Raw genomic sequence first — 72,089 nt, forward strand, 5'->3', positions numbered from 1 at the left:
GGGAAGATTTGGAGATGATGTACTTGTTGGCCATTGGACAAATATCTGAAATTAATATTTACTAGAACCTGATATTCACAGGCACTTGTCCCTGAAAAAAAATTAAGTGCATGTGCATGTGATAGATTTATCACAAGTTTTTAATATGAAATCAAATTTGAAAAGATTTATTTTGAACAGACTAAAATCTAAGTATAATCAGTTGCGGTATGACAAACACTATTTTTTATCATTGTGAAGCTTAATATTTCCTTAACAATAGAATGTGATTAAAACATTCAGCTGATTTTTACAGAGTTATCTCCCTGTAGTGTTATGTACCACCTAAAAGGACATTTCACAAATATACTCCCGGACACTGTTTAATGTGTGTTTCTTTCTTCGTTCAACAACAAGTGTTTATGTTTGATGAACTGCACAATGTAGATATATCTACAATCATTTAAACAACATTATGCTAGCATGGTTTTATTGTTATTTTGTAGCCTGTCAACTCCAATCTATTAGACTAGGATTACCAGTCTTACTGTGCGTTTTAAAGCCGATCTTCGGTGGTTTTCTCCGGGCACTCAGGCTTCCACGACCAATAGAAACTGGCTGCAACGATTCAAGAGGGTCTGGATGGGGGTCCTTTAATTTTGCGCATTCTTTAATTGTTTTCGCCATTTTGTCTGTATTCTTTGTATTTTTGCCCATTATTCCCTATTCTTTATATTTGACACCCTATTATTCTCTATTCTATACATTTGAGCACCCCATTATTCTCTATTCTTTGGGTTTTTGTCCTATGCGTCCCCTATTTTTAATTGATTAGCCGCTGATTCTGCACATTTTGTTCATTATTATCTATTCTGTAATCCAAATCCTGATCCTTATATATAGCCAAAAGTGTTAGAAGTGGCATTAACTACCAACAATCAATTTATCATGTTTTAAAATTAGTAATTTGGATTATACTTTTTATGTTTTAAATTATATCTGTTATAAAGATATCGATGGTAAATATATTCAGAGAACATTTTTCACGATTTCAATTCATGATAAATATTTTAGAAATATCTTTATATATTCGTATATTTTTATATTGGTTTACGAATAACATTTAGAATTTCATTTGTTTTCATAATTTCATATTACCTAAAGGGTGGCTTGGATGTAGAAATATGGTCTTATCTTGTCGGATTTTTTTTTCAGAAAGACAGTAAAACCCATAATGGAGACGATTAAACCGATGCATCTTGTAGACAGATCTAGAGTACCACGATCTCTTTACGTTCAAGTCATATGAAACTAGTTTTCTTGTAATTATTATGTTATGGAAATTCTTGAACTAATGCATGCATCTATACTTCTAAAGGAAGAGATCGTTTTCATTGAGCCGCAACTCCTCTGAAACCATACAAAGTCGGAAATATTTGTGATATGATGTATAAATGTAGTGTTTTTTACTTCCTAAATTTGTCTTTGAAACAATCTTTTTCCACAGAAAACTTCGATTTTTGAAAAAAAATTCAAAATTCGGAGACCATTATCGATCCGTGTCTTATACGCTTTCGCGCATGCTCAGTCGACGTGCTGCCCGCGAAATCCAAGTGAAAGTAGGAAGAATATCTTATATAGGACAATGGTGTTGATTAAAAATTACACCATTCCAGACCCTTTTGTTTTCCAAATAACTAATATTACTAATTATTAATAAATTCCAGGTCAAAGGGTTCAAACAGGGAGATTTTGAAAGAAGAAAAAACTGTGCCTCTAATAATCAGCATGACTTTATCAGATGACAATACCAATAATAAGATTCCAGGCATGCACTAAGGCTTTTTACACAATTATATAATGCTAATATATTCAGTCACGGACTCGCGATATCGCGGGTGTGTTCTAGTATATACTAAACTAAGACATCTATACACGGTTTTTTTTCTTCATTTGATTACGAATCTGCGACGTAGTATCGACAAATAATAGTTCAGTCAGTCATTCTTGATCGCAAGTTAAATTAACTGTTGAATTTGGTGTCGAAGTTTTCCGGATCGTGACATAAAAAACAATGAAAACAGAATCTTTGAGCATGTGAAAAATAATAGACCATTCTCAAATTACCGACTTTTGACTCCGGGTTCTACAATTATTCGACATGTTACCTACTCTGTGGTGGGACATCCTGGTACTCGGTCAATTACGAGCAACCAAAAACAGTAAAATCATATATATAAACGGTGCAATTTGGGGGGAAATTTACTATTTTCCGATGATTTAGTCATGTATGGAAAGCATTTAAACAGTTCACTTTCCCTCAAAATTGTACCGATTAAAATCTTGAATTTACTTATTTACGTTGCTCTTCTTGACCGAGTACCAGGATGTCCTACCACAGAGCAGGTAACCTGTCGAATAGATATTAATTCCGGAGTCAAAAGTCGGTAATATGAAAATAGACTATTGAATAGATAGTGCAATGTTATAATTTTTCCCTCATGCGTTCCTATTTGTTAATTAAACTATTACGGATGATCGCTACTCTGTTTAAAAATAACAAGCTTTTTGAAAGACTATTATAGATTGATGATAAATAAAAAAAAGGAACTGAGAAAGCATAAAAAAATGAAAGGTCAGAGTGCTTGTTTCCAAAATATAAGACATTGAAAATTAAGCGGGAAATGATTCTCGCAGGAATGTTCATACATGTACCATTGGCACTTTTTTTCTATGAAAAAATAACAATGATTTTATAAGATTTTCAAAAATGGCTCATTAAACTATATGTTATAAAATTATGAAAAGAAAAGAAGGGGTTAGCGGGCAAAAGTTTGAAAGGCACTATACATGGATAAAACCAGAGGATTGCTATTATCTGGCAAACATTATAAATCAAAAGGAGCGAACATCCTTAATTTGTTTTCATTGAAAACTTCTTTTTCACTGTGTTTCCATCGCTCTTGCACTGTGCAGTGGTCGAAGTTCTATCGAGAAGTCTGATGATTAGAGTCACTGGATACGGGAAAATATCGGCGAGTTAGAGTACTTGACTTAACAATAATACATTCCTCAGATTTTAAGAATATTAAAGATTTTCTTTTACACGAAAAACCACGTTTACTTCTTTTATATTAAAAAATTAGCCATTCAAGTATATAACACATATTCATCTTTTTCTGTGTGTGGCCTTCTAAAGATTTCATTTCTTACCCTTATTGTCCATGCAGTGGCACTACTAATTTACCGTCAATCATTATGCGCTCGACCCCTTCGTTTTATTCATTTTTTTATTTGTTTTTCGTATATAATATATTATTCAAAATTTGTATCACATTTTTCGGACTCAATGAAATACAAAGATGCTTTTGATCATCTTTCGATCTTAGACGGATGGCACCCTCAGGCGACACTAAACATAAACATGAAACTAAAAAATGGAAACGCGGAAAAAGAATACGGGTCATTTTATTTACTAGTGATCTGTACATCTTGAAATCATCCCTTAAGAACACATGATATTAAAGGTATTTCATATCTGAATATCAAAATTAATGTTTACATTGATGTTTTACAGGAATATTCAATAAGTCAAGTCTCATTTTAATGTTTATTTTATTAAACGTTAAGTGGAAGTGTCAAAAACTTTAACAGATTACCGTGTGCGGTAGCACATCTTCAGACAAAAATTCCTTTTACGTAGATCTATTTTCAATTAGGATAAAATGGGGGGATAAAGAATTGAAAAACGATATAAAAAGTAAATGAATACAGGATTTATTGATTTATTTTTGTTTGCTAACTGTTCAGTTGCAACTATTTCATGCATATTCAGAACGACCCATGACAAATGCAGGATACATAATGCGTATGTCTGATGACCGATTATTATGTAGGGAAGAACTACTAACCCTGCTGGAGCACCTTAATTCACCCTGGTTTGTTTCTCCTGGGGTTCATGTTACTCGGTCTTCAATTTTCTATATATTGTTTTGTGGGCTAGTTCGTCTTTTCGTCTGTTTTCAATTTCGCTATGGCTTTGTCACAATCAACAAGTTCACCATTATATTGATCAAATGAATTAACTAGATACATGTTTAACCTCAAAGTGTTGCAATTTAAAATAATTCAGTCTTGAACACATAAAAATACTATTAGTATGCATACTAGAATTGATTTTTTTCCATTCAAATCAGACATTTTAGATATAAATAAAAACGAAATATCCAACAAAAGTCAGAGTTGATAGTAAAGAAACAAAATTTTGAGCTTGAAAGGGTCGAGATGGAAGTTGTTTCAGTCTTTAAAATTAAGAGGTTGAACAGGAAGAAAAAAATATTGCTACAATGACTTTTTTGTCCCATATAAAGATTTAAGTATATTTATCTAACAAATCATGATCAGAGACACATAGCACCCTTTGGCGACACTAAAACTGATACATCAAACTAAAAATGGAAACGCGGGAAAAAAATACGGGTCTATTGTTACTAGTGACCTGTCCATCTAGAAACCATCCATTAAGGACACTCAATATTAAAGATATTTCATATATGAATATTAAAATTAATGTATACATTGATGTTTAACACCAAAATTCACTAAGACAAGTCTCCTTTTAATGTTTATTTTATCAAAAGTTAAGTAGAAGTGTCAAAAACTTTAACAGATTACAGTTTGCGGTAGCACATTTTCAGATAAAATTTAGAGATGAACATATTTAAAAATAGGTACAACATTTGAGAAACAATTGCTATATTCATAAAACAGTCGTACATTTTCTATATATATTGTATGTTCATATATTTTTGCGGCGATAAAAGCATATTTTTGGGGCATTTATAGACCAGATGTAATTTGCGATGCGACATGTTCAAATTTGATTATCTACCCTTGATCAGTAAAACATGTAAAAAAAAACATAACCAACAAATAACCGTTATAAATCAAGGAAGTATAGGTATGATAATTTTGATTTTTTAAGATAGATATAGGTAAAAATATATACAAATAAAAACGAGAAAATTTAATTAACATTAATTTTGATAGTTAGTTGGCACACAATAAATTCCTGTTCCTAAAATCACTGTATAAGGTACTATGTCCGTAACGCTTGGGAACATCACGCCGAACTGTGAAAAGTTCTTCTTTTGCTGAAAGTGACAGATATTCTAGAATATGATGTGATATTTTCCTCTCTAACAATATTTTGAAAACTCACTAAATACGGATTAAGCATGACACTCTTGTAATCCTTACACATTTCTCTTGCTTTGCTTTCACGTATTAACCTTTGCATATTTCTGTATCTATACTAGTCAACAAAAGAAATGATACAAGGAAATATAATTTCCATATATATAATGAAATTGGACAATAATTGCTCACTTGATGTAATATTTACAAAGGCTATTTTCTTATCATAACTATTAATTTAAGGCAAGTACGCGAAATTTTTGTTTTGCAATTTTTGTTATTTTATAAATCGTATTTTCACCCAGAAGTTCAAAAACGATATTATAACTTAAAACTTTAAACCTTAACATGGTCTGCTTTAAATTTTGAAAGCCTTTGCAGATATTTGATTACTCAATTCTCAACTTCGAAATTAAGTGCCGACTCTTGACATCATTTGTCTACAAAATGTATAATTTCAACCAGTAGTGTATATGCAAATACACACAGTCTGCATACACAAGACACTTTGAAATGTAACAATGGACAACATAATCATCTCTTAAGACCTAACGCCGTAATGAGTGCACGAGTTAAGATGGATACTGTTTACTATCTCCGAATCTTTTCTGTCAGATAAAACCATCGTCTTTGTGTCCACGACATTTGAATATGTATTACAATAGTTTGACTAACTGGTAATTAAGGCGCATATTATATCATGCGCATGCATAATCAAGATTATTTCCTGTGAAAGATTTTAAGCCAAAGTATCTATTGTAGACCTAGGAAACAGAATGAGAATCTTACCTCGACCATGCAAGTCTATCTTTTCGTCAATCATATAACAGATCTGTGATAATGAATACACATTAGCATGACTAAATCAAGTAATCAAAGTGAAGATGACAATGAACATGGGTATGGAATTAGAAAAGTAACGTAGTGGGAAAAATACGTCGTTAAACGCTTTCCGTACCGCGGACAACGACAACACACTCCTATTTTCCAACAACATGGTGATCGTCAAATAAGTATCTCAAACGACGTATATGGTCTCACTATTCATCAGTTTGAAAAGGATTTTAAAGCTTGTTTGGATAGAAGGAAACAAAATTACCAGTGGATCCTGAATTTAAGATCTCCTGTTAAATCTTCGAATAAATATCTGGAGTATTTAGAAAATTGTAAAGGCCATAATGAAGGTAATCATACAATATTATACTACACATATAAATCGAGCTTTTTAATTCAGTACGCCAATAGCATGTGTTGTCTACATAAGACTTATCAGTAGCACCTGAATAAAAATCAGTTGGAAAGCCAATTTGATCGCGTCGACAAAAAAAGATAATCAATAACACTAGAAAAAAAAATCACAAGTTCCTCACAACAATTTTGACCTTTGATCGAATTTTTAGCAAGAACAATAATTTCTACATTGAAACATTTAGAATATATATATATATATATTATTCTGTTATAATTTGAGACAACTTTACAAGGAATCGGGGGTTTCCATCATGTGTTAAATGACACCACACAACACTGATTTTATGCCCGCAAAAAGAACAGTAACACTCATTGTGCTGACTGTTTATGCATTATTCAAAAATTATTAGGGGCGGACACGACCGTAAACGTTGACAGAGGTGTTCAAATCATACAAATGTATCTGACACTTGACTAACAATGCGACAAATGAATGCAAATTACACTTTATGAATTTCAATAGTCCGAAGCACTTTTCTAGCTTAAATGTCACCGACAGCTGAAAAGCATATAAGCCAATGATGCATTAATATCAGAACACGTGACGAGCTATATGATCAAAAGCCACCGAAAATAATCAAATAATTATAAGGTCAACATAGTTTCTAAATAATTTCTTAGTTTATCAACTGACAATTTAAGAAGAAAAATTTGTTATAAATCTTATCCGTACCTACACACTGACAACTTAGCATATACTATCCTTAGGTATCACCAGCCAAGTAGTCAGCACAAGTAAAGTTGAAATAACATATCATTGATACATTCATTTTCTGTAAATGTACTGTTCATAGAATTTTGAATTAACCAAAACAATATTTTTTTTTTGTGTCGTCTAGCATAAATTCGGACTTTTTGGTTTTAGATTTATTTTCTGTCGCCTGGCATAACTTCGGACTTTTTGGTTTTTGATGCTCTTTAACTTCATAATTTATTATGTCTTTCAACTGTTTTGATTCGAGCGCCACTAATTTTCTTGGTTCATTTTTATAAATGCAATGACCATACATACATGTTTTTTACAAATCTGAAAACTCGACTTTATATCATAAATTTGTCGATTGACTGTAATAATTATACTCGTGTATAAGCTTTTTTCAAATAAATTGATGACAAATTAAAGATGAGTCTCAGCCCTTCGGGAGAAAATATATTAATATACTTCTTTTACAGCTTTTAACCATCATCTTCTTACATGCTAACTTTGAATTGTGTAATTTTAAGAAAGACAAGTGATGCATTTTACAATACCATATGACACATAATCCAAGTATTTATCCTCAGAGCATATTTTGATACCGCCGTGGTCTGTGCCTATCTAACGCGTCAATTAGTTTATGTACTAGTACATAAACTTAAAGATACCAGGATTAAAATTGTGTACGCCAGACGCGCGTTTCGTCTACAAAAGACTCATCAGTGATGCTCGAATCAAAACTTCTCAAAGGACAAATGAAGAACAAGGCTGAAAAACATTGAGGACCCAAAATTCAAAAAAGGTTTTGCCAAATACAGATAGGGTTATCTATTCCTAGGGTAGAAAATCCTTAAATAAATATTTATCTTTCAGGTTATATAGTTTGGTCTGAAGATGATATTCACGAGAAAAATTTATATGAACAACTTGTAAATATAGTCGGAAGGGAAACAGACATAAAGTCTTAGACAGTGTTTATTTTTGGTGCAAGATGTAATTACTAATAGTATACATCCCGGAACCAGATTTACATACCTATCAATGATATAATGAACGTTTTACATGGTATTAAAGTCGTCAATAGTGAACAGGATATAACAATCCCAAATGAATATGCAACACTGGTGATGGAGATAGACCCTACTCATCCAGGATTCAGTAGACTTAAATTGGCTGGCGGTTTCGAGACATCTAGTCCACTTTTTAACAAAATGGTCACAGAAACCGACGAAGGTTTATACTTAGCACCCTATGAATTCATTTCAATTTTCCAACAACAACATTCAATACCTTATCTTTACATGGTCCATGTATATCAGATAAATGTTTGGCTTAAGATATAGCAGTTTGTTTCTGTAGTAAATCACTCCCATACAATGCAAGAAAATAGGTTTATCGACAAAGAAAACAATGACCGCCGAATGCAGTCATTGATACCATAATGAGATTTGGATGTTTGTTGGTACCAATCGGACCTAAAACAATGACAAATACTCAGTTCATATGGAGATTATCATTTTCAGTTGCAGAAAAACAACTTTTACACTCATTTAACTATACCCAACTATTATGCTACGGTCTTCTTAAATTAACATTGAAACACATCACAAACGAAAAGCCAGGTGAAGAGGATTTGTTATGTTTATATTTTCTAAAAACAACGTTATTTTGATTATCAGAAGAGGTGTCCATCGAGACATTTCAATTAGAAAACATATTTCACTGTTTTATATTGTCTTTAGGTAAATTAGTGTCGTAGATAGAAAACTGCTACTGTCCTAACTACTTTATACCTTAACAAAATATGTTTCAAGGACAAGTAAATACGAGCAATAATCAGATATTGCTTAATTAGTGTTTTCGGTAGAATTATTTGTGATGGAACTATAGGACTGACATCTAATGTATTTTCTAAAATCTTAACTTCTTCTATGAAAAGCAACCCCTCCATTCAGCTAGACTTTTTGTTTTATAAGATTTTCGCACAGTTTGGAAATCCCAAGAATCTTGATCACTGTTTCCGAGGATTATTCGCCGTTAAATATCTGCTTCAATCAGAATCGTCTGTTTATATACGTGATGTTTGCAGACGGTGGATATCAAATATCAACCAGCATATACCACAACAACTTCCTTCCTCGGTCATAAGACAGAATATCGAAAATATACGAAGACGCTATCATAAACATTTACAAAAATGCCCTAAAACAAGATGCTGTGACTGGTTGGCTGCTGTACGGATCGTTTTACTATGTTATCGGACAGTACGATATTACACTCCGAATAGTAGATAATGTTCTATCAAAGTGTACACCTAATAAGATGTATCAATGCTTGGTATTCTATCTTCAAAGGCAGATCAATTACTTTTCTAAGCATTTCTATACAAAATCCATAAATGCAAAGTTAAGATTAGCGACAATATCTCCTGCTAGATACTTACAAGAGAGACGAAAGGTACCAGAGGGACATTCAAACTTATAAGTCGAAAATAAACTGACAACGCCATGGCCAAAAAAGAAAAAGACCAACAGACAAACAATAGTACACAAAACACAGCATAAAAAACTAAAGACTGAGCAACACGAACCCCACCAAAAACTGGGGGTGATCTCATTCTTCCTTAATAGCCAATAAGCTACAACTTGAGATTCAAAAAGGCTACATCACCATACCTCGTGTTGTTTTGTCTCATTGTCTGAGATTTTTATGCTATTATCATCTTCGTGATGTGTACAACAGACAACAGACATTGATTGATTTGCATTTGACTGTGGAGGAAAAGTTCTTTATTTCCCCAAAACAACTATCGTCGTCATTAACAATTCGCGGTTTATCCAAGTTTTTCAAAATCAGTACAATAATTTTACAGAAAACTAGTATAACGTAAGACGACATCATACAACAATTTGAGTAGAATTTGTTCTAGACATTCAAATCAAGCCGCATTATAATATAACCTAGTGTGGACCAATTAATGATCAAATATTTACCTCATCTGCATAAAAACAGTTGAATGTGATACAACAGATTGACTCTAAGTTAATTAAAAGCTCTAAGGCACCACGCTGCTTCATTATAATGTGCCTTTTGAATCATGTTTACCCCTTCTTCCCTCAAAAATAAAACTGTTCAGGCTAATAAATCAAAATGGTGAGTAATAAATAAGTTATAAACATTTTGATGCTGAATGAAATAATAAAGGTTTACTGACTCCATGGATTTTTCGATATGTCCTTAATAAAAACTTGTGATAACGTCGCGTTCCAGAGAGGGACACATAATCAGTTCCCTATTAGTTTATAAGTTGTTGTTAGTGCTTTAAACATAAATTCAGTATACTTTGTAAAGGTTTACTAAGGCAAAAGTCTTCTTTTATAACCCAATATAGCAATAGGGAGAAAGAGTAAATAAACTATCCAAACACACTGAATATGGCTAGCTATGCTTAATAATGTATTCATGATAAAACCCTAACACAAGGCAATTTTCTCTCAAATTTGTACGCTTGTAAAACGGTATCACGACCATAGATCAATTTTATCGATATATTTTTTTTTTTGTGCAAAGATTTAAAGAACTTTACCCGTGTTAACTCAGATAATTAAAAAGAACCCTGAACGTATTATGACAATAAAACTATTATTATTTTTTTTCAAACTCGCTGTTTTAATTAAAAATGATATTCGTTCCAAGTAAAGGTCAATAGGAATGATAATAAGAGGCTGTCTAGTTTATATTCGACAATTATATATGTGGTAGAAATGGTAGAAATATATCTAATTTTCCCGATTCTAAAAGTTTTCATTGTGCCATGTACTATGAAATACTATTCCATTCAGTTTTATTTTTGTTGTATGAAGATCTTTCTTCCCAAGTTGAAAAATTTCTCGTCAATACGTCACTGTTTTCGAAATGTATCTTTACGCTTGTGTCAATTCATTTTACAATTTAACACAACGTTGTATCCCTTTTGCCATAAATCTCCCAGTTGACCATGTTGACACATGTTTTCAACTCAAACCTGACCTTGCGCATCTATAGAGATATTAAATTATCGAACAGCGTGTATTATGTGTATAATAGATGCATGAAAAATCTCATTGCAAATGTATTTGCTGTAACTCGTTTAAAGCCTTTTTCTGTAACAAAAAAAAGAAAGTATGCTAGATACACTTACTGGAAATGTGAAGATATGATTGAAGCTTTAAATTTTTTCCTGGACAACATATATGTACGTTTCGGCGATAAAGTGTATCGACAGGTAGTTTGTATTCCTATGGGCACTAATTGCGCCCCTTTAATAGCAGATTTATTCCTGTATTGCTATGAATCACAGTTTATGGCCAAAATCAGTAAAGACGCGTCATTGTTACATTTGGTTGACACGTTCAACAATACCTACCGTTATCTTGATGATATTTTTTCGTTAAATAATCCAGAGTTCTCTAAATATACTACCGAAGTTTACCCTAAGGAACCTACTTTGAATTAATCTAACATAAACAGCAGAAGTTGTCCTTTTCTAGATTTTGAAATTTCAATTTCTAAAGGCAAACTCCATACTAAAATTTACGACAAAAGAGACGATTTTTTATTCCCTATTATTTATTTTTCTTTTTTAGGCGGCGATGTTCCTTTGGCTCCATCATACGGTGTTAATATATCCCAACTCGTTCGTAATGTCCGTGTGTGTAGTGATGTCATAGACGTTAACGAATGTAATCAATGCATCACTGGTAAATTATTAAGTCAGGGATTTCGTTACCATAAATTACTTAAAACATTTACTAAATTCTTTCATAGATACAAAGATTTGATTAGTAAATCTGGCTGTACCTTTAAAAAAATTATTAAAAACGGTATTTCACATCCTAAATTTTACGGTAATATTGTAATAAAAGCGCGGAAATCACTATGTGATCCGTGTAAACTCATCGAACCTTTAAACTCATCGAACCTTTAAACAAACTTATTAGTGAAGGTTATCTTATTAATGTTGTAATAAGATCTTTGAATATTGTTTACATTGGCACTAACATCGATTTTGTCGTCAACAAATTAAAACATAACTAAATTTGTATTCTTTTCGAATGTTTTTTTTTTTAGATGTATAAAAACTCATCCACGTTAATTTTTCTATTTAGAGATTGCTTTATCTAATTATAACATGAAAATATTTATTATAAGGTTAAATCCTAACTATCCTACTGCCTGTCGATACTTGTATTTTGCATTGCACAAGTCATGTCTTCTTTTACTACCCATGACGTTAAAACACTTAATCCCTGGGATGTGTTTTAATTGATTTTAGTCTCTGATGCATGATGTTTTATTGTTAACTGTTTTTAGCTTTTATCTAGCTTTCAGTAACTGTGAGTACTCTCAAATCGTACTTTCGTGTTAATTTGACCTGTTGACACAATTTGTAATGCATTTCTGTAATTCAATGTTTACTTATTTTGTGTTATATCTCGTCTCACTATTTTTAATATGTAAAAGAATTTAGTATGACGATAAATTTTCACTTCTGTACTCGTACTCTGAACAACAAATTTATTAATTTTGTAAAAAAATGTTTACTTCCGTACTCCTAAAGACAAAACTAATATATTTAAATTAACCTAGTACGTTGTTTTATTAAACGCCATTTTGTTCCTACATCTTTTTTATTACTACCTGTAACGTCTATGTTAAAAAGGCACCTACGTTTTAATATTGTATTTATATTGTGTCATAGATCAGACTTTGATTGAGAGTTGTCTCATTGGCACTCATACCACATCTTCTTATTTATAATGATTAAAGTTTTCAGCTCGTGAAGATTATTTCGCCATCAATATGATACAACTACGAGACTCAATAGTTTTACATCCCCAGAATATCATATATATATATATATATATATATATATACGTGTAAATACACTGTATGCGTTTAAAAGCACCATTGTCATTTTAACATTATCATAAGTTTTCCAGTGTTTCGAATCGTATATCGTATTGCCATTATATCGTATTTGGTTTTTTTTTTTTTTTTTGGAGGGGGGTGGGGGGGGGGGGGGGTGGGGGATGGGAGGGTGGACTGACAACAACTTCAATATAGACATAGTTCGTGATGCCCACGCTTGTATTTCTCTTTCTGGTATCAGGGGGTAAAGACGAGAGAAGTAGATTTTTGCTAGTTTTTTTTCGATTTTTTTTGGCATAATTCATGAATCAATTTTTACATATAAGTTTGCATTGCAAAATTTCTAATCTAACCATAGTCTAGTAATAACAGTCTATTCTGTTGGGAACGTAGCCCTCGTTGGGCCTGAGTGAAATCCGTACGTACATTGAGGCGACGGGATTAAATCTTAGATGTAACTATTCCCTATTCTCTCCTAGTAATGTTGTAAGATATACGGGAGATGGTTGAAATTTAAAAAAAACAAACTTTAGTTTAACCCCATTACATTTCATTTTCTTAAACGTGTCTGTGTCCCACGTCAGTGAGGAACGTTGTCGTTATTGGTCGTATGTTATATCGCCATGCCTCCCCCGCTTATTTAGAGAATTGAGTGTTAATAGCAGATCTTTAGTTGTTTCTGTTGAATTTAATTATATCTGTCATGGAATCGAGACATATTGTGTATGTGTAGTCACCTATCTATTTGTCGAAGATTGTATGTATGTATCAAGATTTTTTTTTTATTTATTTCTGTCGTCGGGCTGCTGTTCCATTGACGTATAATTACCATCTGATTCTACTTCTATTTCACCAAGTGTAAATGCAACAACATAAATATTCATTGAAAGAAGGGGGAAATGTAGAAAAAAAATATTATTTTGTTGTCGAAATGTACACCTGCTTTGTCCACTCATTTACATCGCTCCCCCAATCAAATATACAGAGGAAGATCTTTTAAGGAAACATTGCAAAAATGTTTTCTCTAAGAATTGAAGGAATATGTTTAGTGGATGTAATATCTTATACACTATACTCTTATATAGTGAATTGAATAATTGTACACAGCAAACTGAAACAGAAGAAAATTTAACTTAACATTTAAAATGTTTATTTTATTTAATCTGCAAATATGAACACAATATTAAGAACACCACAAATGGTATGATATCCAAATCGGTTGGTTATTAATGTATTGCAATGAAACAATTACAAAGAAAAGCAAAAAAAGTTTGCTACAAAAAATATTTTATGAATCAAAATTAAAATTCATATAAGGTCTGTACAATACCTAGACCTAACAGTCAGGCTATTAATCTTTTATATAAATATATACACTTATAGGGAAACTTCGCAAAAAAAATTAAAAAATAATATTATGCTTATTCGTAAAAAAAAAATGCACACAATCATTAATATTAACGTTTTATTCTCCTGGATAAGTGATCAAAATAGATTTTTAAATCCGACTATTAATGTTCTACATGACGCCATCTTGACAGCATATCGATACAAATTACCACGTGATATCTTAATACTACAAAGTCCAAAAAAAGCATTACAAACCAAAGTTTCATTCAGTGTCAAAATGATGTGTATAGGTTATAGTAAAACTTCTTTTATTCATTCTGGGTTCATCCCTTCTTTGATAAATCGGCATGGCTTAATGAATTATTGTAATAGCTATAAAAAGTATTTATAATTTATTCTATTATTGAGATAAACATCGGCATTTTGTTAAAACAAATCTTTTGGTGACTTATAAAAGACGGACGCGTTACAAGTTCAATACACAAAGATTCGAAATAATATTTAATTTTATTTTGTCTTTTGTTTTCGGTTTCTTTCGATTAGGCAAATTTGACCTCAGATAGTTTCTCAATTTATTTACGTCCGTAGGTTATATAAATCAAGATTTTAGATATACAAGGCTTCTGATGAAGTAAGTGAAAAGCGCTTCGGATGCTCCAAATTATAAAAGTGATTTTTTTTAAACTTTTCTAAACACTTTAAATTGTTAATTTCTTAGTTCGTATACGTTATTTTTTCATTTTATTTTTAAATCAATAAATTATTTCAAATCAACCTTTTCTTATCATTATTATAATAACACTTTATTCATCGTTCAGGTATGTGAAAAACATGTTTAATGTCTTATTTATTTGCAATGGAGCGTACTGAAATGATAATGAAATATCCCCCGGTGATCTATACCACCTCCCCCCTTTCCCCCAAAAAATATATTAAAATATTTTTGTAATCTTTGTGTATTAAACTGGCACTTCTGTCTTATAATCCATCCGAGATGTTATTCACACCTGGTACGGCGGATTCTTAAGGCTAAAATGCACTCATTGATTACATGTAAATTTCAAACGAATAGATTTTTCAGACAGTCGATCTTTCTCGAGAGAATAATACACATATTTACACAATCCAAGAGAGGAAATGTCAGAAAGCGTACATATATTGTCACCGCAGTATCAGTTATATTTGCTTGTTTAACATATATAAATATAATCTTACTTTCCAAAAATATTCTATAATGGCAACACCATATCCTTAAGCATATACCTTTCTGTGTAGAATTGCTGTCAATGGAAAAGTATTTAAAATGTTACACTTGTTTTCAAATTTTGCATCGAAGTGCATCCATAGCTTATATGAATTAATTTGAATCCGATACATATTTTCGATCTATTTTTGGTTTTGGTGTTTTGGTTAAGAATGTCCTTCTCAATCATGTTTCATAAATACTAGAAATTAGCCAAACTTTCATAATGATTGCAGTTTTCAACAATTAATTTCTTAACATGACGACGAATTGGTATTAACTTTTCTTAACGTGATATGAATATTAAACAGTCTCCGGGACAAGTTTGCACTTCCGCTGAGTGCAAAAGTTGTCACCTTAATTTTTGGAGTTAAGTCAAAATGAAGTTGATAACTTGGTTGGTATTGGTTCCCTGATATTTGTCCTAAAAAATTTTGGCTCTAGCACCACTGTTGAAAAAGTTATGCCTCTTTTTTCAACAATTTCCTCAGAGGAAAAGTAGTTTTCCTCAAGGGAAATCAAATTTCCCTAAAGGAAAAATATTTTTCCTCAAGGGAAATTGTATTTTCCTCAAAGGAAAAAGATTTCCCTTAGGGAATTTGCTGCATTAATATTTCCTTTGAGGAAATTCTATTTCCTGTGAGGAAATTTGCGGCTTCAAATTTTCCTTTGAGGAAATTCTATTTCCTCCGAGGAAATTTGAGGCTTCAAATTTTCCTCTGAGGAAATACTTTTTCCTGTGAGGAAATTTGCGGCTTCAAATTTTCCTTTGAGGAAATACTTTTTCCTGTGAGGAAATTTTGTCAACAGCTATTTCCTGTGAGGAAATTTTTGACAGACACTTTTCCTTGAGGGAAAATTCAAGACCACAAATTTCCTCTAAGGAAAACATTGTTCTCCAAATTTCCTCTATGGAAATTTCTGTTATTCAATTTTCCTCTATGAAAATTTCAAAACAGTAAAAACAGTATGAATATAATTTTTCTGAGACTGAATAATTGATACAAAAGATAATTAAAACTTTAATAAAATGTTCACTGATGAGTAACATGACATACAAAAACAATAGGCTAGCTGTTTGAGACAATACAATAATAAGCAAAACGCTATGAATATCATACTATTTGTGATGTTATTAATATTGTGCTCATATTTGCAGATTAAATAAATAACCACTTTTCATGTTAATTTAACTTTTTCTTCTGTTTAGGCTGCTGCGTACAATTATTCAATCCCCTACATAACAGTTCAGTGAATAAATAATTACATCCACCAGACATCTTCCTTCAATTGGTAAAGAATACATTTTTGCAATTTGTTCTTCAAACGTCTTCCTCTGTATATTTGATATGACAGAGCTATGTACATGAATGGATAAAGCAGGTGTTTATTTCGACAACAAAATACTATTTTTTCTACATTTCTCCATAATCCTTCAGTGAATATGTAGGTTGTTGCAATTACACAATTGTGTTCTTGTGCATCTATGATTGTACTCCATTTTGTTTACAGCCATTTTGTAGAAATTTCCTATTTTCTTTTTCCAGGTAAGCACACATTTCATTTCACATTAATCCAATTAGCACACAATGTAGAAAACTATTAACCTTAAGTTTCCTCTTCTGTATTGACCTGTTGATGATCATGAAAACCAAGAAGTCTCACCTATAAATACACAAAAAAATAAATTGAGAAAAAAACAGCAATATGAAATAAGCTTATTTTATCATGTTTAATATGAACATTTTGAGAAACTTAAATTTGATATTCTTATTAATCATGATTATGAGTTCTGTTTTCAGTGCTTTGTGTCCACGACTTAATGCCTTGCAGTGATAATGAGTTGAGCCACTTGCAACAGTTTTTACAGTTTGTTCATATGATGTGCTATTTGAACCACTGTCCTAGATTATGGTTAGGTGGAGTGCTCACAGACATGATTTTTTTATTAATTGTTATTGGCTTTGAACTTATTTGGATTGTTTAAATCTTTTCAGTTATGGGTTTTCTCATTATCGAAGGCCGTCATTGGTTTTTAATTGCTTGCATCCACTTCTTTGAACTCTGGTGGATAGATAACTCACATACCACATCTTCTTATTTTTATAATAGTCATCATTCAAGGGCAATCACTTTTATTATATAGAAGTGGTCTTACCATTTAGGCCTTGTTGTCTTCTGTTTATGTTGTTTTGCCGATCATTTCTACTGTACAGTTGTCATGGTTGTAATTGTTTATATTTTTCTTTATCTTCTATATTTCTTGCCCTAAACTCAAAAAAGGTAAAAACTATAATTTAATGACTATAACTATTATTGTACATCAGTATGTGTTTTTCTATATACCATGATATATAAAAAAGGAATGAAATATTTGTGCTATTTCATTTCACAGACTATTTGCCAGTCAACAGTTTCAAAGACATAACCACGGTCAATAGTTTAACAAACAAACATTCCCGTACTTTTTCATCGTGTTCATACTAATTTTTCAATGGACAACAATGACGTGATTAACTATTCTTCTATGATGTGTGTGCTTGACAACATTAAACTCTGAAATATTGTTAACGGTATAATCTGTATGTGTCTGTCGTCAAAATTTCAAATTAATAAATTGTGTTGTAAAATGCTTGTAATTAATAAATTACTTACAGAAGCAATTAAAACAAGAGGCTCACAAAATGAATGGGATCTAAGAACTTAAAAATTTCTAATTTACCTATTCAAACCATATCATTATTATTTGCTTTTATATATAAATCATTCAGAAATAACTAAATTTTAAAGAAAACAAAAGGAAAAAAAGGAAAAAAAATCCCCCCCAAAATGTTTTGAACCCCCTTATGATTCATCACCCCCAAACTCAATCCCAGCCTTCCCTATGTGGTAAGGTACCTTGCTGTACAATTTTAGAGAGATCCATACACTTGAACACAAATTATTGTCTGGAAACTAGAAAAATGCTTGTTTTTTGGCCCCAAATTCCTTAACATTTAGGGCAATTACCCCCAAACTCAATCCCAGCTTTCCCTTTGTGATATGGAACCAAGTAGTACAATTTCATAAAGATCCATACACTTACACACAAATTATTGTCCTAAAACTAGAAAAATGCTTGTTTTTTGGCCCCAAATTCCTTAACATTTAGGGCAATTACCCCCAAACTCAATCCCAGCTTTCCCTTTGTGATATGGAACCAAGTAGTACAATTTCATAAAGATCCATACACTTACACACAAATTATTGTCCTAAAACTAGAAAAATGCTTGTTTTTGTCCCTTTTTGCCCATAATTCCTAAAATTTTGAGGCAATTATCCCCAAAATCAATCCCAGCCTTCCCTTTGTGGTATGGTACCTTGCAGTACAATTTCAGAGAGATCCATACACTTGAACACAAGTTATTGTCTGGAAACTAGAAAAATGCTTATTTTTGGCCCCTTATTCCTCAACATTGTGGGCAATTACCCCCAAAATCAATTCCAGCTTTCCCTTTGTGATATGGAACCTTGTAGTACAATTTCAGAAAGATCCATACACTTACACACAAGTTATTGTCATGAAACTAGAAAAATGCTTGTTTTTTGCCCCTTTTTTAGCCCCCAATTCCTAAAATTTTGAGGCAATTACCCCCAAAATCAATCCCAGCATTCCCTTTGTGATATGGAACCTTGTGGTACAGTGTCAGAGTGATCCATACACTAACACACAAGTTATGTCAGGAAGTTACAAAAATGCTTATTTTTGGCCCCTTATTCCTTAACGGTTGGTACCATAACTCCCAAAATCAATCCCAACCTTCCTTTTGTGATATTGAACCTTAAGGTAAAATTTCATAGAGATCCATTTACTTAAACTAAAGTTAGAGTGCGAAAACCAATGTGTCTTTGGACGACGACGCCAACGTCAAACCAATATTTTGACAGAAAAATTTTTTTGCGGTCCTATAACAAATGTATAAATACTGCAAAGTTTCCTTAAAATTACCAATCTAGTGGCAGCAACCCAACAATGGATTGTTAGATTCATCTGAAAATTTAATGACTGATAGAACTTGAAATAATGAACAATTTTACCTCACATAAGATTTGCTCTAAATGCTTTAGTGTTAGAGATATAAGCCAAAAACTGACAATTTTATGTTTAAAGGGTCTATAATTTAGATTGACAACTTCAGACATACTAATATTTGACCTTTTCAAACTATACATTACCAAATCACTACTTAAGGATGTTCGCTACTCTGTTTCAAAATAACAAGCTTTTTAAAAGACTGTTATAAATTGAAAGTATATGAATAAAGGAACTAAAAAAACAGAAAAATGAAGGGTCCGTGTGCTTGTTTTTAAGATATAAGCCATTAAAAATTTGGCGGGAGTGATTCTCTCCAGACTTTTCATACACTTAACACTGGCACCTTTTTCTTTCAAAAGCTATGGAAAAATAACAAGGATTTTATAAGATTTTCAAATATGGCTTTTTAAACTATATAATAAAAATATGAAGAGAAAAGTAGGGACAAAATTTTTTAATGGCACTGCATGGATAAAACCAGAGGATTCCGAATATCTGGTAAAAATTCAAAATCAAGAGGAGCGAACATCCTTAACCTAAAAAAAATGCCACATTTTTTCCAATGTAATTTTGAAGGAGTATGAAAATAATTTGCTATTTGCAAAACTTTACGACAAAAGAGATGATTTCAGCTTCCCAATTGTGAACTTTCCATTTCTATGTAGCAACATTCCAGCAGCGCCTGCATACGGAGTATATATCTCCCAATTGATACGATATTCCCGGGCTTGTGTTTCCTATCATGATTTCCTTGATAGAGGATTGCTGCTCACAAGGAAGCTATTAAACCAAGAGTTCCAAATGGTGAAGTTGAAGTCATCCCTTCGTAAATTTTACGGACGCCATCACGAGTTGGTTGACCGTTATGGAATAACCGTTTCACAGATGATATCGGATATGTTCCTTATGTCGTAACTACAATACCCTTCCCTTTTCACGAATGTGACTTACCGAATTAGACTATTTACCGGATTTGTAATAACATAAGCAACACGACGGGTGCCACATGTGGAGCAGGATCTGCTTACCCTTCCGGAGCACCTGAGATCACCCCCAGTTTTTGGTGGGGTTCGTGTTGCTTAGTCTTTAGTTTTCTATGTTGTGTCATCTGTACTATTATTTGTCTGTTTGTCTTTTTATTTAAGGCCATGACGTTGTCAGTTTGTTTTCGATCTATGAGTTTGACTATCCCTCTGGTATCTTTCGTCACCCTTTGCAAGTTATACACTATCCACACTATAGACCTAATAGAGCATGTAGTCAGAGTAGAAATACTAATTTTAATCAAACTTGGCATGAACTAAGATTAGGGAATTATAAGAGTTTACCTAGTTTCGTGGCAATAGCATATATACATTAAAGACTATAAGTTCATTCTTATATTTGAACTTTGGGTGTTAATTTTTTGCCGTTTAATGTTTAACATTTAACTATCAAGATTTGGGCCTACATAATTTAAATATTGCAAAAAACTGCTTTTAAAATGTCTTTAGAACTATTTATATATAATTGTGTATGTCACATGTATGTACATGATGTATTTTAATGTAAAGCAGCTGAATACTCATTTGCTGTCTCAGATTTATTTCAATTCTTCAAAAGTCGAATTTATATGAGCCTATGCCTGAAAAATAAAGATTTCAAATTAAGGGGGGGGGGGGGGGGGGGGAGGAGGCTAATATAAAAATTATTCATGTATACTTATAAAAATATTTGTATTTCAAAAGGAAAGAAAGTTACTTATCTGCTTATAGCATACCACATGAGTAGAACAAGGTCCCATATTAGGCCATGCAAGACTGAATAACATTTAAGGTCAATATAGGCAGTAACACATTTTTACATGTATATGAAAAGGCATACACATAACAATGCATAAGCTAGAGGAAATAAAAATGTGTTTCTTTTTGGTAATTTGTAGGCTAAGGTGACATCATACAAGAAGTATGAGTGATTCTCAAACTAAAATAAAATAATTTCATCCCCCTACTTCATTGTACAATTAGGTTTACTTTTTATGCATAAAAAATATGAATAAATAAATTTTGAAGTAATACATGGTCCACACTAAGGAATCTTTTTGTAAAAAATGAAAATCAATGGATGATAACTATGTACTTGGAATAACAGTTAAGATTTCACATGCTGAAATGTCTCGTCAGCCCAATCTCAGTCAGTGAAATAAATTATTGTTTGTTTTTTTTAAAGTGATATGGAAGTAGTCCAAATAATAATGACGCATTGCATGGCATTTTTTTTCTCTCTCTGACGCCGTAGGAAGTAGAAGTGAGTTGACATAACATGTATGTTATCATGCAAAATCAACAGTAATGAGTATACCTATGATTGTCATCGTCACTGCAAAAGGATCATTAATACCAGGGGGAAAGGAACCAATAAATTGATCGGATCCGATATGAAGTTCCCAGTAACGGAGAACCTCTAACCTGCTAACTTTGAGGTAATATTATTGAGTAGGTGGAAAGGGTATTGGGAGACAGGGAGAAAGGGGGCGGGAGAAAGGAGAGAGGGGGCGGGAGAAAGGAGACGAGGGACGGGAGAAAGGAGAAAGGTACCCCCCTTTCCATCCCCTCATTATTAGTGTCAACAGAGACATACAATACAATTGTATTATATGTCTCTGGTGTCGGTGGTCTCACAAATGAATCAGGGTGAATTGCAGGTTACATTAATTAGCAGAGAATCAACTTGTTATTCATTATCTCGCAGTTATTTACGGTTAATTAGCGGTATATATCCCAAAACAGGTGCTCGGAGCTAGTACTAGTCTATGACTAATAAGTAACAATTATATTTATATTCACAATCAGTGGCGGATCGAAGGAGGATGGGATCCGGGGGTTTGACTCCTCTTTTGGTGAACGATCAATGCATTTAATGGAGACATATATTTGGACCCCCTTTATCCTGGCTGGAATCGCCCCTGATATTACATGTAAATCAATTAAGTCCCGGGTTACTGTTAGCATTAATAGCATAACGGTAATCACAAAGAGTGTGGTAATTTTAAAAAGGACGAGGATTTATAAATATACAATTCTTGAAGGTAAACGGACAGAAAGTCACAGGACAAAAAGTCAGAGGACATAAAGTCACAAATTGGATAGGACAAAAAGTCACAGGACAAAAAGTCACAAATAATTTGTTGACAATTGTTTGAATATATAATAGAAAGATTTTCAAATAATTTCTTTTTTTTACATTTATTCATTTTTAAGTTTAGGAAATTGTTCATAAGCCTTGATAAATGAAAAATTATTAAATTTTAATCATGCAAATGATATATTTTTTGGAACCATGCAGCCATTTAAGTGCCAAACCACTTTGACATTTTGTTATCATAACAATTATTTGATCATCATTGATATTTATTGAATAAATTTTATTACAATGTTGCTTCATATATTATAGTTCAAGAAAAAATCAAAAATTTATTTTTAAAATCAGTGTTTTCTTGTTCAGAGAAAAATAATCTCAAAACTGAATTGTGACTTTTTGTCCTGTGACTTTTCGTCCGTGACTTTTTGTCCTGTGACTTTCTGTCCTGCATTCTTCTTGAAGAGGGGGGAGAGTGCACTTCACGATAATCGAAAAAAGTGCCTTGCACGTTATTTTCATCTTCTTGTCTGAAACAGTCTGAATAATGAGCTCCAAGGCGAAGCGTGAAAACAATAAGTCATGTGAAGTACTAATGACAAACACGTTGTACGGACAAACCCTTAAATCCCTCAATGTTATGTCAAATGAATTATAGCGAGGAAAGGTAAATTTAATCTAATATCAAAACTAAATATTTGTTATATTTCGCTCCTGATTTCTCAAGAAATCATAGAATCAATAAATGTATAAATTTTAATTATGCATGTCTGTGTGAGATCCATTTCATGAGACCAAGGATTTCTATAAAATCCTTGATGGGACCCTTTATATATACAGTTTTCTATTTTCTCCGGAAATTTTTTTTAAAAAATATAATCTTTTGGGAAATAATCCGATTTTGTTGAATTATTTCCCTTCATAATTACGATAAATCCTTTTAGTTCTTCAATTTTAAATTAAAATACATATTTCATTTTGATCTAACGACAAACTTTTTAAATTGTAGTGGCATGGTCAGTCAACTGATTAGTTGCATGGCTGATTACCAGTTTACGGGCGACCCAGTAATTTTCCATATAACAGTGGCCTGTACCCTTGGGGTGTGTATAACTTATTGTGAATACCTTAATTTTCTGAGGAACATCCTGTCCACGTGTAATACTTAGTATATATTGCAACAGATGACATTAAACAAATTTCTTTGTAGCATCGGTGTCCATTTCATGTTCAACCACTCGAAAATTTCACAAAAAAGATAATATAATAAAATCATTAAAAAAACACTAGCAAATAAACTTCGCAATGAGTAAACGGAGATTTGTGTTTTAAAGGGCTTATTTCCAGTGGATATATTTCATACTAGATAACTAGACCTGAGATAAACTTTTTTTTTGTAATATATATTTTATTATTTTCATATCATTCTCAAATCTCGATCATCTTAAATAAAGATGTACAAAAAATAATTTTGTTATAACTCATAAATATATGGTAAATCATAATTGTTACAAATTATAAAATGGTAAGTCAATGCCCGATGTGCCGCCGTCTGTTGCAAAACTACGATTTAATCTTTTAAATGAAAGACGTGCACTGCCTTCATCGGAACAGAGGAAAGTCCACCTAGTATCCGCTGAAAAAAAAGAGATCATCATAAACTTTTTAGCAGACCTTCTCGTGTAAAAAAAAACCAAACTTTTAACTGAATTAAACAAAAAATTATCAAACAAAACTCATTAGAACACTCATAGCAACATTTTGTTTAGACCTGAGATAACTTATAGTAAGATTATTTATATAGAACAATTAAAAAAAAATGTCCGATCTGATACACGTACCTATAATGTACAAAATTTTGTGAACAGCTTCAAATATATGGCCTTATCATTGGTAATATATCATATTTGTATCAGTTATTGCTGAACGTGTAAACAAATTAAAATGAAGAAATAGGCTCGAAACCGCATTTTTTAAAGATATTTTTTTCAATCCCCAAATATGTAATAGATATACAGATTAAAGTGCAGATGAGAAGATAAACTTTCTTTTCTACCGAAGTAAATATATTAACAAGGATTTAGGATATCAATAAATTATTAAATTCATCAATTTATTAAATTTAAACATGTGATCCAAAAATAAAAAAAATAACTGACGGGAAATTGGCTATACCTTTTTGGTATTAGCCATGAAGCTTCATGTATGTACCAGCCACTTTAACTTATTATTTTCTTAACCTTTAAACAATACATTTTAAAATGAACTACTTTATTTAAAGTAGTTCAAGAAAAATATATATATATATATATATATATTAGATAACTCTTTCCTTTATATTCAATGGAACAAGAAGCGAATTCGTTAGCGAACTAGAGTAACTATAGAAATAGCGTCGTTTCAGGTCTTCTTCTGACCGGCAATCATGTGAAAACCTTAGCAGTAATGAAAGTGGAACGTCCAGTGGGCTGTGCTCAGCCACGTCCGAATGGGGACGTTGAATTCTTGCAACAACTCTTCGAGTGGACTGTAAGTAGCCTGGTATTAGGCCAATTTTCTGTCCCTCCTTTTTCATAGGCAGTCGAAATTTTCCGACCGTATCACGGGCGGTCTCAATTACAAGACCTACATGTACCTATCATATATTATTCGGTACGTCAGACACACCCGACATTAATCAACCAAAAACTCAATATTTTACAGTAGGGAATGAATATCTCCCACGTTCTCTTGTCCCTTGAAGGATCAATATTGAATTTCTTCCAATCGCCCCCCCCCCCCCTTTTTTTATAAGATTACATTATGGCGTATGTTTTTTTTTTAATTTTACGAAAGACCAACAAATCGATTTTTATCACCAAATTTGTCTTTGCTGAGATTAACACTAAAAAAGTATAACAAAACGTAACGATTGAAAACTCACATGCAGTTCAGTTTTTAAGATATTTTTTTCTTTGGAAACTAACAGACTAATTTTCAAAAAGTTTTTTCTTTTTTCTTGAACCATTATTTATTAAAACGAATTTGTAGACAAAAGTTATTCTTAAATATTAATAATGATCAATGATTGTAAAGAAAAATCCATCATAGTAGTTTGTTAATTTACTGGATCCATGGTGTTAAACATGTCACCTTTCTTTTACAAATAACTGATTAAAAATATGAAGCCTTTACTGTAAAATAAATCATTCTAAAAAAATAAATTGATCCAGATTTTTCTCTCATAACCTTTAAACAGTTATTGTAAACTAATTTATTCGAACTATAATAGTCCTATGACTTGCTGTCCGTTTACCAATATTTATACTTTATTAAGTGTTTTCATATTCATTGATCATTAACTTCATGTTTTGCGAATATTTATAAGGGGGTAATTATTATAGCCAGTAATAGCTAACAATTTATCTAAAAAAAACGAGATGCTATATTCAAATTCTGAGATACGAATCTAGTTCTTTAAAAAAAAAAATTCTCAACAACAAAATTCTACACTTTCATCTATCTTGGTCTTTTTGTCTCCGCTTCGAAGCCGCCATCCCGTACCAAACATTTCTATTCGTTCGCCAATATACAATCATGTAAGTAATATACAACAGGCAGTAGATCTGGATTTGTAAATTGTTATTTTGGATTTTACCTGATTAGGACGTGTCTCGTTGAATTTTCTAATAAACTTACACACACATAATCTGACTTTAATCGTAATGTTATGAGATCTTATAAGAACATAGAGCTACTGTATATATAGGCCTAGTTGCATGCAAGTCTTTACAACTTATATATTTTGGTATGCTATAGTTTGTTTTTATAGACTATTTGTCATTTGGTCGGGGTTTTTTGTTGTTGTTGTTTTTAGTTTTTGACATGGCGTTGACTCGAGTTTGATATATTATGCATCTTTTGTGCTGTATTTTAACAATTATTTACAAGAATGCTGCATGTTTACACATTCATCACTATACCGCATCTAAATATAGCTTTATTGTAAAAAAAAAAATAAGGAGATGTAGTATGATTGGTGATGAGACAACTATCAACCAGAATTTAAAATACCTGATACAAGCAATTGTGACTTACTTTCTTTACTCAGAGTGATCGTGAATTAATCAGATAAGCTGGAGGAGGGTTTTTTTTTTTTTTTTGGGGGGGGGGGGGGCTTCATACTAAAAGAAACGAAATTAGCATTAGCTTTTTGTGATAAATATATAATAAACTCACAGTAACAGAAATAGCTCTTGAAAGTTCTCTCAGATCCCGGCATTTTTAACTGTTTTTGACGCGTGTTAAAAAAATCAGCACCTGGTTACAGGGGCTCATTTGACAAATTATCATCTTTCGTAATTTAAGTTATAAAATCTAAAATTAAAGTGATCTAAAATGTTCATGACTAACGAGTATTTTCACTTGTACGCTGTGAAATGAGTCTAAGAGTATATACATGTATATCGGGATACTGACTGCATAGTAAAATATTTATGTACCTATTAGTTGCGGCTCATTTTGGTCTTTTAAGTAAGTGTCCTTCCCCTGCATTACTTGATCGCTTTTGTAAAAAATAAACAGCACAACAACAGCACTCGACATCAGTATAATTTGTACCAAAAAATGAAGAAAATATTCAAAAAGAAGGCTCATAAAATTCAAATATTGGTAAGCACGCACACTAACTTGTCACTACGGACATGATCTTTTTGTTAATGCGCCAAACTCGTTTCTTCCACAGGACGATGTCGATGGTGTGGAAAATGACGTCTTGCAAGGCTATTTAGGCGTCCCAGAAAAAAAATTAAAATAGCCTTGCCAGACGTCATAATTATTTGGACTAGGGAAAACCCAACAAATCATTAGTTCCCCAAATGAGTATCCTAGTTGAAAGTTTTTTTTAATATGATATAGCTATTTCATATTGGAATGGCACATATTCATGAAAAATCAACAAATGATCCGAAAGTCGAAAAGATGAATATAGTCCTCTGACTTCACAAACTTGGAAACAGTTGTGATGTTGCTTCGCTGAGCTATAGATAACCGTACGACCATCAACAATGAGCAAAATTCACACCATATAGACATAGGTGCTTGAGGACAGGAGTCGAGATTCACATTGATAGTAAACATGCATATATTAAGAGTAAGAATATGGTATATTAGTATATATATGGTACAAATAAGTGATATATATTGAAAAATCTAAGATTTATGATAAGAAGGGGGAGGAACTATGGGGGGGGGGGGGGGGGGGCTCAAAACAGGATCCTGTCCTCAAGCACCTATGCATATAGAAAGCTGTAAATATAATAAAAGGCCTCGAAATGACAAATGTAAAACAAAAAAAACAAGAAGCCTAACATTTATAATAGAATTTAAAATAAAATTGAAAATAGAAATGGGGAATGTGTCAGAGAGACAACAACCCGCCCAAAGAGCAGATAACAGTCGAAGATCACCAATGTGACTTCAATGCAGCGAGAAAATCCCACAACCTGAGGCGTGCTTCAGCTGGCTCCTAAACAAAAATGTATACTAGTTCAGTGATAATGGACGTCATACTAAACTCCGAAATATATAAAAGAAACTAAAATTAAAAATCATACAAAACTGACAAATGCCACAGGCTCCTGACTTGGGACAGGTGCAAACATATGGTGGGGTGAAAAGCCTATATACTGTAAATTTCAGAAATTATTGCATGCATTTACTAATATTGCCAATTAACATATAATCAGTCAAGGATATAACTCTATAGCATGTATAGCATGTATAGGGTTATTACAGAAAAATAACATACATTTGTTATTGTGGACTAAAAAATCAAAGAACTGTGATAACATATGCATGTTACATGTTTCAAAGGGACAATATACATCATTAGTTTTCTTAAAATGTACACAGGTTCTATTGATATTACTATTGTCTTCATGTATACTTAACTATAGAAAGATATAACAGTTCATAGCTCGCCAATCATTCATAGTACACCTATGTTATTACTGAAAAAAATATGCCTATAATAACTAACGGGTGTTATTACAGCTCCTCTACATCATTCCTAAGCATTTGCTCAGACATTCATCATGCTTAATTACAATGTATTTTAATTTATTGTAAGAAATAATGATCAGAGCATGTAATGAGGTTCTGCGCAAGCTTCCCAGTAATTCCCAAGTGTCTTATATAACAAGTTAAATGCCTTTAATAACTAATATAAAAAAGAAGATGTGGTATGATTGCCAATGAGACAACTCCTCACAAGAGACCAAATGACACAGAAATTAACAACTATAGGTCACCCTACGGCCTTCAACAATGAGCAAAGCCCATACCGCACAGTCAGCTATAAAAGGCCTCGAAATGACAATGTAAAACCATTTAAACAAGAAAACTAACAGCCTAATTTATGTACGAAAAATGAACGAAAAACAAATATGTAATACATAAACAAGCCACAACCACTGAATTACAGGCTCCTGACTTGGGACAGACACATACATACAGAATGAGGCGGGGTTAAACATGTTAACAGGATCCCAACCCTCCCCCTAACCTGGGACATTGGTGTAACAGTACAACATAAGCCTTGTTATTACAGCTAAGTTGATCCCTTAAAAGCCTCGTTCATTGATTTGCCATGGTTAATGAAAAATGTATTAATTTAATTCAAAAATTAGTTATCAAGGCTATGCATTTAGTTTCTGCGCAAAGTTTCAAGAGTTCCCTAGAGCCTACCAAAAATCAAAATATTTATGATTTATTTTACAAATAACAAACATATGTTATAACAGATTTAGAAAATTTAAGGATTTAAGAGTAGACAACTCATGAAAGTATCTGTAATAACACATGCAAGTTTTTTTCTGTAATAACCCTATAGAGTTATATCCCTGACTGATAATCATGATAATTTCCCTTTCAATTTTTAAAAAATTCTGATTTAAGTTTTTGTTGTATATTGGGACTTTGGATAGTCTCAAGAATGCTTTCACCAATTGTTATGAAACTTTGGTGAATTGATTTTATATATTGACATAAACTCCCTTTTCATTTTTATGACCCATAGTGGGTCAACCCTTGACCGTCTAATTAAGTTTGCCTCAACCAAATGTTATAAAACTTTTACAAAAGCTTATTACCACAATACTCAGATCAAGTGTGGTGGTGTCAGTGTTACCGTTCTAGAGTTATGTCCCTTTACAAATGGAAAAATTGCTGAATTTTTGGTTTCCCGCTCTCTAACTTTAACTTTAGTTTGCCTCAACCAAATGTTATGAAATTTGCACACAATGCTTATTATCACAAAAAACAGTTTGAATTTTGGTGGTGTCACTTTTACTGTTCTAGAGTTATGTCCTTTACAAATGGAAAAAATGATGAATTTTTCGTTTCCGTCCTCTAAATTAAGTTTGCCTCAACCAAATTTTATTAAACTTTAACGCAATACTTTTTACCACAAAATCAGATCAAGTTCAAATTTAAGTAGAATAAATTTTACCGTTCTTAGTAATCTTCCTTTATAACTTTATATGATATGCAAGCCGGAGTATCATCCCCTATTTATTTTTATATAAGATGCAGAGTTATGGAATTTTAGTTGTTGGAAAATTGTTTTAAATTGTCCATTTTCACACTTTGGAAGGTTTTAGAATTGTATTTGTTCAAAAATCACGGCCTTAAACTTATATACACTTGCAATATCCCTAAATGGAGCCAAATTATTTTCATGTTTTGTTTCAATGTATACCACTGTGTGCATGTCCTTTTTTAGCTCACCTGGCTCGAAAGGCCAAGTGAGCTTTTCTCTTCACTTGTCATCTGTCGTCGTCCGTCGCCGTTGTTAACTTTTTACATTTTGAACTTCTTCTAGAGAACCACTGAATGGAATGGAATTAAACATGGCATGAATGTTCCTTATGAGGTGCTGACCAAGAGTTGTTACTTGATCCAAGATGGCCGGCAGCGGGGGACTTAGTTTAAGATAGGACCCTATAGGAAATACATACAAATGTCTTCTTTTAGAGAACCACTGAATGGAATGAAACCAAACATAGCATGAATGTTCCTTATAAGGTGTTGACCAAGTGTTGTTACTCTGTAGCCGATCCATCATCCAAGATGGCCGCCAGCGAAGAACGACAATATTAAACCAAATATGGCCTCAATCATTATTAAAGTATGTGTTATGATTTTTATCTTTTTTATATGATTTCAAAAACCCAAATAGAGTCAGGTGAGCGACACAGGCTCTTTAGAGCCTGTAGTTTTTTTTAGGGGGGGGGGGGGGGGGGGGGGGGGGGTCTTAGTTGCGCAGTGCTCACAGTTTTTCTATAATGATTAATGTAGTTGATCATTAAAATTCGTTTAAAGCATAAACCCAAGCTAAAAGGACAACAAGCTTATCAAGCACTCATGGTACAGCTTTTTATTAAACACGCATTGATATATACATTAAACAGCAAAATGATTATTGATGCAAGATGTCATTAAATAATAATTTTTACTCTTTTTATGTGTAGGACAAGAACTATAGAAGATACAGAGAAATTATAAACAGCAGAAATGATAGGCAATTTAAAATTTGCAGAAGTCAACAAATCCTAAATGGTAAGTAAACTCATCATAGATACCAGGATTAAATTTTGTATTTACGCCAGACGCACGTTTCGTCTACAAAACACTCATCAGTGATGCTCGATAAGACTCATAAGGCCACTTTTATAAAAATTATTGCCCTTGAAGAAAGATGATTATCATGATTATTATAAAAATAAAAAGATGTGGTATATTAAATATGAAAACTATTGATCATGGCTCTAAGAAAGCAATTATAGGCCAGAGACGGCCTTCAATAATGAGAAAATCCATGCCCTATTGTCAAAGTAGTCATAATAAAAGGCTCTCAGATGAAAAATTGAAATAATCCCAACTGTAGAACTAATTGCCTAGTTTATAACAAAACAAATTAAAAAAAATAAATATGACAGAAATGAAACAACAACAACCACTAAATTTTAGTGTCAGAATAAACTACAGGCTCCGAACTTGGGACAGGCACAATCAGAATATGGCAAGGTTATATAAAAATAAGAAGATGTGGCATGATTGTCAATAAGACAACTCTTCACCAGACAAGAAATGACATACGGGTAGATTTCCTGCAAAAAAATAAACAGTCCGGACTGAGCAGGAAATTTATACCTTTCCCTTAATCGAAAAGACACAAAGATCTGTTAGTACTCACAGTTACTGACAGCTAGTTAAAAATCAATAAAAACTAATACATGTAATAAAAAAATCAGGTTTGTGAGCACTCAACCCTACCTTAACTTTGGACAGTGGTTTAACAGCTCAACATATAAAGAACAAACTGTAAAATAACCGTTGCAATTGCCTCAACTCAAAAGATTGATGAAATGCACAAAATCAACAAATATAAAAACCCATAGACAAAAAGCACGGAATTGAGAGAACTCACAAGTAAGAGAGGAAATATTCTTAAAATGTTCATTAACAGGACAAAATAAGCTTTTTTATTGCTGTTTCTCTCTCCATTTATAACATTTAATTTGTTTATTTTGTGTATTTATAGGTGATCAGACATCTTGGTTTTCATGATCAATAGGTCAATACTGAAGAGGACACTGAAAGTTGATATCTATCTACATGGTGCGCTAATTGGATTAATGTGAAATGGAATGTGTGCTTGCCTGCAAAAAAGAAATAGGAAATTTCATCATAATCACATGATAATGGCTATAAACAAAATGGAGTTCTATCATAGATGCAGAAATTCACAATTGTATACATGTAAATGCAACAACATATTATATATATTTGTCGAAAGAAGGGAGAAATGAAGAGAAGATAGTATTTTGTTGTTGAAAGGAACACAAGCTTTATCCACTCATTACATCCTCTCCTCATATCAAATATACTGAAGAAGATCTTCGAAGAACAAATTGCAAAAATGTTTTCTCTAAGAATTGAAGGAAATTGTTTATCATGTTTATTGAATGGAATAATTTATGCATTGAACTTTTACGTAGTGGATTGAATAACTGTACACACATGACACAGCAGCTGAAACAGAGGAAAATTAAAATTTACAGGAAAAGTGTTTATTTTATTATTTAATTTGCAAATATGAACGCATTCTTAAGAACACCACAAATGGTATGACATTCAAATTGGTTGCTTATTAATGTATACAATTGAAACAATAACAAAGAAAACAGAATACTTTGCTACAAAAAATATTTTATAAATCAAAGTTAAAGTCATATAAAGTATGTACAATACCTTGACCTAAACAGTCAGACTCACTGTATTGTTTTTGTATGTCATGATAATTTTGAGGCAAAAATTTATTAAAGTTTTAAATATCATTTGTATCATTTATTAAGTCTTGTAAACATTATGTTCATACTGTTTGTATAGTGAAGAAATTTACAATGAGTAAAAATAGGGGAAACCATTTCCTACAGGGAAAGTTGATGTACAGAAATTTCCTTTGAGGAAATTTGGAGAATAATGTTTTCCTTAGAGGAAATTTGTGGTATTGAATTTTCCCTCAAGGAAAAGTGTTTGTTAAAAATTTCCTCAAAGGAAATTGCAGTTGACAAAATTTCCTCACAGGAAAAAGTATTTCCTCAAAGGAAAATTTGAAGCTGCAAATTTCCTCAGAGGAAAATTTGAAGCTGCAAATTTCCTCAGAGGAAATAGAATTTCCTCAAAGGAAAATTTGAAGCCGCAAATTTCCTCAGAGGAAATAGAATTTCCTCAGAGGAAATATTAATGCAGCAAATTCCCTAAGGGAAATCTTTTTCCCTTGAGGAAAATACAATTTCCCTTAAGGAAAAATCTTTTTCCTTTAGGGAAATTTGATTTCCCTTGAGGAAAACTACTTTTCCTCTGAGGAAATTGTTGAAAAAAGGGGCATAACTTTTTCAACAGTGGTGCTAGAGCCAGAAATTTTTAGGACAAATATCAGGGAACCAATACCAACCAAGTTATCAACTTCATTTTGACTTAACTCCAAAAATTAAGGTGACAACTTTTGCACTCAGCGGAAGTGCAAACTTGTCCCGGAGACTGTTATTAACCTGCTATATTTTCAAGAGGGCCGATCCAAATGCTGTGCCTGATCTTTAATTACACTTCCCAAGCTAAATGTTTGCATAACAGGAAGACTGCTTGTCATCCTAACCGGAATTATTTTCTAACTCCGAAACGTCCAGCACGCTACCACTAAATTGTCTACAGAGACGTACATACAGTTTGAGTCATTTGCGATTATGATTCAGATAAACGACATACAAATGTCAATAATGTTGTTTAATCCCGCCCAATACTATTCTGTGTCTGTTCCAAGTTAGAAGTCTGTAAATCAGTGGCAGTTGTTGCTTGCTATCTGTTACATTTGATTGTGTTTTGTTGTGTAAAAATAAATCTGGCCGTTGTTTTTTCCGTTTGAATTATTAGATCGGGCCAGTTATAGCTTACTTTACGGTATGGGTTTTGCTATTTGTTGAAGGCCATACGGCGACCTATTGTTTGTCACTTCAACTTCAGTTGGTCTCTGGCAGATATAGTTGTCTCATTGGCAATCATGATATACATATATATCTTGATATTTTTTTCATATTGTTGCAAACTAAAAGTACACATATGATTGAACATGTGATACCGCAAATTTTGATAAAGTTGGAAGGATATTTCGCAAATGCCCTTATGTAACGAAATTCACTGGAGATTGCATTTGAAATTCTATATCAAACGTTACCCGTGTTTTCATATCCGCACCATATTAGTTATAGATGGGGCTTATAAGTACACCAAATGAAGTCCGTGTAGTTTTACTATTGTACATCACTTATATAAATCTACCATTTTTGCACTTCGAAAAATATTCTAAAGCGATAATGGAGGCCAAAATATGAAGATAATAAATATTACACATTAACGTTAAATCAAATCATAACATATCATGATCAGATGATAAAAGATATTTTTATACTAATAACTAAAGCACTATACAAATCAGCATATAATGAAATGTTTATAAAAATGTACGGGACAATTACATTGTACACGGAAAATATAAAAAGAAATAAACACCAGCAACCCCTTTGGAAATTGAATTTATTTCAAAATTATAGTATATATCTATAAATATACAAATAGTGGTTGGTTTTACCTGAACAAAGAGGATACACATGTCCTTCAACTTTTAAAAACATTTTATTTAAACATTGTGGATGGTATTGAGAGATAAAAATAAAACAACAAGTTACTGTTTTAAACCAAGGATTAATTTTGTATAGTACTATACAAATCCTTGTTTTAACCAGGAAACACGAATTAAAAAGATGTTATTTTCATCAATTGGAAATTACTATGACGCAAATGAAATAATTCATTCCTAATTAACAAAAAGAACCTTTCCGTATTGTGAATCGACAAATGATATTTAATTGTATCAATATAAGCAGAGAAAGTATTTTTTTAATTTGAATTGAAGTCAGCATCTCTACTTAAAACGTTTGCTCTCTTTTATGTTGATATATGGCTGCTTTTGGACTATGAATATGGTCAAATTTTAACCTGCAGTCAAATATTACGCGTTATTAATTCGCCCAAGTTTAGATCATGGTTACTACTTTAGCTGCAATCACTATACACAATGAAAGGGTACATTTTAAGAAGTGTAGCAGTCACTCACATAATTGTAATCACTCGATATTTCTAGTATATTATACTAGAAATATTTATGCAAACGTTCGAGTTAAAATAGCAGATACTAAGAGGTTAAATAGAGACATCTCCGGGGATACGTATTTGGGAAAAAGGCGCTTTAGGATGTAAATTGAATGGGGAAAAAGAGCACTTAAGGGCTTAAACTAATAGAGAAAAGAGCACTTCAATATTAGGTTAGCATCATAATGTTAATTCTTCATATGTTTGATAAATGGGCATTCTCATATGGTTGTGGCCTGTTATCTATTTCTTGCACGAAGAGATATTTCTCGTATCACACTGCACGGAGTGTGATACGAAAAAGTGATACGAAAATATGCGTTAATTTGATTGGCTTATTCAGCATCATGAGACGATTTAACGACATTTCCATTGGCTGATCATTAGGTCAATGATAGGTTGGTTCCCTCCGTAAAATATTCAGTTTGCCTTCGGAATATACAAATATTAACGGTCGGTATGAGTTAATGATGACCTTGAACTTGAACGTTTCGGTTCCCGGTTTGTCGAACGTCGACATACGGTACCATTTGAAAATGGCGTTAAACGTCTGAAGTCGCATGTCGGTTCTTGATGGAAACATATACCAAACTCACTGACTCTTAATTTAATAACAGGGGGAAATATGCTATAAACACGAAGAAAAATAGATTGTCGACTGTTTTCGTCATTCCATAATGCATATCCATGAACCTGTTCCCATGAAATGTACAGGCTTAGGCACATGCACTTGTTTCTATCCATGGGAAGGTCGACTATCCATATGTAATATATATTAACTATTGGATAAATAGATGAACTATTGGACAATGAAAAGTTGCAAATAATTTTGGACATCACACCGGTAGCAACATCAAGGAAACTCTCTCCAGCCAATGTAGCAAAAGTAGAACGCCTAACTAGACGCTTGATATACCAGCTACATATAGCCCGTTACAAGATTGTATGCGGATGATAACCATGATAATGACTTTAAAAGGGAAAATGAATCACTTCCATAGAAGAAACAATATCTTTGCCGCAAAACTTTTTAATTCTCCTATACTAGTCAACTTATAGGGTGAAAATAAGTAACATATTTTACTCTGTACATGTACATACTAGTGGTGACATCTTATTAAAGTGTGCCAGCTTATCTCGTAAATATTTTAAAATATATATAACCAACAGTATTTTAAGCAAAATATGGATTATATCACAAAAGGACTTTTTAGAAGAACCAAATATGACTTTTAGAAATTACTTTAAAATATATCTTTTAAATCACGAGCAAAAGGCACTCGTTCTTTCATTACATTACTGTGATATGAAAACAAATGATCTTATGGAATAATGTTGTTGGTACTTTATAGAAATGCGTTATACTTTTTAAAATACACTTAGCCACCAAACGGCTAGAGAAACCGAAACCAAATGTGATAAATATAGATTATAACATATTTTTCATATCAGACCCTTTATCAGCCCGAGAGCCGAAAGGCTCGAGGGATGATTTTGACCATGGGCTGATAAGGGGTCTGATATGAAAAATGACATGTTATGTTCTTTTTATCATATACTTCAGCAGAAGACATACAACAAAAACTATTTCCTTTAATTTTTTAATAATATATTTTTCCTGATTCCTAATATTTTTTTATCCAACTTTGTTATGTTTTACACACACAAAAAAAACGTACCATTGAGGTGTATTTTCCGGATTTGCCGAATGACGTCGAAATGTCACGTTACAGAAAAGCATGCGATAATAACCGGAAGCAGTTGATATAAAACGGAAGAAGTCACACGGTTAAAGCAATTCTTCAAAAATAATGAATAAATATATGTACAAATTAGTTTTATCATGGGGTACAGTTATACCATTATTTTCTATAAGTATATGATAAATGTCTATATAACAAAAGAAAGGAATTTTATAGTGACTTGACTTTTAATTATCGCACGATAAGCACCGGAACTTTTTAATCGTAAAACAAAGGATTTTTAATGTAAGTGTGTGTGTGGGTAGGATTTCACTGTATATGGAGAGCACTAAAACATATTCATATCCGATGGAGGCTTCACTGTACATAGATAATGCAGATCACAAGTTCTACATAGAAATGTATGGTTCCTCCATAAAGGGGGTTAACGATACAGAGGTAAGGTAAGGTAAGGATAGTCAACCAACCCATGGATAGAAACAAGTGCCTGTGGTCTTAGGCCTATAGGGCGACGATATTTATAGGGCTTGAGGGTACAACGTTAGGCTGTTGTTTGATATAAATGAGCGGGTGTCTCGTTTCGTAAATCGCGGTTATTTTGAAACTCTCTCTTTTATTTCTTAGATGACACATTCCACGTTTTACCCTGTTTTTTAACATTTAAATTTGAACTTAGAATGCATTTGCTTGTCAAATATATGCTGATTTTCTCCCAGGACTCAAAGAAATAACTACACTTTGTCGATTCAAATTCTAGAAACAATTTGTTTTGTCATAATTATGCACTGGCCATCCTCTTTTGTGATTTAAATATCTAAATGGTGTTGTTTGTTTTTTTAGGGAGATTACACTTTTTGATTTATATTTTTACAGAAGGGGAGTGAGAGAATAGTCTGTTCCTAGTATTGAAATAAGTAAAAACTCTCTGCACCACTTTTAACTGGTGTATTGTCGGTTTCTTACTCCCAAAAATAATATAATTATGAAGCCTATTCTTGTTTTGAAGCATCCCACCTACACAATTATAAAGTACATGTAATTCTCTCAACTCCCAAACCTTATTACAGTGCATTTTTTTTTATTATTTGATTTTATGTATGCTCATCAAAAATGATCTTTATCCTTTTTTTTTTTCTTTCACCATCTTAAGTTGAAAAGATATTAAGGTGAAGCTAGATTATGATTTTCTTAATACAGTGTTATGTGTCACATACTGTTTCTAAAGTTTGCATCAATGGCCAAAATTATCAGAAAATAATCAATTTAGAGATTGTTATTTATTTTCTTCCCACTGTTAGGCTCACTATGACAAAATTGGGATGCCCCTACTCACCATGACCTACAATATTGAGTCCATTGATTTGCCTATAAAATTCTTAATGAGTACCAAGTGTTACATTCAATTTGTACTTTTACTGCACATTAACCAATATCAATTATTTAATATACATGATTGGGGACTGGGTATTAAGCTAACAGTTACCTTGGTAACTGTAACACTCAAATTTTATCCTGATACTCTTGGCATTAACAATAATTGTTATTGAAGTTATGTGCATTAAACCAGTGATGAATTTATGAATAAGAAATCAATTGCAACTACCGTAGTTATATAAGTTGAAAATGACTTGGGTCCAATGGTCCTTTCATCACGGGTGCAATATTATCTCATTGCCATAGATAAGCAAATAATGGCTGTTTTCACCTCATTCCTCTCTTAATCACCTTTCTAAAATATCATTAACAATTTCACCTTTAAATAAATCACAAAAAAGTTATATTGTTTTTCCTTGGTCAATTTAGTGGTCATCCCATTGGTAGCTGCACATGCACTGTGCATGTTTTTATTGTGTTTGTTTTAGTATTATGACATATGGTGTAGATCTGCAAAAGAGGAGGTGTGTATGCGAACATAAAACTGGTTAAACCCCACCTTAGTTTGTGTCTATACCAAGTCAAGCTTTCTGGACCATATGTTGTTTGTCATTGTTTGTACTGTATCATATGTTTTTTCTTAAGTCTGGTATACGTTGTTGAAATTAAAATCATTTCATAACAGGTGTCTCCCGAAATTTACCATTTTTTCACATAAAATAAGGTTGTTATCGCACTTTTGACCCCTGGGAGCAATTAAGGATGTCCTAAATACATTGTACCTATAAATCGGTTTTGTTAAATTCGAGCAAACTAAACATTTTACATAGATCTTGATTTTTATTATACTAATTGAAGCAAAAAGTTGTTTGTTCAAATCTGTAAATTTTTTAACAAAAATATATTTTTACTCCAATCTTTTCCCAATTTGTATAAGAATCAATCGAGAATGTGACACTTTTGGATAGCATAGTATACCTCTTTATATATTTTTGTTGAAAACTTAGCACAGAAAAGATGATTTTTAAAATTTCAGATTTTTTAATACAAGAGTGCAGACACTGAAATGTCTCGCCTGCTTTACTTAATATTGTGACTGAATTTATGTTGAAAATATAAAAATAAGAAGATGTGGTATGATTGCCAATGAAACAACTCCCCACAAGAGACCAAATGACTCAGAATTTAACAACTATAGGTCACTGTACGGTCTTCAACAATGAGCAAAACACTTACCGAATAGTCCGCTGTAAAAGGCCCCGAAATGATAAATGTAAAACAATTTAAATTAGAAAAACCACGGCCTGATTTATGTACAAAATAATGAACGAAAAACAAATAAGATATAAAGCAACAAACGACAAAAACTGAATTACAAGCTCCTGACTTGGGACAGGCAAAGTCTGTAATATGAAGGTTTTACTATAAGTATCACATACACTTAACATTATCAATCATCCATGAAAATGAGGTCATATGAACCATTCCAAACAGACACCTTATGTACAATCATTGCATATGTAGCAAATATTGTTTACATGTTGCTTATAGTATCTGATAAACTGATAAAACCATGAAAACTAAACATTGACCAATGAATAATGAACATGTGTTCAAGGTCATATGAAACCTGCCTGACATCCAAAAATGGTATAGCCAAATAGAAAATTCATCAAGAGGAAAATTCTATGGTCAATTTAAATAAGAATTTAATCTGGAAAACTACCTTCTAAAATTATTTCCAAGAGAACGACAATTATTAACAAAATTGAGGTGTTGTAATTTAAAAATACCCATAGAAACCGGGAGGCGGACAAACATTCCAAAAGAAGAAAGAATATGCCACTTATGTCATATAGGAATTGGCACTGAATTTCATTACCATTTTGAGTGTCAGTTTCCGACAGTCGTAAAAATACGAAACAAACATATTCCTATTTGCTTTACTAGATATCCATGTTATCAAAAAATGATAGGCTTGTTGTCACTAAGTAATGTAAAAGTGTTAAAAAAATCTAACACTTTTTATTAGTAAACTTAAGAACATTTTGTAAAATGATTGTTTAAAAATGTATTTTCTATGTTTTTTCCTTTGTTATACCCACCATTGTTTTGTATTGTTTGTATATTTGTAAATATTGTATTCCTCTTGTTACATGTATGTATTGTGTCTGAGTGATCAAATAAAAGATGTTCAAAAGTTGTTGACAAGCATGTACACCTAACAATCATTCAATAAACCAACTTTAATGGCTCTTTTTGCTTAAATTATCTGAAAAACAGACTTATAAACATTGTTCAATGAACCATGAAAAAAGGTCAACCTGCAAACCGCGGTCATATCCGCCTTACAATCATTCCATACACCAAATATAGTTGACCTATTGCTTACAAGTTATGGACTTGACCAAGAAAACTTAACCTTGATCATTGATCAATGAAATGAAGTTGAGGTCAGGTTAACCCTGTTTGGCGGACATGTAGACCTTGCAAGGAACCAATATACCAAATACAGTTATCCTATTACTCATAATAAGTGAGAAATTCACACAACAAAAAATAAAATGCTCCAGAGGGCGCAGCTTGATACGACCACAGATGTTGACCCTGATCAAGTATGGACACAACATTCAAGCTTGATACAGCTCTGAATTTGGATTGTGATTAAATCTTTGACACAGTATAGGTTTCTGATACAGAATGAATGTGGTCTATGAACTTAAAAAAAAATTGAAATTGGACATTTACCTGCATTTGTATTATGGTTCAATATCCAAAATCTAAATGTATGGTTAGATACAGCATATTAAAGAATCCATAGAATTCAATTTTGGTTAAAGTTTAAAACTCAAACTAAGTTTAATTTTGGACCCTTTGGACCTTAATATAGACCAATTTGAAAACCAGACCCAAAATCAATAATCTAAATACACAGTTAGATTCAGCATATCAAAGAAACCAAAGAATTCAATTTTTGTTGAAATCAAACAAAATCTATTTTGGACCTTAATGACCTTAACGAGGACCAATTCCAAAACGGGCCCAAAAATTAAAAATTACACGGTTAGATTTGGCATATCAAAGAAACTTAATAATTCAATTTTTGATGAAATCAAACAAAGTTTAATTTTGGACCCTTTGGACCTCAATGTGGACATGGTGGACCAATTTAAAAACGGGACCCAAAAAAACAAAATCAAAATATACAGTTTGATTCAGCATATTAAAGGACCCCACAAATTCAAGACTTTGAATTAAACCCCATTGAAATTGGTCAAGAAATAAGCAATTTATACAAAAAGTATTGGTTTTTTGCCCCTTTTTCCTTATTAACGGTTTGGGCCATAATCCCTAAAATCAATCCCAACCTTCTTTTTGAGGTATGGAACCTTGTGGTTCATTTCATAGAGATCCTCACACTTATACACAAGTTATTACCCTGAAACAAGAAAAATGCTTGGTTTTGGCCGACAAACAACGACAACAACATACTTTGCTGTCGTATAAAAACTAAAAAAATAAATTTCAAGCAGTCTCTGAACCATGAAAATGAGGTCAAGTACAATGAACATATGAAAGACAGAAACTTCATAACATAAAGTAGTTGTATACAAGGTATGACGCATCAAAGTCATCTACACACAGAAATATAAAGCTGAATGCAAATAGTTTAGGCAGTCACTGGATTGTAATCCCTTTGACTCACATTTGCAAAACTGTTTTCTTAAAATTAGTGATTTTTTTAACAAATACCAAGTTTTCTATCACATTTTCCCCAAATTTTACATAAAACACAAGGGACCTTCCTTTTATATTTATTTCCGCTCAGCACTTTTATTTCTTAAAACAGTTGAGGCAATCTTGACTTATCGTATGACATAGAAGTATTGACAGACAGACAAACAGAGAGACTACTGTATCGGGCACATGTCAACTACTGGGCCCCAATGAGCAACATTAACTGTCACAAAAAGATATACAATTTATGACAAAATATGTTGTGAAGTAGAGGCAATAACCTGTTTTTGGGCAGCAATAGACTCAGTAAATAGATATGAAAATTTAATTCTTAAATTCACCATTTTTGAGAAATAAATTAATGGAACACAACTGGATCTTTTCTACAAAAAAAAAATAACATATTTGATCCCTGTGTTACAGTTCACATTTTGACAAAATCCATCTATATATCTGCAAATAACAATTGCACAAATTCTGAAACCTCAAGTTGTATTGTCTAACTTCATGTTACTTCTTTTGTTCATTACTTGACATCTCTCATTGCATCTTGGTAGTTTTAAACATGTTCCTGAAAGAAAAAGCACATATATTATTGTATAAGTAAATGTTGCTGTATGTAAAAAAAAATAATGCATACATTCTAAGTACATTTGGCAGAGCTAAATGTAAAATATGAATCATGATAATTCAATATAAAACTTACAAACTTATATTAAAATTGAAGGTGCTTTTGAGGATCACACCATAGATATAATTAAGAAATAATTCATGGAAGCCATAGATTTGTGGGACATTTACACATGGCCTGGGCCGTGATATTCGAATTTTATCCTGAGCGTTAGCGAGGGATAAAATTAACGAATATCACGTCCCAGGCCATGTGTAAATGTCCCACAAATCTATGGCTTCCATGAATTATTTCGATTCTAATAGGACAAATGCAGTAATTTAAAACTGAAGCGAAGGTAAGATTGCCGTGGGTATGGCTGTTCTAATTTACCCCGGAAGGATAAAAGCTACAAATTTCAAATAAATCTAGGTCTTGCATGAATTATTTCTGAAATAACCACTAGAAAAATTGTGTTCAATCCTTATTAATCTTAACCCATTTTTTTTTTTTCGTTGGCTGCTATTTACTGTCACATCCACAGTTGACATATCGTAACTAAGGAGTGAGCCGCCATGTTGACTTGCTGAAATCCACAATTGTGCGAATAATGCAATAGAATAGAATATGAAACAACACCTAACTCAAAACTCCATTTTAATGCTATATTGTCAGAACGTAGGGCGTATTCTTAACGGAAAACCTTCAGCTTGAGAGTTTTCATTCGTATGACGTCATGTTATGACATAACGTTAATGCGCAAAGAGCATTCATGGTGTTTGCACATAGGTTACGATACATGTGGATTTACGTGGGAGGTAATTAGTAACAGCCATCAATATGTACATCTATGAGTCTGCGCTAAGTATAGAACAACAGCGTGATAAAATTCTTAATATTTTACAAAGCGAAAGAAGCACGTCATATTAGAATAGCCATTATATCTATATCACATTGACTATTTTATTTTATATAGCTTCGCATAATGTAAAAACACCTGTCCATATTTGAAGTGATGTGGATACTACACATGTATCTTACCCTCTGGATGTCTGGTGGAGATTTGTCATTGGGTTGCTGTCTCGTTGATGAATACCCACATCTGTTTTTATTCATACATATGAAAAATTTTATATTACATGTAGTAAGTGTAACTGAACCTCAAAATTTTCAAAACATGATTACATACATGTATTTCTGTTTATAAATATAATAAATCTATTATGAAACTTTTACTTTATATATAGTAATAATGTTGCAATTTTTAATGATTAAACTGATGATAATCATGTTAAGGAACCATTGGCTGTAGTCCAAATATAAAATTTAATAAAAAAAAAATTCCCATAACTAAGATACAAATATACATTCCTCGTGCTTGATATGCCAGTATGCTCTTCTGTATTTTTAAAGTTATGTTGTATTTACTCTGTGTTGAAGGCCTCACTGTGACTTTGAGATGAAGAACAGCAATAAAAGCGCTGTTCCTTTGCTTATTGTGTATTTTTTTTTTGCTGTGCATGTACTGATTTTGTGTCATGGATGGATACTCCACTACCTTAGCTTTTCCATTATGTACATAAATTTTGAAATTCTGTCAAAAGTGTAAACAAATATATATAATATCGCATTTGGTTTTATTTAAAATTACCTCAGGAAATTATAGTTTCTGATATTTTTTCTCATTATTAGGTATGGGTCTGTCTAGCTGGAATGTCAGACCTTTTTAATAGGGCAATCCCGCAGACTTTAGAGAACAAGTCCTAATGTTCTAGTGAGGAAGCTGGGCCCTGGCACTTCAAATACTGGTAGAGTTACTAGACCATCTCTGAAAGACAATTCAACAATAAACATTGATATCAAAAATTCAGATAAGACTAATTTAAACTAAAAGTGAGGTCACTAAAACTTAATCCAAACAAATTTAAGATCTTAGGAAGTTAAATACATGAAATATCAACAGTAACAATTTTGAGACCTGCCAACTTTCACGGTTCATGGGGGGATTCATGAGATGTGTTGACCTAAATTTTGAAAATCTTTATTATACACGTGGTCGTTATCTATTAAAAATCATTCATTATGACAAGTGCTGGATTCTTTGACCTAAAAAAAATGCCGATTGATCAGGTTTTGACCAGCAAAATTGTATAAAACATGTTTAAGACTAATATTTATTCATTTAAAAAAAAAAGATCGTGTCACGTCTAATTTAAGGCAATTTCGATTAGATTTGGTCAGGGGCAGATAACACCGCAAGTACCTCATTATGTATTCATATATTCATTAATGGCGGAGAGTCCGTAAGCTGCGTCTATCGATAAAACTGTATGAAATCAAATTACATACATGCCTTGTGGACCCCGCCAATGCGGATCGACCAATCAGTAGACAGTATATACAGTGCTGTTACTCCCTCCATCATTTGCACATCAGATATCGAATGATGGAGGGAGTAACAGCACTGTATATAGAGAGCACCCGAGCTGAGCAGGTAAATATGGTTAGATGCCCAATGGTGGAAGGAGAAGCAGTACTGTATATAAAGAGAGCACCTGTTCTACATATGAAACTATGGTTCCTCTACAAAGGGGATTTAAAGATAAGTTAGATTAGATAGATCGCCGTCGAACAGATGTTTGTGGTTTTGCAGAATGGAAAGCACCTTGCAGCGGAAATTATTTTCACTTCTACGTGAAAATCTAGCCAGAAAAGTAAGTGTATGCCACCAAATATGTAAAATTTATGAAACATACTTTGCTTTTTTTGTTAATCATTCGCTTCAGAAGGCGAAAAACGGCACAGTTATAGATAAAAACGAGTTCAGTGTTGGCAAGCAATGTATACTAGTGGTCAAAACGAATCTAGACTGCAAAAAATGTCTGAAATTTGAATAATTTATCGAGTCCCGTCAGTAAATGAACAGAGTATCAATGAAACAAGTTCCCTGCAAGGAGCCATGATCCCTACCTTCAAATCATGGAGCCCTTAATTTGAAGCTTAGGGCACAATAACTTGCTCAAAGAAACCCTGAACTCGTAATTTGGAGCTCGGTCACAGATGGTGCAATTGTAACCTCCCCAAACCACCACCACCACCACCAAACCAATTCCAGTGTGAAGTCCATATTATAATATTTTCTGCTGAGTGCTGACGGTATATTTCAACTTTGAATTTTATAGATCCCTACTTGAGGTTTACAGCGTTAACGCCACCCCCATTAACGCAAACATTAAAAACAGCCTATTATTTGGACTTATCGTGCACCATGCGTCTTTCTCTGGAAAATGCCTGCACCTTGAATAAATTATTTTGGAACCAGTATTTTTAAAATCCACACCAATATGGCCAATTGCAAGTTTATATACTTGTTAGTTAAATACATAGTAGAACAATTTTGAACACATAGTCCAAATAATATTATTTTTCTTGAAAGGCTTTGTTAATGATTTACTGTGACGCCTTACTATGACCGTCATTTTAAGGACGGAATCACAGCAAAAAATTCCTCTCATGACCCAATAATATTAGACTTATTAATATGTAGTTTGCTCATCATGACTGCCCACTTTGACATATTGTTTTTCGATATGGTTATCATCAGTATTTAAATTAAAAAGAACACTGCATGCATGCTGATTACGTCACAGTACCCAAATTGCACCTGGCACCTATTTAGCAAAAACAGCAGGGAAAATCTTACAAGTTTTCTAAGGCACTCAACAATTTGTATTTTTTTAATTTTTTGACATTATGCAGGTCTTTCTAATACATGTAGGTAAATATATTTAAATATTCACAAAACGTTTACAGTATATATCAACCGATGAAGTATATATCAACAGATGAAGTATTCACTGCAAAAAGTAAAATCTACAGAAACGTCAGCATGCGACGTCCACAAAAAGTCATCTTTTAAAAATGAGCAAATAGAATATGTTACGTCATAAGAGTATTAATTTCTTAAAAAATGAATAGTAAGCATGGACTAATGTCAAATTGTTCTAAAAAATTTATGAAATAAAACAAAACATCTGTTATTAGATTTTCAAGGATATGAATTAAAGCATGGATGCAATTTGGGTGCTCCTCATTACAGAATCATGGATCGTTTGGAGGTCGGTTTAAACGTATTTTTCTATGATTCAATATCGATTCAAAATTAAATTGGTGGAACTAAATAGTAAATAGGGATCAATCTACAAAATAAACATAGAATGGAAACTTTTGTCTGGATCTTAAATAAATGTTGGTGAAAAAACTGTCAAAATAGGTGCAATTTGGATACCCTCACGTTATCATGGTTATATACAGTTACATCAGACATTGACAAGGAAGTAAATTGTGAAGTACTGTAAATTAAGAATTGCGACTAATCGGATGAGTATCGCAATTATAATTAACCTCAAATTTTTGTCCCTCCTTTCAAAAATCACAATAATATTAAATGCACACAATAATTTAGAAATGTTCAAAACAAAGCCTACAGTCATTATACGCCTGCCTTTAAGGGGGCATTAGCTACGAGATATAAAAACAATTAAAATATGATTATTTGTTTTGTTCAATCATTATTAAAAGTGCAATAGTGAAATAATAATTCGCATTTAGCAGCCAGTTTGGTTCAATTTTGTCAAAATAAGCTAAGAAACATCGCTGGTTAATCATTCAGTTAATAACTCAAAAACGCTTTCACCAATTTTCATGAAACTTTGGTGAATAGTTTATATTTATTGACAAAAGTCTCCTTTCCAGTTTTTAGAAATTTTTGATTTCTTGTTTTTGAGTATTGGGACTTCATTCATAAAAAAGGTTTTTTATTCTTCAATTTTCGGACAATGACTCAAAAATGCTTTAACAAAGGAGTAAGGGCAATAAGGTCCTTATTTGGCCCAAATATTACTGCAAATCTAAAAGTTACCATACATATTCTTAAATGTGTCCAAATTAGACTAAGGTACAAGATATTCAGAAAATAAAAACAAATTTCACACTGAACGACTTACATGTACCATGGCAACAAACCATGACAAAATTTGCATATTTTTTAAAATTTCTTGATTTTCAATGTTTTTCATCAAATTTGAAGTATATTTTAGATTGGGAAAGTATGTGCGCACCCCAGAAACAACTTAATGCATTTCCAAACATTATGTGCCAATTTTAAATAGTTGTTAAACATTTTATTTTCTTGGGACAAAACCGGGCCTTAATGCCCCTAAACTTTGGTGAAATGTAACATAAGCTCCCTTACGATTTTTATAGATTTAAGATTTTACTTTTTCGAGTTATGCGATTTTATTCTTAAAAATTATTCATGATGTGTGCCACTGTGTGTGCATGTTTGTTTGTTTGTTTGTTGATTTTTTAATATTTTTTTTTGGGGGGGGGGGGGGGGGGAGGATATTTTGAGCAGTGTTCACAGTATTTCTAGTAAATCTTAAAAATTCATTTAAGGCATAAAGACGAGCTAAAAGGACAACAGGCGTATCATGCGCTCATGGCGCAGCTCTTTATTTTGAATATGATGAAGCAATTCTCATAGAAATCAAAGAAAAAATAGGCATGCTTTCTATGATGAACTATAAACTAATGGTTTGAATTTGGAAAGCTTTATTAATAGACAGGTAAACTGTTGTATTTTTTCTTTTTGCTCGCTATCAAAACTGGTTATCCCTTGATTCTGTATATCAAATCAATCTGCACCAAAATGTTTTCCTACTACCCCTGCGAAATGTTGATGAATTGTTCATGAATGCTCATGAATAATTCATGAATGATTCCTGAACACAATTCATGAATTGTTCATAAGATATTCATGAACAAGACAAGAATTACAAATAGACAAGATTGTTCATGAACCAGTGAATGATGAACTATTCATGAACAGAAAGTGTTCATGAACTCTTTGGTTTATAAAAAATCATGAACTATTCATGATTTCATAGTTCATGAACTTTTTTTATTCATGAATTATTCATTTTTTAACAGTTCATGAACATGCTTGTCTATTTGTAGTTCATGACTTGTTCATTTACAGTTCATGAATTTTTTATGAATATTTCATTAATTTCGTTCATGAACAACTCCAGTCCATGAATTATTCATGAAGACATGAATTACTGTGTTCATCAACTGTTCTTCAGTGATTTAGTTCATGAACATTGTTTGTGCACTGGGAGTTCATGAACTGTTCATTTAAAGTTCATGAACTTATTAAGAGTATTTCTTGAATTATTCACGAACCTATTCTATTCATGAATAATTCATAAGCAGATTAATTTCATGAATGTATTCAGTATTTTAAGACACAATAAAAATTTAATTAAGACAACTGTAAGTGTTTAACCCTGGTATATATGTATTAATTGATTTGTTATCAGATAAGTACATTAGAAATCAATTTGAAATTTTCTTTGAAAGATAATATTTTGTTGAAACGTTTAGAAATGGCTGTTCTGACTCGCTAACATACTGTTTACCACATTTACAATGTAGGAGATACACAACATTTGTAGTCTTGCAAAATATGGTGTATTCTGTACCAGGGGAGTGACTGTTAAAAGTAGCTCGGGAAAGATCTTGGATAGTTTAGGATGTTTTTCGATTTCTTTCCAATTTTCGCGGATTAGGTGAGAAATCGAAAAACATCTACCGTTGTCAAATTTGAAATATTTACAAATTTAGATCGTTCAGTGCTATTTATTTGGAATTCTTATTGACGCAATCGTTCTTGTAACATAATAACTGTCGTCACCGTTAAAGCTTTAGAATTGTGCTAGTTCATATCGCACATTATTATTTTTATTTAAAGCATATATTTGAACTCTCTGTTGTAATTGGTCATATAACCTATGTCGTGTTTAACACATATTTAGAATTGTGCAAGCGTCTTACCTAATGTTCGGTTTGACTTTTTTATTGTATAAATTTCAAGATTGTTATAGTTTAATCGAAATAGACTGATATATGATTCATTCAACATCACAATCATATTTACTGATGAAGGATATCTGTTATCCGAAATATTTATAAATAATTACATAAATAGTTCCTTTTTTTGTTATTGGTGTTGTTGTGTACACTTTTTAGGCGTTTATATAATTTATTTATTGTGTACATGTATCGTTACTCGTAACGATCCAGCGCCGTCGTGGGAAAAATCGTTGACTATTATTCAGACGTTTTATATATATTTTTATTCTTAGTCTGTATCGAGTGATTTATCACGCGATCCGATTTTTCTTACAGCCTTTCCACCAGGCAAACTATGTCTTTTTCTAAAAGGTTAGAGCTTTGAGTATTAAAATAGTTAAAACCGAACATCATGTATCAAATTTAAAAACTTATCCGTCTCAGGGTATTGTTCCGATGGGGCTTATTTTGAAAGCTTCACCCCTTACCACCGGTGAAAAATCTATCAGATTTATGGATAGATGGAATAATATTCTCCACAGAAGTTCCGTGGAATTGGTGGATCTATTACACGCTGAAGCGTCTCATAAACATTTAAATTTACATACTAGTTATAACCATCTTTACAACAAATCATGCCAAAAACTTTCCGGTCCTGAATTGCTCACCATCAACGAGCGCCTCCATGACATCTTGCGCATTGAATCCCGGAAATTACACAAAAAAACAAATTAATAAATTTAAACGAGACGGCGTACTTTTAGACACTGTTGTAAGAGAGCAGACCACCCTAACTCTCAATCGTACCATCATAACCGGAAAAAAATCCTGGAATCGCCGATTCAGGAGAAAAAAACAAAGATGCATGAACTCTACGAACACTGTAGTCAATTTGTCTTCAGTTGCTTTGTCGGAGACCGAGATTAAGGTACTGTCAAAAGGTCTTAATTTTTGTCCCACGCCGGGCAAAATAGATTCTATACTTTTGGAAGATGACCTAGACAAGTTAGCAAGATCCCTCAGAATCAAGGAATATTTTTCTAAGGACACCACAAAAAGTACCACTGATAGTGACACAAGTGATCTCGACTCAGATGACGACCAATAAGATGTCGATATTCCCAGATTCAGGAAAAAATTTCATGGATTCCTAAACCCAGTAAATGTGCTACTTTAGAACATATTATTGACAAAATTAAATCCGACGTAACACATCTGTCCACTGCCACTTCCCAAACATTCAACAATTCATCGTCTGAAGAAAATGAAGCTGTGCGGTTACTTAAAAACAGAAACGACATCATAATAAAACCAGCAGATAAAGGTAGCGCTGTTGTCGTCATGGACAAATGTGACTACATTCAAGAGACAGAACGTCAACTCTCTGATGAGAGATTTTACCCACCCCTCAATTCAACAAAGAGATCACCACAAACCTGAAAAACATGTGTGAACAGGGACATATTGATGAAAACTAGGGATGTCAACTCGATAAAGATTTACTAATCGAGTACTCGTTGGATTTACCGAGCGATACTCGAGTACTCGCTCGGAAAAACATCTACAAAATGGAAACACAAAATTATACGTATTTTGTGTATTGTATGTCGTTTTCTTATGAACGTAAAACCCTCAACATTATTACCTAGCACTAGATAATTGTTCCAGGAATTTTATACCATAATTAATAGCTCATTTACTACTTGTACCAATTAAGTAAATTGGCAATAATCTTATCAATTAATTAATCATGTTAATACACATCTTTAGAAAAATGATTACTCAAACAACAGTATTTGGGAATCGTAAAAAAACACATTTAATGGTCAGCAAAGGGGTAATGATTAGAACTTACTGATGCCGTTAATCATTTTCTGAGGGTCGACATAGGGTGCAACGAATTTTTTCTTATCTAGAAATATTATCTTGTCAGAATTTTCTGGGACGAGGCGATTTCTCAATTTTGTTACGTATTTAACATGATGAATATATTTGCTCTGACGGTACAAAGGTGGGGAATGACTATAAGATTAGCTAAAAGTGTAAGCCTTGGAAAGGTGCTCTTGTTCATAGCCTACCTCTGTTCGGAGAAATTTAAAATGACAATTAAACGCAAACATTTGAAACGTATTTTAACTTTGATTAATTTTGATTAATATTTAATTTCCCAGGAGGCGCTCTCAATAAAAATATTTATGGGTTAAGCTTAAGAAAGCAACAACATTCTAACAGGAAACCGATTAATCGAGTATCATTTTGGTATTCTATACTCGGTACTAACGAGCGATACTCGAGTACTCGAGTACTCGTTGACATCCCTAATGAAAACACATTTAAATATCTAAAACCTGAAAAATCAAAGCCGGGGCGTTTCTATCTTCTGCCCAAAATACATACAGTCAATAATCCAGGTAGACCAATTGTTTCCGCCAATGACCACCCTACAGAGAAAATATCAGAATTTATTGACTTTCATCTGAGACCACATGTGGAAAATTTACCATCCTATATACAAGACACAACACATTATTTTAAGAAAATGGAATCTTTGAACCCTCTCCCACCTGAAACGATCCTTGTCTCGCTTGATGTTACCTCCCTCTATACTAACACCCCCATGACGATGGTATTGAAGCCTGTAGGAAAGTCTGGAACTCTCGTAACACCTTACATCCACCGACTGAATGTCTCATCCAGCTTCTAACTTTGGTATTACAATGCAATAACTTCACATTCAATGGTGAACACTTTCTCCAAGTTAATGGAACAGCAATGGGAACAAAGATGGCCCCGTCTTATGCATATATTTTTATGGGGAAATTAGAACAGAGAATTCTCAATTCTTCTCTTTATCAACCCCCCTCTTGGTTCCGATTTATCGATGATATTGACATGAAGTGGGATAATACTGAACAAGAACTAAAATTGTTCATTCAACATGCCAACGATGCCCATCCCTCAATAAAATTCACATATGAAATCTCTGACTCTAAGATCATATTTCTTGACACTACAACGCAAGTGAGGAATGGAAACATATTTACAGATCTGTATTGCAAGCCCACAGACAAACATCAATATCTTTCTCCCTTGAGTTGTCACCCTAAACATTGCACCAAGAGCATTCCCTACAGCCAGGCCATACGAATAAAAAGGATTTGCTCCACCAACGATAGTGCAAAAAAACGACTACGAGAACTTCGCGGTCACCTAACACATCGGAGCTACAAAAAAAAAAGACATTGATAAAGGTTTTTCTCGTGCTAACAACATCAGCCGAGATGAACTTTTACAATATAAAGTCAAAAAAGTCAACAGGAGGGTGCCTTTTGTGTTGACTTACCATCCAAAATTTGACAACTTATCTCACCTCATCCGCGAAAATTGGAAAGAAATAAAAAAACATCCTAAACTATCCAAGATCTTTCCCGAGCTACCTGTACTGGCTTTCCGTAGGCCCAAAAGCCTTAAAGACTTGCTAGTGAGAGCTGATTTATCCTCTCAAGCAGGCTCTTCGTCTGTGGGCTCTTGCAAGGGTTGCGGAAACAAACGATGTCTGACTTGCAAACAAATACTGGTTACCCAGACTTTTAACAGTCACTCCACTGGTACAGAATACACCATATTTTGCAATGTTAATTGCAAGACTACAAATGTTGTGTATCTCCTACAGTGTAAATGTGGTAAACAGTATGTTGGCTAGTCAAAACAGCCGTTTCACAAACCATTGAACGGTCATCGTAGCGACTACCAATGCAAGCCAGACCTCCCTCTCAGTCGACATTTGAGATCCCTTGGCCACACTAAGGCAGATCTCAATTGACTGACCATTACAATCATTGACCACAACTCTGCTTGGTCTAGGGAGGATAGACTCACTCGGGAAAGATTTTGGATACGAAAATTAACAACTTTGGCACCAAATGGGATAAATGAAAAGATGTAGTTCCACTCCATGCAGTGCTTCACATTTGGGTTATATTACTTATTATTACAGTCTCTGTTTCTATTTCTTTACCTTACTCATCTCTAAAATAAATCTGTTGATAATACCAATTTAAATTGCTTAATTTTTTGAGGGATGTAAAAGTACCAAGCCACGTTCAACTAGTTAACCTTAGTCAAAATTTATTATTATATTTTAACGGCCGTTTGTTTGCGATGTTTAAATACGCAGACTCTGTTGTAACTACTCTACCGTTGTCAAATTTGAAATATTTACAAATTTAGATCGTTCAGTGCTGTTTATTTGGAATTCTTATTGACGCAATCGTTCTTGTAACATCATAACTGTCGTCACCGTTAAAGCTTTAGAATTGTGCTAGTTCATATCGCACAGTATTATTTTTATTTAAAGCATATATTTGAACTCTCTGTTGTAATTGGTCATATAACCTATGTCGTGTTTAACACATATTTAGAATTGTGCAAGCGTCTTACCTGATGTTCGGTTTGACTTTTTCATTGTATAAATTTCAAGATTGTTATAGTTTAATCTAAGTAGACTGATATATGATTCATTCAACATCACAATCATATTTACTGATGAAGGATATCTGTTATCCGAAATATTTATAAATAATTACATAAATAGTTCCTTTTTTTGTTATTGGTGTTGTTGTGTACACTTTTTAGGCGTTTATATAATTTATTTATTGTGTACATGTATCGTTACTCGTAACGATCCAGCGCCCTCTCGGGTAAAATCGTTGACTATTATTCAGACGTTTTATATATATATATATATATATAGATACAAGTCTAAATTGAAAACGACGTTGAAGACTATGATAGCGTTGGATAAAAATCGCAATTTTTATACGTGTGCATGCAAAACAATTTTCTTGGTAGAGGGGTCTAAATGCAACACAAACAACATTTTCCAAAAGACCAAAAAAGTGAAAAAGTATATTTTAACAAACATATTGTTAAAATTATTGACACTGACGAAGGCTATAAGATTGAAAACACAAAGTTTTAACCGATAATACAAAAATGTTTTATAAAATAGCTTCAATTCTTCAAACAGAGAATTAAGGTATTTTTATATATGTGATGATGCCCATCGCATCCGGCAATTCAGGTGTTCTAGTACTGATACTAGGCCAATACCGAAACCATTACGTGATAATTCTATGCTAAACAAAAAAGTTTGAAGCGGTTTCACACATAACAGTTTGACGTACATCCCTTTTACCTATCCACTTTTCACTAGAGAAAGGATATTTCAAGCAAAAGCTTGAATATATAACAATTATACCATTTTGTATAGTATCATCGTCATATTGATACATATTGGTCTATGTGCATATCGTTTGTTTTTGCATTTTGATAATACTTTTGCAGATTTCCGATAACACAAACTGAGAATACTAACCAAAGAATTGAGAGCCAGCAAGTTGTACTCTGCCTTGACAGTTACAGGGTAGATAGGTAGGACCAGTTTCTTGTAACCATCATCAGTCTGATAAAATAAGAACTTGTGAATTTTTTTGGCGTCGTTCACAGTGTAAGATGTCGAATGTTTCAATAAATCTTGACAAAAAAATTCATTATTCATTATTTTAAATTACTGACAGCTGCACTATGTATATACATGCATGAATACAACTGACTTGTTTTTTTTTTGTATATGATGCAATTATTCTGTATGTGAGTTGTGTACTTGTATATCTGTTGTGAAAAAAAATAGTTGTGTCAACGTTAATCAGCCATGTAACCAACTAATAAACATATATTTTATAATATGTCAAGCCCTAAATACACGCCAAAAATCAGTTCTGAATATATATTTAACATAATATCAAAGATCTACATGTAACACAAACACCAACTCTCAAAACAACAAAAACATAATGATATTTCATAGAATTACATCAAACGAGGCCCCCGACTTCAGACATGTACTTTGCGGCGGGATAAATCCAGTATTTTACAATATCTACCATCTTTCCTTGACAACAATAATAACAAAATGTACGTAAAAGAACATAAGATTGATTGGGTGTTGCTTGTTAAATCTATTGGCAATCGTCCAAAACACTACGGTTTTTCTACTACCATAGAAAGATTGCTTTAGCCCAATTTTTCTAAATTTTCGGTCTTCAATGCTTTTCGAATTTGATTTGGATTTTGCCTAACAACTTTTTTAATTTGAACACCACCGATTAGTCTTGTATATTGAAAAAAAACACTAGTAAACTATATAGTACTCATATGTTTTTTTTCCTGTCATAAGTTCTATGAGCATAACATAATGTTTAATACACGTTACTTGCTGCAAACATGTTTTAACACTTTTTTTTATATGTGGACGTTTTATTTTGTATAATTTACCAACGAAATCTATATCGCTAAATAGTGTTCCTATAAAATGAATTTCAAACTATACGATATATCTCATATAATGTCGACTAAATCTCGCGTTAGTATCGTTCTCCAAAAGTTTATGAACTTTGTGTTATTAATGTTTCCAAAATGAACTTCAACGTTTAGTCATTTTCATATATATAACGGTTCGCTCAAGACAGAGGACGGAAAGGATACAGTATTATTTAATTTGTATGTTATACAGACAAAGAAAAAAAATATATGGGTAAAGCCGGTGTTTTATCAGGGATGGGGTGATCACAATCTGTTATCGTAATCGATGGTTGTAATTTATTACATTCTTTCTAGGAATCGACAGTAATTTGTTATCGTAAGCATTTGCTATTACATGTCATTGTTATTCAATCGATTACATTAGATATGTCATTTATAATCAACTTCCTTTTTGTTTACCTTTTGATAAGTTATGTAAGGAAAGTTTGATGAAATAGAATCTATTCTATATGTTTTCTTCAGTTTTTGGTTCAGATAGAATAGAATGACTATATGAATATGGCTTGAGAGTAAAATGTGTTATTCAGACCAGTTGTTGTCTCAAAGATGCCTTAAGTTCAGCCAGATTTCCTTTAACATTTTACTTTATTGCATTTCAAGCTTTTGAAATAAAAGAGTTTAATTGCTCGACAAAAATTTAAGTTAAGTTCTGTACTTCAATGAAAGCTTTGTTTGACCATACTTTATTGTCCAGAAACTAAACAAACGGGTGAGACACAAGTTTTACAACTAAGTATTGTCTTCTCCAAAATAAAGCTTGATTGTATTAACATTCCTCAAAGTATACCTATCAATAAGATTTCAAACTTAGAAATAGATAAGTTTTTGATCATTATAATGTTATGATTTGAAAATTAAGAAAGGAAAATAATTCCTCTAGACGATGAACAAATGCATTGAAATTTTGGTTTAGCAATAAATACACGTATCCCATTTTGATACTTACTAAAATTAATGATTATACATTTAGAAAGAGAATAAAGAATTTATTATTTATGTACCTTTTACACGATTTACAGTTTTGTAACCACTAATAAAGAAGATTATCTAAACAATTTGATGAATTCATGAGTATAATTATGTAGTTGGAATTTCCATCTCTAAAATTATCCTATCATTTAACAGCATATTTGTGTTTAAATTTCTTCAGTTATCTTTCTTTACTATGTAGCATGTAATTGAAGGTAATAAAACATATTGTTATTACTTTTTTAAAGTATATAAACTCATTATACATACCAGGATTAAAATTGTGTACGGTAGACGCGCGTTTCGTCTACAATAGACCCATCGATGACGCTCGAATCAAAAACGTTTGTAATCGATGACATACAAAAAATCAGAATAATCGATAATTTTTCGATCATACAAAAATCCTTTTGTAATCGATCATCAATACGTTACAGGTGTTATACCACCAAATCATAGTACGTCACATCCGGTTGCATACGAAAAAGGGTCGAAAAAAAATATTCCCTTAAATTTGACAGTTGTAGGAAATTAATCCTACAATTCATTGCAGGAAAACATTTCTGAGTCATAAACATATATCTTGGGTGTTTCAAAGCACCATTATTTTTTATTTGGTGTTTCTTCATAATATTTTTAAAACTTGAGGTTACATGGTTACTAAAGCTTGTACACAGGGGAAAAAAAGGGGTGAAAATTTGATTGGTTAACTTCCAGTGATGGTTATTTTCTTATGTGCAATGAATTGTTATGTGAAAGTTTGTCTATAGTACTGGACAGGATAAAACTTTACTCATGCCAAGTATTTCTTTATTTGAAACAAAAATAAATTCTGCACAATTTTTTGAAAAGTGCAAATTTAACAAAGACTAATAGGGGAAAATCAATGGTGGTATTACACCTACATATGATAGTTATCGCGCCCATCCTTTTCAAAGAACGTAAAACATTTATTTGCAAACCTGTCATTTTTGTAATAGTTAGTTGATTTCATTATATAATTATATAAACCTGACATTTTAAGTACTTCCCTCCAACATACCTGTACAAAATAGTACAAATAAAATTCCTCTTCTTGTGCAGAATCCTCTAGCTATCATTTTCCCATTGTGATGTTAAGAAAGCAGCAAGTAAAATTGTTTGTTTCTCAATATATTTTATTTCTCGATTTAGTTTTTTAATAATTTATTTCATTGAAATCCACTGTAAATGAAAATGTCTCTGCCGGTGATCTCTGTCATCGACAACTTATCCGTCATTTTTTTTCTCAACAACGACAAATGTTTAAAAAAGTCAATTGATAATTCTTAAATCTTAAGTCGGGAATGCATGGCTTTTATATAGTTTGACGGTAATACCTCGTGGATTGAATCACAAAAAGCTGGAGCCAAAAAAAAAATACGTGCACGTAATAATGTAATCTATAAGTCAACATTTAATTTATCTTTATTGATAAAAATATACCCCCACACAGAAACATTAATAAATTTCTATATCCTGTTTAAAGCTGTTTTTAAAGCATGTAACCTTAATTCTTTAAATTTTGATCATAACATTTCTTTTTGAACAAGGAAGTGAAATGGATAAAACAAATGAAGTTAATATATTTCTCATTTCATTCCTTACAATCATTTCTATTTGCAACTATATGGCGTTATTTATTTAATCTGATTTGTCTTTATTTATGAACATTTGCCTCCACGGAGATATACAATTCAATGTCTATGTCCTGCTAGAAACTATATATTGAAAGCACTTAAGTATGCTTCTTTGTAATCGACCACAAAGACATTTTCGAATGTTAGATTTGTTTCCTGTTTCTTTCTTATTGATAACAAAGACATTTTTATAAATAAATTTGATCTGACACAAATATAGGTTTAAAAATTGTATTAAATGTCTTACAATTAATTCTTTTGAATATATATATAAGTAATCACTTGTCAACCAATTTTTCTACTCTCGTTAACAGTAATAAAGAACCAAAACAGAACAGTGATGTTTTCTAAAAACTTAAAAAGTATTAACCAGCTAATAATTCAATGCATTACTGTATGAGTTTTTTAATTTGCATAATCATGATAATATGAGATGTGACAGAAGTTGCCATTCATGAAAATAAATGACATAGAAGGACGCCGTAAAAATGATTTGAACTAAAGTTAAACTTTACAGTCGTTAAGGCAATTTATGGAAATATCGGTCGACAAACTTATTATTGTTCTTTATTAAAATGTAATCAATTATTAAAATATTATGCACAAATGTTCATTGTAGCGATTAGTAGAGTGTTTTTACAGCAGTTTTGATGACACAATGCATTTTGATTTACATGTTCCAAAAAAACTAAATGCCTTATCAAACACGTCGCTGTCTGGCTTTTTGGGGTTATCGTCTGTGGTTGTAGAATAGATCAGTATGTTGGTGGCCTCTTCTGAATCGTATTAAATTTGTCCTGTAATATAGGAATAAGGAGATGTGGTATGATTGCCAATGAGACAACTATCCACGAAAGTTCAAATGAAGTGGATTTAAGCAATTACAGGCATTTGTACGACCTTCAACATTGAGAAAAAAAAACTATATAGTCGGCTATAAGATGGCCTGACATGAAAAATATGAAACATTTTAGTTGAGGACACTAACTGCATAATTCATAACAAAACAATTTACGAAAAATAAATATGACAATCATTAACCAATGATGCACACTAATTAACTAAAGACTCTGACTTGGAACAAGCACATACAGAATGCGGCGGGGTTAGACATAGCTGAAGGCGACAACCCTCCCCGTAACTGCGACAGTGATATACCAGCACAACACAATAATAAACTCTGCAAAACATCAAATATAAGAAACAGCAAAAAACAACAATCACTATATTATAGGCTCCTGACTATGGACCGGCACATATTGAACGTGGCGGGGATGAATATGCATTTTATAGCTTACTTTAAGGTATGAATTTTGCTCATTACTGAAGGCCCTAGAGTTGTAACATCCTCTCATGGTATCTGCCAGATATCTGTATCATTGACAATTATACTACATGTATATCTACTAATTTTTATGTAAATCAAATTGTCATATCAATCCATCTGGAAGCTGCCAGTTTAAACCTCAAAACCGGATATTAAACCATTCGTGTTATTTTTAGGGTTTTTAAAATTTTGTTACCACAAACATTAATATTTGCTTTTATTGTGGGGCTTTTAATAGACTGTATAGTCGTTTTCATGGGACAGAAGCGAAAGATACCAAAGAGACCTTCAAACTCATAAGTGGAAAATAAACTTACAACGCAATGCCTAAAAAAGAAAAGGCAAACAGAAAACCAACAGTACACAAAACACAACATAGAAAACTAAAGACTAAACAACACGAACCCTAACACAAATAATGTTTGAAATTGTAAACGTCAACGCTGATCATTTGAAATGGCAAACGTTTACACTTATAAATTAGAAAGCAGCAAACCATAGCTGAGGAAGATAAACTTCAGCGCAAAATTGGAAATTAATACATTCATTTATTAATGTTAACCACTGTCAAAAGCAGAAAATAAAGATTATGAAAATAGAAAGCTAACAATTTCTTTTTTTTGAAAAATTATTAATGATCAGTGATTACTTTAAGTAACATTAGTAGAAACTGTGAATTTTTCCCGACTAACCAAAATCATTATTCATTGCAGCTACTCAAATATAAGTTTGAACGCTTAAAACTTTCCGTTTGGGCAACGTAAACATCCTCTGCTTTTAGGGAACGTCGGGTAACGCTACAGAGAAGCAGAAATGTGTTCAACGTCATAAATAACTGGTTTGATATCTCTGATTGTAGACATTTAGCCCCTGAGAGTGTCATCTGTCCAGCAGTTTTTCCTGATATTGTGTTAGTGAAATTTGCTGAAACCATTTTTTAGAAATTTGTTTGAATTAGGAAATATATATCTTCTTGTAAATCTCTGATTCCTTGCCTGGCTTTGTCTTAATCGTTTGTCCTTTTTGGGTTCAAAATCTGTTTTATTTTTGAATAAGCTTTGGATGTTCTAATATTTTTATCTTCTTTCTTTTATGAAAAGGCATATTTATTATCGTTATCTGGTGCAGTAAAATTGATATCGTTTATGTTATTTAGAAATTATTTTTTCATATCACGAATTCCTTAGAATGATGATTGCTGCTTACCTGAAAGCTATAATATTCAGGATTCCTCATGACAAACTTGGGATCGTACTTTCTACAGTTTTACGGATGCCATCACAATTTGGTCGTATTTTTCGCCTCTTTTTATGACATTTCCTAATCCGAAAGTCATCGAACTTTTTACTAGCCATAATGAAATCAACTGGTGGCATTAGAAGAGCAGGAAATGCTTGTCATTCCAGGCAACCGAATTAACGTTTTCCCCCTAATATGGTTTGTTAGGGGATAGCGTTGCTCAATCTTAAGTTTTGAGATATATAGTTTGTCCTTTTCAATTTCCAATGTATGTTTTCTTTCTACAGGTAACATACATGGCTAATCCAGCACGGCGGGTATTACTAGTCGAGTCAATAAGTCCGAAAATATAAAGTGATCCATAATTTGCACGACCTTGCAATCAACTCCTTGTTTACTATGTTAACTTTAAAACTGTGTTGTATAATTAAAAAAAAAATATATATGAAACAACTATTTGAAATGATGAATTTCAAAACATTGCATTTAGTTTATATCCAAAATAATACACTTTATATTTGTCACAATCACAATCCCGGCATCGTTTTCCCGATCGTGACATCACCGATTTCTGCATACCATAAACAACATGACTGGTAATTCTTCTAAAGCGGGATCTACTTACCCCCCTGGAACACATGAGATCACTTCGGTTTATGGTAAGTTTTGTGTTGCTCAGTTGTTTATGTATTGTTTTGTTGGTGAGTTTGTCTTTCCATCGTCTGGTAGTGTTTGCAATGGCGTTGTCAGTTTTTCGTCGAATTCATAGTTTTGAATGTCATCCTGGTATCTAGGTCCTTTTCTACGAGTAAAGGGTAAAACGTTTGTTAAATGCCCGTAATCTGGAGACGTATTATACTATACATTTAGATGTCCGTCTGTTTTACATCTTCTGGGAATCTTTGTAGTCAATTAAGGGAGATTTGCTGAAACTTATGTTTATACATAAAATAATGAAATTTCATAAACAGTCTTGCAACCAGTTATAACTACTTCCTTTTTATTTAAATCCTTTTGTGGTCTCGTCGTAGCTTGCTCGACACAAATACGGAAGGTCGTAGGTTCGATCGACGACTGACTTTAAAATTATTTATTGCAGTTTCTCTGCTACGCTCTGGGCATTTTGGAATAAGAACAAAGGCTAATTGGATCAGAGTCAAAATAATGTGTCCGGGTAGGGAAACATGTTATCCTACGGAGTGTTACCTCGTGACTTAGCACGTTAATTCGAGATCAGTGTGTTGGTTTGTTTACATACTGTAAATAATGTTTGCGAATTTCACTGGACCTTTTCTATATGTGTGTTTATGGTTCAATGACTTAAAAAGTGCAACAAATGTTTGCAAAGTCAATTGGGCTTTCGTGGATTTTGTCAGAACCTCACCTCTAAAAATGAAATCAGATGTTATAGGCCATAGTATACGAGCATGAGCGACCTCTTTCTAAGACCACGAGGAAGAATGATCAAACTTGAAAATATGGCATTAGTTTATGCGTTGTACCTAACATTTCACATATTTCCTTTGTATTTATCAGCATTTATATAATGTAAATCTGAAAATTTTAATGCATATTCATACACAGTTGCACATTGTTTTTCTTAAAATTTCCTTTTCAGAACGAATACCCACAGGAATTTTTAAAAGCTTTTAATCTGCATCATACGCTTTTAGTGGCGACCGAAGATGGTTCAGTAGCAGAAAGAAATCAAAAAGAAAAGTCGTGGCCAAAGCATTTTATTTTATCTAAAAAAATATATATGACAAGCAAAAAAAAAGTATATAATCTTTAGAATAGTTTATATAACAATAGGGAGACGTGGTATGATTGTTAATGAAACAACTATCCCCGACATGAAAAATATGAAACACTTAAACTGAAAAAACTTACTAAACAATTAGTTTTAAATTAAAATTCTTGTTGTGAATTGTATATAAAATAAAGTTATTTTTTATACAACTTGATTTAATATCATAGTTTGTAATAATGTATACCGAGTCTGCTGCAGTTGAACGCTTGGTCTTGACATGGTATCTTCATAGGCTATGATTTGTTGCTTTCTTTTTGATCAGTGTAAATAGTCAAAATCCCGGTAAAATATTAATTAAAAACGGAATGTTAACATATATAAAATATATAGCAACAATTGAAAAAATCTTAGAATTCGGTTTATAACGGGCTGCGAGTTTATAAATTGTACCAAGCAGTTAATCCCGATCAATTTGATTTGACTATTAAATTAACATAAACATAAGTAGTGGTGTGATTGTTTAAAGTTTAAAGGAGAATACAACTAATTTTAGGGCATGGTACGGCTTGCAACAATGAGCAAAGCCTTTAGCGTTTAGTAAGATAAAAAATGTCCAGCAAGGCCAATGACTAAAATGGTACAAATTTAAGTGTACCAGATACTCATTTCGGCAATGCCTCTTCATTGATGCTGCAGGCTAAAGCATTTGAAAGTCCAAAACCTAATACAAAAAATGAAGAGATAATACTTTATTATAAATATGTCGTTTACATAATTTTTATATAGCGGTGCATGTATTATTGACAGCTGAAATCGTTATGCTTGTAAAGAGATGAACATTTATTATATGGAAAACACCCAACAACCTACGTGTAGTATTTTGTTTTACTTAAATGATACAGTTAAAAATGTATGTATTGATAACATCATACAAATGTTTATTGTTGAATCACAATATACAATCTAATTCGTTAAATTGAATGTATGTATGATCGAAACAAAATTGCAACATGAATAACTATTAAAGTAATGATGACGAATTATAATGAAATGCGGTTCCTTCAACCAACATACGTAATAAATCTCAAGACTTTACACCGTTTTTTTAATTTCATTTATATGAAAGTTTGTTGCCTATAATTAATATAATAATTAACAGTGTTTCGGGATTTTTTGCTTATACTATTAAAGCATGGGTCCCTTTTCAAAAGTCTCCCAACTATTTCCTTGATGTAGCAAGGTATTCTTTGATATTTTTGTTACGTTTATACGCTATGATAGGCACCTGGGTGAAGATTTCACTACATTGTTTGTCTTTTTGCAGATTGCTCCAATGTTTTCTTATAACCTTACTAAGGTTTTTTACCATTGGATTATATTTAGTAATGAGAGTGAGTGGAACATTCTTTGTCCTGTCGGCCTTCAATAAAGTTGTTTTTCTGCTTGTGGTATTTTTAACGTTTCTAATAACATTCTCTGTTTTATTAATACAGTATCCTCTTTCAACTAACTTATCTTGTAAGTTAGTTAAATGTCTATCTAACTCATTGATGTCACTATTATTTCTAATATGACGTATAGATTCACACACTGTAATACTTGTGAATGTGTGTTTCGGATGTGCACTAGTGATTGGTAAATATTGATACGTTTCAGTTTTTTTAATGTGTGATTTAACATCAAGGATGTTATTATTATGGAATCTTTCACCTTTGTACACTTCGGTATCTAAATAGGTCATACTAGAACTAGACACCTCAAATGTGAATTTAAGTAGAGGGTCAATTTTGTTCGCTATGTTAAAGAAATCTTCAACCTGTTTTAATGTGCCTGTGAAGACCATAAACCCGTCATCTCTGTATTGACAGTGTAATTTGATGTTTTCTCTCCATTGGAACTTATCTAAAATATTTATTAATAGTACAGACAGATGTAAATCTGTGCATGTCGGAGAAAATATACCACCCATAGGCGCTCCTATAATTTGTTTGTATAATTGTCCATTGAATTCAAATTCATTGTTTCTTAGTATTAATTTAACAAATGCCGTTAAATCTTTTTTGTTGGGAATTTTTAAAGTATATTCTTGTGTGTCAATTGATTCTAATGCATTGATAACTGTTTCTTCTAAGTTATCAATGTTCATATTTGTGTACATTGACGTTACATCATAGGCAATAAGAATGCAATCTTTCTTGACCTCATGTGACTCTATTCTATTAATGAAGTCTTTTGTATCTTGAATGTAAAAGTTATGCCTCTTCAATAATGGTTTTAAAATTAGATCCAGTAATCTTTCAATGCCTCTCGTGGGAGAGTTACACTTATTGATGATTGGTCGGTAAGGAATGTTTATGTTCCCAACTATTTGACCATCTCGAAATGCCTCATTAATTATTTCTAGATTGATTTTATGTATTTTTGGAAGAAGGTACATGTGTCCATGTTTTGATTCGTTATTATTCTTCAAGAAATTATAAGTTTGTGAATCTATTTCTTTTTTCCTATATAGATTTTCAACAATATCTTTTATAAATTTGACAACAACGTTAGTAGTTGGTTCATTTATTTTCAAGTAATGATTACTGTTAAGGTGACTTGTTCCTGCTTTGATGTAATCGATCTTATTTACAATCACTGTTGTGTTATTTTTATCGGCTTTAGATATATAAATGCTATCATTATGTTTTAGTTCTATTAGAGCTTTGCGTTCTAATTTTGACAAATTGTCTCTAAACTGTTTAACCTCCAGTTTTGATATATCTAGTTTTGTGTCAATTAAGTAATTTTCTAGGGCAGCATTTCCCCTGGGTGGTATATGCCCCGATTGCAAATATAATGGATGAATATGTTTCTTGTTGTTTTTTCCTGAGTAATGGAATTTACATCTCATTTTTCTAGTTAACTCGTTAAAATCCATTAATATTTGTTTTCGTATATTACTACGTTTAGGATTAGGGATAAATTTCATTCCCTTTCCTAATAGGAGGATTTCATTATTCGTCAATAACTTTGTTGACAAGTTCAGAACGAATTTTCTACAAGACTCAGCTCGAGTCGCTTTTTTGTTTTTTATTCGGGATCTTAATTTGTCCCGTTTTCTGCATTTTTTCTTTTTATCAGATTTTTTAAACGATCTGTTCGCCATGTTCTCACAATGAAAAATCTATAAAAGTCTTGAGATTTATTACGTATGTTGGTTGAAGGAACCGCATTTCATTATAAAGTCTTGAGATTTATTACGTATGTTGGTTGAAGGAACCGCATTTCATTATAATAAGAAGTCTTGAGATTTATTACGTATGTTGGTTGAAGGAACCGCATTTCATTATAATTAGAACTCCTCCCTTATTCTTTCTGGCCGACATGTTCTCATTTTCATTGTGAGAACATGGCGAACAGATCGTTTAAAAAATCTGATAAAAAGAAAAAATGCAGAAAACGGGACAAATTAAGATCCCGAATAAAAAACAAAAAAGCGACTCGAGCTGAGTCTTGTAGAAAATTCGTTCTGAACTTGTCAACAAAGTTATTGACGAATAATGAAATCCTCCTATTAGGAAAGGGAATGAAATTTATCCCTAATCCTAAACGTAGTAATATACGAAAACAAATATTAATGGATTTTAACGAGTTAACTAGAAAAATGAGATGTAAATTCCATTACTCAGGAAAAAACAACAAGAAACATATTCATCCATTATATTTGCAATCGGGGCATATACCACCCAGGGGAAATGCTGCCCTAGAAAATTACTTAATTGACACAAAACTAGATATATCAAAACTGGAGGTTAAACAGTTTAGAGACAATTTGTCAAAATTAGAACGCAAAGCTCTAATAGAACTAAAACATAATGATAGCATTTATATATCTAAAGCCGATAAAAATAACACAACAGTGATTGTAAATAAGATCGATTACATCAAAGCAGGAACAAGTCACCTTAACAGTAATCATTACTTGAAAATAAATGAACCAACTACTAACGTTGTTGTCAAATTTATAAAAGATATTGTTGAAAATCTATATAGGAAAAAAGAAATAGATTCACAAACTTATAATTTCTTGAAGAATAATAACGAATCAAAACATGGACACATGTACCTTCTTCCAAAAATACATAAAATCAATCTAGAAATAATTAATGAGGCATTTCGAGATGGTCAAATAGTTGGGAACATAAACATTCCTTACCGACCAATCATCAATAAGTGTAACTCTCCCACGAGAGGCATTGAAAGATTACTGGATCTAATTTTAAAACCATTATTGAAGAGGCATAACTTTTACATTCAAGATACAAAAGACTTCATTAATAGAATAGAGTCACATGAGGTCAAGAAAGATTGCATTCTTATTGCCTATGATGTAACGTCAATGTACACAAATATGAACATTGATAACTTAGAAGAAACAGTTATCAATGCATTAGAATCAATTGACACACAAGAATATACTTTAAAAATTCCCAACAAAAAAGATTTAACGGCATTTGTTAAATTAATACTAAGAAACAATGAATTTGAATTCAATGGACAATTATACAAACAAATTATAGGAGCGCCTATGGGTGGTATATTTTCTCCGACATGCACAGATTTACATCTGTCTGTACTATTAATAAATATTTTAGATAAGTTCCAATGGAGAGAAAACATCAAATTACACTGTCAATACAGAGATGACGGGTTTATGGTCTTCACAGGCACATTAAAACAGGTTGAAGATTTCTTTAACATAGCGAACAAAATTGACCCTCTACTTAAATTCACATTTGAGGTGTCTAGTTCTAGTATGACCTATTTAGATACCGAAGTGTACAAAGGTGAAAGATTCCATAATAATAACATCCTTGATGTTAAATCACACATTAAAAAAACTGAAACGTATCAATATTTACCAATCACTAGTGCACATCCGAAACACACATTCACAAGTATTACAGTGTGTGAATCTATACGTCATATTAGAAATAATAGTGACATCAATGAGTTAGATAGACATTTAACTAACTTACAAGATAAGTTAGTTGAAAGAGGATACTGTATTAATAAAACAGAGAATGTTATTAGAAACGTTAAAAATACCACAAGCAGAAAAACAACTTTATTGAAGGCCGACAGGACAAAGAATGTTCCACTCACTCTCATTACTAAATATAATCCAATGGTAAAAAACCTTAGTAAGGTTATAAGAAAACATTGGAGCAATCTGCAAAAAGACAAACAATGTAGTGAAATCTTCACCCAGGTGCCTATCATAGCGTATAAACGTAACAAAAATATCAAAGAATACCTTGCTACATCAAGGAAATAGTTGGGAGACTTTTGAAAAGGGACCCATGCTTTAATAGTATAAGCAAAAAATCCCGAAACACTGTTAATTATTATATTAATTATAGGCAACAAACTTTCATATAAATGAAATTAAAAAAACGGTGTAAAGTCTTGAGATTTATTACGTATGTTGGTTGAAGGAACCGCATTTCATTATAACCTAAAGCCGATAAAAATAACACAACAGTGATTGTAAATAAGATCGATTACATCAAAGCAGGAACAAGTCACCTTAACAGTAATCATTACTTGAAAATAAATGAACCAACTACTAACGTTGTTGTCAAATTTATAAAAGATATTGTTGAAAATCTATATAGGAAAAAAGAAATAGATTCACAAACTTATAATTTCTTGAAGAATAATAACGAATCAAAACATGGACACATGTACCTTCTTCCAAAAATACATAAAATCAATCTAGAAATAATTAATGAGGCATTTCGAGATGGTCAAATAGTTGGGAACATAAACATTCCTTACCGACCAATCATCAATAAGTGTAACTCTCCCACGAGAGGCATTGAAAGATTACTGGATCTAATTTTAAAACCATTATTGAAGAGGCATAACTTTTACATTCAAGATACAAAAGACTTCATTAATAGAATAGAGTCACATGAGGTCAAGAAAGATTGCATTCTTATTGCCTATGATGTAACGTCAATGTACACAAATATGAACATTGATAACTTAGAAGAAACAGTTATCAATGCATTAGAATCAATTGACACACAAGAATATACTTTAAAAATTCCCAACAAAAAAGATTTAACGGCATTTGTTAAATTAATACTAAGAAACAATGAATTTGAATTCAATGGACAATTATACAAACAAATTATAGGAGCGCCTATGGGTGGTATATTTTCTCCGACATGCACAGATTTACATCTGTCTGTACTATTAATAAATATTTTAGATAAGTTCCAATGGAGAGAAAACATCAAATTACACTGTCAATACAGAGATGACGGGTTTATGGTCTTCACAGGCACATTAAAACAGGTTGAAGATTTCTTTAACATAGCGAACAAAATTGACCCTCTACTTAAATTCACATTTGAGGTGTCTAGTTCTAGTATGACCTATTTAGATACCGAAGTGTACAAAGGTGAAAGATTCCATAATAATAACATCCTTGATGTTAAATCACACATTAAAAAAACTGAAACGTATCAATATTTACCAATCACTAGTGCACATCCGAAACACACATTCACAAGTATTACAGTGTGTGAATCTATACGTCATATTAGAAATAATAGTGACATCAATGAGTTAGATAGACATTTAACTAACTTACAAGATAAGTTAGTTGAAAGAGGATACTGTATTAATAAAACAGAGAATGTTATTAGAAACGTTAAAAATACCACAAGCAGAAAAACAACTTTATTGAAGGCCGACAGGACAAAGAATGTTCCACTCACTCTCATTACTAAATATAATCCAATGGTAAAAAACCTTAGTAAGGTTATAAGAAAACATTGGAGCAATCTGCAAAAAGACAAACAATGTAGTGAAATCTTCACCCAGGTGCCTATCATAGCGTATAAACGTAACAAAAATATCAAAGAATACCTTGCTACATCAAGGAAATAGTTGGGAGACTTTTGAAAAGGGACCCATGCTTTAATAGTATAAGCAAAAAATCCCGAAACACTGTTAATTATTATATTAATTATAGGCAACAAACTTTCATATAAATGAAATTAAAAAAACGGTGTAAAGTCTTGAGATTTATTACGTATGTTGGTTGAAGGAACCGCATTTCATTATAATTAAGTCTTGAGATTTATTACGTATGTTGGTTGAAGGAACCGCATTTCATTATAAAGTCTTGAGATTTATTACGTATGTTGGTTGAAGGAACCGCATTTCATTATAATTAAGTCTTGAGATTTATTACGTATGTTGGTTGAAGGAACCGCATTTCATTATAATGAGTTTTAGTGAACCATCCAGTAGTGAAAGCAAATCGGTTGAGCCAAGTCCAACAATTGCTAAGACTGTAGAGGAGCTTAGACGACTCAGTAATGTAAAATATAACTTTAATACCATTCAGGAAGGATTAAGTTTGGCCAAAGGGGCCAGAGAACTACCTCCGTATATGAGGCTTGAATTATCATTCACACCTAGGATGCTGGAACATCCGAGCAAAGAAGCTGTAAAGGATGAAATACGTGTAATGAACACGGAATTACGCAAGATAACATTATGTAAACTCTCCGAGATGGTAGCTCACAATATTTTGGAAGTGTCCAAAGAACTGGACATGAAAATGCAGGAGTTGGACGAAGAGTTATTAAAGTCACAACGCTATTCAGAGCGCAGGGATTTTTTCAAAGTTGTCCAAGAGTTAATAGAGGAGTACAAAGAAAAACTTAGACGCTACAAGGAGACCATTGCAAGAAAGCCAACTCAGAGTGGGTTTAAACCCAAAGACAAGTTCAAGAGGAAATTTTAAAGCGAATTCCGAAAGTGTCGTTACTCTGCCATTTCTTAGTGTGAAGTGCTTACCCGCCTTTTAGTTTAACTTTTAGGATTAGTTTATATTTCTACGTTAGTGAAATACACACTATAGTATTTAGTTTTAGTCGACATTAAGTATCTAGCTCTACGTATATTCATCCCAGACTTGAATTCTTTGTGCTTATCACTTTATCGTTATGGGAAATTATTGTTACTATTTTGGATCTATTAAATCATTTAGCCGCCTCTTGTGCTCTTTTCTTTATTGGTAAGGTGTAATCTATTGTAATCTATTGCGCATGTCCAGTACAGGTAACTCCTCCCTTATTCTTTCTGGCCGACATGTTCTCATTTTCATTGTGAGAACATGGCGAACAGATCGTTTAAAAAATCTGATAAAAAGAAAAAATGCAGAAAACGGGACAAATTAAGATCCCGAATAAAAAACAAAAAAGCGACTCGAGCTGAGTCTTGTAGAAAATTCGTTCTGAACTTGTCAACAAAGTTATTGACGAATAATGAAATCCTCCTATTAGGAAAGGGAATGAAATTTATCCCTAATCCTAAACGTAGTAATATACGAAAACAAATATTAATGGATTTTAACGAGTTAACTAGAAAAATGAGATGTAAATTCCATTACTCAGGAAAAAACAACAAGAAACATATTCATCCATTATATTTGCAATCGGGGCATATACCACCCAGGGGAAATGCTGCCCTAGAAAATTACTTAATTGACACAAAACTAGATATATCAAAACTGGAGGTTAAACAGTTTAGAGACAATTTGTCAAAATTAGAACGCAAAGCTCTAATAGAACTAAAACATAATGATAGCATTTATATATCTAAAGCCGATAAAAATAACACAACAGTGATTGTAAATAAGATCGATTACATCAAAGCAGGAACAAGTCACCTTAACAGTAATCATTACTTGAAAATAAATGAACCAACTACTAACGTTGTTGTCAAATTTATAAAAGATATTGTTGAAAATCTATATAGGAAAAAAGAAATAGATTCACAAACTTAT

General features: G+C 32.3%; 2 long non-coding RNA genes across 6 annotated transcripts; one reads left to right on the plus strand and one right to left on the minus strand.

Annotated features, from left to right (window-relative positions):
* Positions 1 to 16,635: 16,635 nt before the first annotated feature.
* On the minus strand, positions 16,636 to 22,137 carry LOC127723715 (uncharacterized). Of its 2 annotated transcripts, XR_007992216.1 has the most exons (3): positions 22,042 to 22,137; positions 17,785 to 17,899; positions 16,636 to 17,291 (listed from the first exon to the last, which is right to left on the minus strand). It is a non-coding gene; the product is annotated as an uncharacterized LOC127723715 (long non-coding RNA). The 2 variants fall into 2 exon arrangements; XR_007992215.1 differs by lacking the exon at positions 22,042 to 22,137 and having other exon boundaries at positions 17,785 to 19,545.
* On the plus strand, positions 22,119 to 33,197 carry LOC127723716 (uncharacterized). Of its 4 annotated transcripts, XR_007992220.1 has the most exons (5): positions 22,119 to 22,162; positions 23,828 to 23,921; positions 25,223 to 25,347; positions 31,329 to 31,416; positions 32,402 to 33,197. It is a non-coding gene; the product is annotated as an uncharacterized LOC127723716 (long non-coding RNA). The 4 variants fall into 4 exon arrangements; XR_007992219.1 differs by lacking the exon at positions 22,119 to 22,162 and having other exon boundaries at positions 22,907 to 23,921; XR_007992218.1 differs by lacking the exons at positions 22,119 to 22,162; positions 23,828 to 23,921 and having other exon boundaries at positions 25,136 to 25,347.
* Positions 33,198 to 72,089: the final 38,892 nt, after the last annotated feature.

This window comes from Mytilus californianus, unplaced genomic scaffold (assembly GCF_021869535.1).
Source record: "Mytilus californianus isolate M0D057914Y unplaced genomic scaffold, xbMytCali1.0.p SCAF_13, whole genome shotgun sequence".
NCBI classification, from domain to species: Eukaryota; Metazoa; Mollusca; class Bivalvia; order Mytilida; family Mytilidae; genus Mytilus; species Mytilus californianus.